Source organism: Alexandromys fortis, unplaced genomic scaffold (assembly GCF_014885135.2).
Source record: "Alexandromys fortis isolate MF-2015 unplaced genomic scaffold, M_Fortis_MF-2015_v1.1 scaffold_44, whole genome shotgun sequence".
In the NCBI taxonomy this organism is placed as follows: domain Eukaryota; kingdom Metazoa; phylum Chordata; class Mammalia; order Rodentia; family Cricetidae; genus Alexandromys; species Alexandromys fortis.
Window position 1 is genome coordinate 2,408,682 of NW_026067921.1, and position 61,668 is coordinate 2,470,349.

Below are 61,668 nucleotides of genomic sequence, written 5' to 3' on the forward strand. Positions count from 1 at the left end.
GCATATGTGTACACACACCATGATTTGGGAGCTGGTTGGTGGTCCAGAAGAAAGCTTGATACATTTGGTGTTCCAACGTGGGGCCTGAATTTCCACATAGGGCCTGAGAAAGTTGGAAAAAAAAAAAAGAAAAGAAAATGGTCAAGGCTCCTTTAAGAGGCTCTGCTGTACAGGAAGCACTTGAGTAGATAGGTAGAGACAAAAAGCTAAGTAAAAAACCAACTTCCGGGATTGGGGTGGGTGGTGGGGAGTGGGTTTGGGTTTGAATGCAGCTCCCAGTTAGACGCAGCTCTCAGTTGAAGGAATCTCTTGGCCAGGCCCTCAAGGCCTAAAGCCTGGCTTCCTGGACCCAAGTGGGCACAGAGCCAGCCGCCAATGCCAAGCTGCTTAGCAGTTTAATGTTTGGCTCACAAGGTCAGGAAAGGCTAGAGACAGGCAGTAAGTCAGATCCAGATGGGCAAAAGGATACAGTGTGTTTAAAAATGTACATTGGCTTAAGAAAGAAAAAATGAGTATAAACAGTAATGGGAAAAATAGTTTAAAGCAGTAAAGTCTTTAAAGAGAGAGTGACGTAATATAAAGTCTTTAAAGAGAGTGACGTAATATAAAGTCTTTAAAGAGAGTGACGTAATATAAAGTCTTTAAGGAGAGAGTGATGTAATATAAAGTCTTTAAAGAGAAAGAAAAGTAATATAAAGAGGAAAGGCCCACAAAGATGGAAAATACACAGGGACGTGGATCCCGCATGGTGTTGTGTTGACTTTGGATCTTTTGAATGTTCATGAGTGAATGACAGCGGCTGAGAGACATTTGATTGTACAAGGGACAGCTAAGGTAAACCAGCCTAGATACTTTAGGAATGTCTTAACTTTAAAATGGAAGTCAGAGAATGTATGGTGATAGGGGAGAGGTTATGCTTTTGTTTTCACAGGAAATGAAAGGTTGTGGATTCCTTCGAGATTAATAGAGATCAGGTTTGATTGGGGGAAACTTCCTGAAAATCTTGGCTACAGACATTAAGAAATAAACCAAGAAAGATTATAAGACAGGTGACAGATATTCTGGTCCCTCTACTATGGGAACAGTTCTGAGACTGACAACGAATGTTACTGTTAGTTTTCCCAGGACTTGACTATTATCTCAATTTTCTCAAGGTTTGCTACAAACGCCATTGCCCTCAGACAGCAGGAAGCAGTCTGGAGAATGTAATGCCCACATTCCCAAGAGGCAGGGTGTGTAGTTTTTGGTCATTTGGTAGGTTATAAATGTTTGTCATCATTTGGGGGGGGCATATAGATATATAGGTTAAAAAGACAACCATTAACCTCAAATATTTTTCATTGGTGTGGATTTTGGTATATTGATACAAATTTATTTTTTATATTGTGTGTATGTTTCTACTCTTGTATGGGGTATTGTTCTTATGCATGCAGCTCATTGAAAAATGAAACGTATAACTAAGAAAGGCAGGTTAGTAGTTATTCATCTATAATAATTAAGCTTGCAGTCATATTAGTGTGTTTTCTAGGTTAAACAGATGTATTTTAGATAGATACATGTGCTCCAAATGCTTTAGAAACCCACAGAACATGACATTTAAGATGCTTCATAACCTAAGGCTTCTCATGACTGTGGGACACGTCTGCTCCCAGCAGCACCAATCAGCTTCATAAAAGGATGACGGGCAGTGAAGAACCTCCATATGGAGTTCGCTTTCACTGTGGCAAAGGTAGCCATTTGGGCAAGAAACTGCCCTTGTCTTACTGCTGACAATATGCTGTCCAGACTAGACAGGCGGGACACAAAGGAAAGTGACTGCTGAACTTTGCTAAGACAAAGTGGGACAGCCCATCAAAATTCCTGCTTCATAGAAAAGTCTGCCCAATATCCTAGGCTTGAAGGCCAACGACAGATGGCCCAGCATTGCATGGGAAGCTTGGGTGACTGTCCAGGCAGTGAGATGTTTCTGACCTTTCTACAGTTTGGGAAGATCTTTGCTCTGCACTTCCTGTTTACTCAGGTAATGTTACAGCCTTCTGGGATCTTTGATGGAGTTGAAGACTAGATAGTTATAGTTACAATTTTTTTAGTTATGATAGAAGGTAAATTAGGTACAGAACTTTGGACTCATCAAGATAGGTTGGATAATAAAGTGGTTTCTCTGAATTTGCTAAATAAAAATGGACTGGATATTGTAAATGTAATTCTTACTTGATAATTACTCCTATTGTATATAGTCTTACTATGTTAAAGTTAAAATCTTTCTTTTTATTTAGACAAAAGGGGGAAATATTGTGGAATATTACTTTAACTAGGCAAAGATCTAGAACATTTGTTTCTGCTGTATTTGTTTCACTATGTAAAGATGTGTTGCTGTTTCACCTTGCCTGCCTAAGGCACCTGATTGGTCTAATAAAAAGCGGAAAGGCCAATAGCTAGGCAGTAGAGGGATAGGAGGGGCTGTGGACAGAGAAAATAAATAAGAGAGGGACTTTAGGCTCAAGAGAGGGAGAGGAAAGAGAAAGAGAGGAAGATACCCGGGGCCAGCCACCCAGACACAGAGTGGGACAAACAGAATGAAAGCCCTGAGGGAAAACATAGGTGAAGAGAAATAGGTTGAAATAAGTTATAAGAGCTAGTGGGACAAGCATAAGATAAGACTGAGCATTCATTCATAACTAATAAGTCTCTGTATCGGGTTGATTTCTGTGGTTTGAGGCCAGCCTGGTCTACAAAGCGAGTTCCAGGACAGCCTGGACTGTTACACATAGAAATCCCATCTTGAAAAACCAAAATGAAGGAAAAAAAATTGTCTGTGTCATGATTTGGGAACTGGTTGGTAGCCCAAAAGAAAGCTTGCTACCGTGGGTAGCTGGGAGTTAAGCCCAGGTCCTCCTCAGGGGTAATACGTGCTCTAAACTCCTGAGCCAACTCTTAAACCCCATTGTTGGATTTTTTTTTTTAAAGCTAGGGTCTCAGATTGTGGTTGAGTTGGCCTAGAATTCACTATTTCACCATGGCTAGACTCAAACTCATGACAATGCTTCTGTGCCAGCCTCCCGAACACAGACAATACAGGTGTGAGCCACTACACTGCCTAAATCCAGAATCTTAGAGGCCGAGCATCCAAATTTCTCCATCTAGACAAAGCTCACAGCGGACAGGGCGCCGGTCTCCTTTCTCTAACAGTTTTCCTCCGAGACTGCTCTGACCTAGGCTTGCTGATGCTTGTTACAGACCAGCTCTGACTCTGTGTGGGAGGGACTACGCAGGACTGGAATACCAGGAATGCCCAGAGGCTATCTTAGACTACCACAAGCCTTCTTGGGTTCATTTTGTAATTTGTCTGGGGTTACGTAAGCCCAGTTTCCATTTCCACCCACAAGAAAAATGCCTTTTAGAAGTCTTCACTCAGCGCGGTTCTCTCCACGGAACTGCAACCTGTCTATCCAGCCGCTTGCTGAGTTTGTACCTGCATTAGGCTTCCCTGCAAAGGCAGAACTATTAAGGCTGTTTCTGTCTATATGAGGATTTATCAGGAGAATGCGCTCTTGCTGGGATGGAGTCTGAGAACCAGGGGAGCCACTTCAGGGGTTCACTGTCTTGCACCTGGCCTCGGAATCAGGAAAGCTGGGACTGGGGATGTGGCCCAGTGAATAGAACTCTTGTCTAGCAGGCAGGAAACCCTGCGTTTGAGCTCCAGCGGCACACAGACCGGTTGTGGAGGCACACATCTGTAGTCCCAGCACACAGAAAATGGATGCAGGAGGTTCAAGTTCAGAGTCACCCTAGGACACATACTGAGTTCAAGGTCAGCTTGGTGAGTTCAAGGGCATCTTGGGGTACGTCAAACTCTGTCTCATAAAATAAAACTGAAGTATCAGTGAAGCCGATGGTAAAACAGCAAGAAGCTGAGGTACTGGGAACCAGGAACTGAGGAGTCACTGATGCAAGGTCTAAGACCAAAACGCAGCAGAGGACAAGAGAGAAGGCAGGGCTGATCCAGGGATTTTTAGTTCAAGCATTCAATCAACAAAGCTACACCGTCAGCCACGGAGTACTGTGCACAAGCGAATGTCTCTGAAACACACCAGCTCTCCTTTGCTCATCGGGCTGCTGTTATGGTTTTTGCTACTGGGGAAGCTTTCCTTGAGCCCCCAAGTCCAAGCCAAACGCTCCTGTAAATTATCTTGAGACACGACTAGTGTTTAGACCCCGCTTTCCCGCCTGGTGCTCGACCCCCTCCCTTCCCCTCCCTTCCCCTCCCCTCCCCTCCTCTCAGGAACCAGGAATGCCTTGCTGTGTTCACCCTGACTGGCATACACGGCGGTGCTCAGCACGTGTCAAAACAGGTGGGGCCTCCAGCCTCACAGCGAGGGTGTGTCGCTCGGGGATCGGACTTTGGCACCTCCTCCAGGCTGGCAGGAGGCCGTGCTCTTCGGATCCCCTATCTCGGGCCTCTTGCCCAGCCGCGCGGCCTGCAAGAACCCACGCCCAGGGAGTGTCACTCCAGTCGGCGGGGCCTGGACGTCTCTGGAGAACAGTCCTGTCCGCTCCGGGCCAGGAATCGAGGGGACATCGGAGTCTCTTCACACGGCTCGAGGTGAGACTCGCGCGTGGGCCTCCGGCCCAGCAGGCGAGACGCGCGCGGGCCGTGGGGGAGCAAGCGGGTTGCCAGCCCTTTAAGATTCACGCAATTCCGAAGTCTCAAAAACCGGACTGAGGAGACGCGCCACGATTGGTCTGTTTGGGTGTGACCGTCGCTTAGCAGCAGCGAATGAGAATTCAAGTCGTGCGCACGCGTACCGCATCCTACCTCCTGCAGCCCGGCCGCCGGTGACCTGCACCCGGCCGGGTGGGCTGCGGTGGCCGAGGCGGAGGTCGGCCGCGGGGCGAGGTGAGGCTGGCGGGACCAGAGGGCGTGGAGAGGCGGGGTCGGGGCTCAGGCCTCCAGGCTGCAGCTCGGGGCCGTGGGAGCCGCTGAGGCCGGGCCCCTGCACCGCGCGTACCTGCTGGGATGCGCAGCCCGCTGTGCCTGCTGCCCGGGGCAGGGCCGGGGCGTGTCTCGGGAGGGGCGGGGCGGCGGTTCTTCGGTAAGCTGAGCTCTGGCCCTGGCTCTGGCTTTTGATAGCAAAGTTTCCTTAGCGGGCTGGTCTTGCAGGACTTGGTTTCTTCGAGGCCTGGTCACCCCTGCACTAACTTTCCTGGACTTGGACGCTATCCCCAGGACAAAGAACCTACAGAGCAGGGCGGGCGTCAAGCTTGCACAAAGCCAAAGCCGCGGAAGGAAGAGTGTTGCCACTGATGAAAGGAGTTGGTCCAGTTTGTGGCTTTGTGAGACAGGGTTCCCCCTAACCCGAGTTTGGCCTTGAGCTTGAGATCCCTTCTGTCTCCAGCTCCCAAGTTCTGGGGTCACAGGTGTGTGACTCCCATGCCCAACTCGGTTTGTGTAATTGGTGATAAGATCAGGAAAACAAAAGCAGCATGCAGAACAGACCCAATGGGCAGGGCGAATGCCTGTCTGTAAAAGTCTGCAGAAAGTTCCTCCAGGTGACGACCACTTTAGGGAAATGAAGGTGGAGACGGCTTTCAGTGGTCTGACTCTGATAAGCAGGCACCGCAGCTTCCTCAGGAAGACGGTTGTACCACTTAATGTAAATGCTACTTAATGTTTTACGGGCAACAGAGAGGACATCTTGAGGTCCCGTAAAGAAATTCAGATCAAGCCGAGTGGTGGTGGTGTACACCTTTAATCCCAGCATTCTGGAGGCAGAGGCAGGCGGATCTCTGTGAGTTCGAGGCCAGCCTGGTCTACAGAGCGAGTTCCACAACAGCTAGGGTTACACAGAGAAACCCTGTCTCCAAAACCCAAAACAAACATATTTTCAGTTCCCTTAAAGATGACTTAGTTGACCTCTTTGTCCCTCTTACCCTATCCCCAAGCAACGTGGAGCCTAGAGGATCCCATGTTAAGTAATCAGGTCTCAGATCCTGTGGCTGAGCGTGAATCCATCACGGGTTCACAGTTCCCTTAGCATTCCTCCCTCAGAAGTGTGCCTATGGTGGGTGCTTAGGCTTGACTAAGTGTTTGTGTGCTAAACTTGGCTTGTTTTGCCAGTTGAAGTTTGTATTTTGCACCCCCTGTGCCAGCCTGTTAGGGGGATTTGGGGGACAGTAAAGAGTAACCCAGAGAGGAAGTGTCAGTGAAGATGGCTTTTGGTGTAGGCAGAGTCTGTGGGTAGAGCAGAGAGAACCTGATGCTTGACAGTTGCCAACAGGTTTCTCTGTGTAGCCCTGGCTGTCCTGGAACTCAGATCCACCCGCCTCTACCTCCTGAGTGTTGGGATTAAAGGCGTGCGCCACCACACCCAGTTTGTTACTCCCTTTTTTTTTTTTTTTTATCTAACTGTGTTGTGGAGTGAGTGCTCTGTGGTGTGTTTAGCCGTTACCATCTGCAGGCCGTCTTCAGTTCTAGTTCTCGGTCAGGGCAAACAAAGCTTTACCCAGTGCTGTGTAGTTCTCCTTCTCTGGGTTAAGTTCTAGGCGTGGCATTGTAGTAATTTGTCATTTCTTTTTTTAACTTAATTACATTGGTTCCTATTCTGTTCTTCCTTCTGCCTGGACTTCCTGGTTTTTTTCGAGACAGAGTATCTCTGTAGCTTTGGATCCTGTCCTGGAACTCACTCTTGTAGACCAGGTTGGCCTTGAACTCACAGAGATCCGCCTGCCTCTGCCTTAATTTAAATTTTTTTAAGGTAGTGTTCAATTGTACATCAATGAATATCTTGAAACTTGCTTTGTACCAGGATGGCCTTGAACTCACAGAGATACCCTTGCCCCTGAGTGATGAAATTAAAAGTGTAAGCTACCATGCCCGTATGATTTTTTAACCTATACTATTTCTGTGTTTATCCTTATGGCTTTTCCCCTCTAGTTGAGCTATGAACAGGCATTTACCAATGTGTGTGTGCGTGTCTGTGTATTTAGAGAGAGAGGAGAGAGAGAAATTGCCACAGTCGCCTGATAAAAGTCTTTTATTATTTCAAGTTAAGTGTAGAAACTTTGCTGTGGCTCTGGGATTGAACCTGGGTCCTCTGTTGGAGCAGCCAGTGCTCTAACCACAAGACATCTCTCCGGCCTCCAGACTAGCTTTTAGTGCAAGGCTCTCCTGGCTTTCCTGGTTCTGATTAAGTTAAGGAAGCAGGTTTTGTTGTAGTGGTGATGGGATCGTGTTACCTGTGCTCTCTCCTCAGGGGCTGCTCTGAGTTGCTGGTTCTTCCGCCACCAGGTCTGAGATGAGGGTCCCATGACCCTGCCCTTGGCTTCCTTGCCTCCTTTTTAACCTCTTTATGACTGTCCTACAGCTGAGGCCCGGGGTTTTATTTGCACTTAGTAGGGCCTGGGAAAGCCCTACCCTGCACTTCCAGGAGCAGTCCAGCCACATCTCCCCTTGATCTCATCTTTTCTATTCTGAGTTTAGGAGGCAGGGTCTCACTTTGTAGCCCAAGCGGGATTTGAACTCAGGCTCCTCCTTCAGCCCCCGGAGTGCAGGGACAATTCCCGGCATGCCCTCTTATTCAGGTATAGACTGCCTCGTGATAGCTCATGGCCCCAAGTTCACAAGTGTGAATGGCCGCAGAGGTCAGCCCTCCCTGTATTACAGGACTCTCTCCATCTTTTGAAGCATTTAGTTGTTTGCCGTGTAGCCAGGGGCTTTATGCTTACTAGATGAATGTTCTACCGCTGAGCTACGGCTTCCCACCTCAAGGTGCACGTTACTAAAGGAAAGCAGTGTTGAAAGCGCCGTCTCCATTTTTTAAATTCTCCTTCAGCCCCTCCCCGCAGGCGTCTGTCACTGCAAGCACACAGACAAAGGTGACATATTCCTAACGCCACCTCTGTTCAAGCACCAGATATTTTGAAGGATTTAAAGGTTCAGTTCCTGGCAGCTCTCACAGAACTGGACAGAGCTGAAGTCAGTTAGAACTTTTATTTACTTTATGGAGGAGAAGCAGGTTTGGTCAGTAAAAGTCTTCCAGTGACAGTGAGGTCTTCTGGGTCTTTCTGGGAGCGGCCAAACTGGTTCTCAGGATTACTGTCCCCTGGAAATGACACCTGTTTCCTCCTTGCAGCCTTAACAGGCGACTCACATATTGTAGTTTTTGTTTTTTTGTATTTTTCTCATTTTTCAAGACAGTTTCTCTATAGCTCTGTCTGCCCTGGAACTCACTGAGATCGGCCTGCCTCTGCCTCCCGAGTACTGGGATTAAAGGTGTGTGCCACCACTGCCCAGCTGGTAGATGTTTTACCTTGGGGTGCTTGGGGCTTGTCTTAACTCTTCTGGCATATTTTTTATTTATTGTCCTTTTTCATTTTATTCTTTTCTTCACGTCAGATAAGGCCATACAGACCACACGAGGCCCTTGTTTGGACTTAGTGTTTTGAACCCCAGGCCTGTTCTGCTCTCAAACTGATCTTTTGTTCTTTCTCCGTCTCAGCTAGGACTTCGCCAGAATGTTTTTAGAAGTCGGTCTTGCAAAAGCAAAAGCGTGTTAGGTAGTTCTGTTGACCTCCTGCACGCAGTGTTGACCTCCATGCTCACCCAGCGCTCTTCACAAAGCCTACAGTGCCCCCTGGTGGTTGCAGGAAATTTGAGGCACAGCTTTTGTTTTTAACAACCTACCCTAGGGGACATGCTAAACCAGGGAGATGAGAAAAATCTGTCCAGCCTGGCAAGCCTGGAAGGTTTGGGGATATAATGGGGTTGAGATCTCCCTTGGTCTGTCGGTCTGTCTGTCTGTCTCTCTATCTATGTGGGGGAGAGAGAGAGAGAGATTACCTGGCCCTGAGAAGCCATAGTGCTGTTGAAGTCAGGTGTCTCCCTGGAGAAGTACTGCTGGCCTACCCCCTAATGCCCGCTACACGGAGGGCCCGACAGGCAGGGGACACAGAGGGACATGTAGCACAGAAAGACCAGCGGAAGCTGTTTTGGCCACCTCATCAGTCAGTCCTGGTTTCAGGGCTGAATCATACACAGGTGTGCTGACCGGGTCCCATGCAGATGTCCAACCCCTGCTGGGCCGTGTGGCTGTGCTAACTGCGGTTTCCTTCCAGCCTCAGAGGTACCTTTTCCTCATTTGCCAAAGGCACCAAGGCCCAGATCTCTTTCCTTTTGTTTCTTAATGTGTTCACAGAGCATGACCAAATATTTAATATCTTCCCATGATGCAGTTCACTCTGTGTCATACAGCAGAAATTCCGGAGGCTGTGCTCTCAGCTCCCAGCTGCTTCTGCCCCTCCCTGGCACTGCTGCTGCCATGTCCAGACGCCCCCACGTCCCCCCATTTCTTGTGTGGCAGTTGAACTGCTTAGGACCTCCTTCCCTGGGTGGCCTGACAAGTGCCGCTTGGGACAGGCACTTCCTGTCCCTTTAGGACCTTGAACTCTGCAGCCTGAGTCCTGCTGGCCCCTCCTCTTCCTCCATCCTAGTGTGCTTCATCCCAGTAGGCTTAGTACTGGGAAGGGGAGGCTTCAATAAAGAGGAGGAGGAGGGAAGAAAGCGAAGTGGGGAGAACCCGGAGTGGTACAGGGGAAATAATTTGCCATTCCAGTGTTGGGGTCCCTGGCGCCCTCTCCTGCCTCACTGACAGGCGACCTTTCTTCCCTCAGGTGTCCTCATGACTTCTCTGGCGGACCATGCCCATGATTGTTTTTGCCAGCATAGTACGGGTGAGGGATGGGCTGCCCCTCTCAGCCTCCACTGACTTCTACTACGCCCAGGAGTTTCTGGAATGCAGGAGGCAGCTCAAGGCCTTAGCCCAGAGGCTGGCTCAGTATCCTGGCCGAGGTTCTGCAGAAAGCCGTGACTTCCATATCTAGTAAGTGAACACATTCGCTTCTCCAGGACGTCAGCAAAATTGGGGTCATTTTACCCACAGGCTGAGGTAACAAAGCAGTGTGGGTTGAAGGTTAAAGGTTAAAGGTATGGTCTCAGCAGTCAGGTGGTGTATGCTTGCAACAGAGTCAGGGAAGGAGTGGGTGTCCATCCTCAGCACCGCCATTCAGTGCTGTTGATCATTTGCTGTCCATAGAGCATCCTTGGATGTGGGGAGACCCAGCTCCTCCCCAGGGGGCACCCCTTTAGTCATCCTATTTTTTACTTAGCTACAACAGAAGGAAGAAGACTAGAAGCTACATTAAAATGCCGGGGAGGGAAAAGAGGAGAAGCCCAGACATAAGAGTTCCCCAAGCCCTGTCCTTAGAGGGCAGCAGAGGATGGCGTTGACCATCTTTGACCCCGTTGGGGTGTGCAAGGACTCTGCCAACCAAGCCTCATCTCAGCACGGATTTTCCTGTGGCTGTTCCATGACGGGAACAGGGGAATGAAAGTGAGTGAGTGTGGGCCTCTCCTTTCAAAGAACTTAAAGTCTCATGAGGGAAGAAGAGAAACAGATACGGAGTTAGTACAATCGGGAAAGCCCACAGTGGGTACCAGTTACGATGACGACGGCAGAGGCTGTGGATGCTTTATATCCTCACGACATTCCTGCGGTTTCAGGGGCTTATGAGACACTTGGCAGGGTCAGGCAGGCCAGACAGGTCACATGCTTTGCCAAGGAGGAATTGAGGTCAAGCCACTTAAGGAAGCTTCAGCTAGTGAGCGGTGGAGCCAGGATTTGAAAGCAGCCAGTTGGGCCCCAGGTTTGTCGCTCGTGTGTTCGGTCCTTTCTTGTGTTGAGGAACAAGGCAGGCTTGGAAATAGTCAAGTGGCTTGTTACAGACTGTACATCTGCCTGCGGTTTTACCAGCTAGGTCTTTGCTTGCCAAGTCCCCTTTCTTCCCCTTTCATAATACTTAAAACTGGCCAGAGACATTGGCATCCTTTTAGGTCTGTTTGGCCTCAGAATCATAAAAGCAGAAGGCAAGTGCCAACCTGACCTGAGGGCAGGCGGAAAGGTAGTATCAGGCAGAGAGGATGGTGGCTGGAGGCCTGAGCTGCCCCCTTGAGGCAGCTCCTGGAGCTGCTGCCTCCGCTGCCCCCCCCCCCCCCCCCCCCCCCCCCCCCCCCCCCCCCCCCCCCCCCCCCCCCCCCCCTTGCACTGCCTCTTTCCTGCTCCGTCTGCATGGCTCAGGAAGCTGTGCATCAGACAGGACTCCCCTTTCCTGAAGAAGTCCACGACCTCATAATTAAATCCAGGCTGCCTTGGCAACTCCTAAAAAACAGGACTATAAAATGTTCTGCTCTTGATTTTTCTCGTTTTGCTTGTTTTTATGGTGCCGGGGTTGACCGCGACACCTGTGCACATTAGGTCAGTCACCCCAACTCACCTGCTTCTTCATAGTTTGCATTAAATATCCACCCTCATTGTCATGGAGGCAGCTTAGACGTTTTTCTTCTTTCTTCTTCTTTTTTTAATCTCTCAAGACTGTTTATCTCTGTGGATCCCTGGCTGTCCTAGAACTTACTCTGTAGACCAGACTGGCTTCAAACTAGAGATTGCCAGCCTCTGCCTCCCGAGTGCTGGGATTGCATGTGTGCACCTCCACCGCCTGGCAATCATTTCTTTTTTAAATTTGACTTATTATGTTGTATATATGCATGTGTGCACACATATGTGTACACAGAAAGGTGGTTATTCAGATGCCATAGCATTCATAGGTCCATCTCTCACTGTGTCATACATGCACAGGGAGGTCCATCCCCCACCTTGTTAAGGTCAGGCCTCCCTTGTTCTAGGCTAGCTGGCCTGCAAGTTCTAAGCAATTCTGTCACCAGTTCCCATTTTGTCCTGGGAGTGCTCGGGTTACAGATGCATGCCTCCATATCCAGCTTTTAAATGTGGATTCTGGGGATTTTTCTCGGTCATCAGTCTCAGCAGTGTGCACCATTATTTGCTGACCCATCTTGTCAGCCTTAGTCTTTTCTTAAATTTTTCTAAAATTTAGATTTGTTTGTTTAATTTTATGCATATGACTGTTTTGCCTGAATGTATATGTGTGTACCGAGTCTGTACCTGTAATCCTAGTATTCAGGAGGCTGAGGCGGGAGGCTCATCAGTTAAAGGCTAACCTTGGCTACATAATTTGACCCAGCCTCGGCTACATAATTTGAAGCCAGCCTGAGTGATGGAGAGATCTTATCTTTAAAGAAGAGCAAAGTAAACATTAACCCAAGATGAGGTGGGGGTTTATTCTGTCTCCTAGCAGCTCAGCTGTCACCTTCTCTTTCAGTTTCTCATCATCAGGGGACGTGGCCTGCATGGCCATCTGCTCACGCCAGTGCCCGGCAGCCATGGCCTTCTGCTTCCTGGAGACTCTGTGGTGGGACTTCATAGCTTCCTATGACGCCACATGCATTGGCCTGGCCTCCCGGCCCTACGCTTTTCTTGAGTTCGGTTTGTAACTGTCTTTGTTCTTTTCTTTCTCATATGATGTTATGTTTATAGAAACTGAAGTCTAGGTTTGGCCCCGGGAAAACCACAGGAGGTTCTACCATATGCTCTGATTTCATAGGAATTAAAGTGGTCTTGAAGCTTACCATGGTATCTTTCTGTGTCTTCAGAGCCTGTGGGGAGATGGAGGAACGTTCTCCATAGTCTATAGAGTTCAGAGCTATGCTATATGAATCAGAGCTGTTATCTATGGATAGTAGATATCCGTAGATATCTGTTTACGGATGCTTTTCCTGAGACAGGATGTGCCCAGCAGCCTCAAGTGTTTACTGTCTTAGACTTGGAGACACTTGTGTTGACACCAGTTCTGGGCCGAGCTACCTGGGGGATTTTCCTCCAAGGTGAGTCCGGAAGTGGAGGAAATGTTTCTAACTCCTCCACTTGATGTCACGTTCCTGCAATATTTTTTTTTCCTGCATTTTGTCAAAACATTCAGCTGTGACAGTTTGGAAATGAGACAATTTGGTCCTTCCTTCAGCAGGTTGACAAGGCCTGCTTTGGCAGAAGACATGTTTGTTCCAGGCTCAGCCAGAAGGGCCTATGTGGTTCCCAAGTCTACAGAACACAGCCTGGTAGTCACACCAGGCAGATTTCAGTTAATTTAGAGAGGAGTGGAGCTGCATTCTTTCCCCCTTGTCTCTGTAGTTGCCTTCCTGCAAAGCAGCGAGCTGAGTCTGACCGGAGACCTTCTCTAGTGCTGTAGTCAGAGGCTGCTTGTTTGTTCCCGGCCATCCAGACCTGAAATAATCACACAGAAACTGTATTAATTAAAACAGTTTGGCCTATTAGCTCAGACTCCTTACTAACTAACTCTTACATCTTAAATTACTCATTTCTATTATTCTGTGTATTACCACAAGGCTGTGGCTTACCGGGTTCTGGCATCTCTCTGACTGCCTACTTTCTTCCAGCATTCAGTTTAGTTTTACTACCGAGGTCTGTTCTGCCCCACCGTAGGCCCAAGCAGCTGCTTCTTTTCATTAACCGATAAAAACAACACATATACAAAAGGAGTTCCCACATCACAGCACTGTCGTGACTCCTTAGTGTGTGGGAGCATGAGTCAGAGAATAGTGGTGCTGGAATCATGCCTGTGTGTGATTGCAGCCAGGCATAGTGGCACATACCTGTAATCCTAGCAGTTGGTCCCATCAGGAGTTTAAGGCCATCCTTGGCTATCTAGCAAATCTGAGGCCAGCCTGGACTGTATGAACCCCTTGGCTTAAAAAAACAAAACAAAACAGATAAAGCCATGTCATTTGTTGAAATGGGTTAATAGTAATATGACTGAAAGATTCAAAACCAGTATTTCTTTCCTAGTTTGTTTTCTATTGCTGTGATAAACACTATGACCAACCCAAAGCACCTTGAGAAGAAAAGGGTTGTTTGGCTTACAGGGTGTGTATATGTGTATACATATATATGTACATATATACATATATACTTCATGATATATATGCATGTGTATTACGCACATACATACACACACATATATGTCTTATATACATATCTTATGAAGGAAAGTCAGGGCAGGAACTCAAGGAGGGGACCTGGAGTAGGAACTGAAGCAGAGGCCATGGAGAGATGCTGCTTACAGGCTTGAGCCCCACCCATGGCCAACATGTCGAGTTTGCATTTTTGTACAGCCCAGGCCCGCCTTCCCAGGGGTTGCACTGCCCGCAGCGGGCTCCTGCCCTCCCCCATCACAGGTTTGCCACTGGGGTCACATTGCCCGCAGTGGGCTCCTGCCCTCCCCCATCACAGGTTTGCCATTATAGGCCAATCTCATGCAGGCGGTTTCTCATCTGGAAAGTTCCTCTTCCCAGATCGCTCCAGCTTGTGCCGAGTAGGCCAACACAACCTGCACACCTCCCAACATGGCCTCCCAGCTTGTACTGTAGAGCCATGTTTATCTTCAGAAAGCTCTTGACATGAGACTGTCAGGGATTCCCATCCCCAACTCCCAGTTCAGTCCAGTGCCTCCTGCGCCCCTCGGGTAGCTGAGGTTGGTGATTTCTGCAGCCACACTTAATTATATGCTTTGAAGAAATGGATCAGATTAGTGTTAATGCGCAGCAGTCACCTGACCTCCCATAACCGACTCAGTTTGGAATCTGGCTGACTTGCCAGTTGCTTCGCTCCCCGCATGCTGTCTTAGAGCTCCCATCCTGATGATGCTCACCTTGGGCTTCTCTCTCTCTCCGCAGACAGTGTCATTCAGAAAACAAAGTGGCATTTTAACCACATGAGCTCCTCCCAGATGAAGAGCAGCTTCGAAAAGATTCAGGAGGAGCTTGAGCTCCAGCCTCCAGCACTTCTGTCTCTGGAGGGCCCAGACGTGGCCAATGGCGTGCTGAACGGCCACACCCCAGTGCACGCTGAGTCTGGTAAGTGCCTGCTGTTCTCTGGTGCGAAAGGATGCATGTCAGGTAGAATTCCCCCCACTCGAAAATGGTCTGGCTTGGTGGTAGCATGTTCAATATCTTGGGATATACTTGGATATAGACAAACCCTTTTCCCACATAGTTGTTATAAACTGTGTGAGAGTGGCCTGTGTCAAGGAAGCAGTGTGATGACATTCTGGAGGGTCCAGGCCATCTTGGCAGGCTGTGCATCACGGTGACGTTCACAGGTTTTCATGCTGTGAGAATTACTGTGCTGGAAGCACCTCGTGGGACTCTGGTTGACCACATTACTAAGGCACTGGAAGCCTGTGTTGGGAAACCACAACTCTCTTGTTGGAGAAGGGGTGTAGGGACAGTATCTATGTGCCATCTAAAAATTCTTCAGTGGGGACCAGTGGGTGGCTCTGGGGTAAAGGCTTGCCTCCACCCCAGGCACCTGAGTGTGATGTCTGAAGACCACATGGTAGGAGGAGACTCCCTTCTTTGTCCCCTGATCTTTGTCCTCTGACCTCTGCACACATGCCATGGTGTGTCCCCTGGAAGAGCTGTCTGCATTGTAACAATCTAATTTTAAAAATTTCCATACTGAGCTCTTGGCTTGAAGTTTAAGTGGCATATTAAGTATATTTGGTTTGGGCTGAGTGTGTTTAAGCCAATAGATTCCCAGGTTGACTCGCCTGCCAATCAGCAGGCTGCTCCTGTTTAGTGTTGGGAGAACTTGAAGAAGGAGGCCAGGTAATCAAGCCCAAGCTCTCCCCTTGCCATGAGTGACCACAGCGACCCCTTTGTAATGTATGTTTTGTTTTTTTTAAGCACTTAGAAAAGAGGAGCAAATCCCCAAAGCGCCAAGTTACCCACCTGTCAGGACCTTTTCCTGCCTCACCTAATTGTCCCAAGGCTAGAGTCCTCACAGGTAGCATTTCTGTTCTGGTGGGAACTAACACACTAACACTGGTCTTAGCTGGACTGTGGCTTCCAGGACATGTGTTGTGCATTAATTGCGGGGGAACTGTCAGGACCAGAAAGGATACTTAGGAAGGAGCATGGCAGGAGAAGGGACTGGGCAGCAGCTGTGAACCAGAATCCGTTTGAATGAGGAGCATCGAGAGAGAGCAAGTCCGTGTTCCCGTTATCATCCTGGCTACAGTTCTATAGGGAACACCTCCTCTTCCTGGGTATCTTAGAGTTACTGAGACGTCTGCTGTGGATTTGTCTGGATGCCCACCTGACACGGGAATAGAGTGGAACAGTTTACAAACTGGAGAAGGTGGTGGAGGAAATGCTTCTCGAGTCTGGACACCCCTGCCCCAGCATCTCAGCCTGGCCTGTGGGCGTGCCCTTTGGGTGACTCTGTGTTGAGGTATCCCATGTCCTGCAGGATGCTTAGCAGTGCCACTGGCATTTGCCTGTCCTGGTGACAATTACAGGTGTCTCTGGATACCCCTCTGGGGGCAAGCCACTCCTGCTTAAAATAAAAAGGCAACTGAGTGCTTACAGATTTGCGTCTGACATGAAAAAGAGCTTTTTTTTTTTCCTGGAAGAAGTTCACCTCTATTTCTGAGATCCATTCTGGCATTCATTTCTGACTTGCCCCGCTAACTTCTGTTGGTTTTTAGATGCGTGCTTGTGGTTCTGTGCTTAGCATCGTGGGTCTGTTAGCAGAGGTCTAGTTGGCTGGTTGGTATCCTGTCCCCTCACCGAACACTCCTCTCTTTCCATTGTGAAGCCCTGAATCTCCGGATGGAGCCGGTGACGGCGCTGGGCGTTCTCTCCCTCGTGCTCAACATCATGTGCGCTGCCCTGAACCTCATCCGCGGAGTTCACCTCGCAGAACACTCCTTACAGGTGGCCTTGGGGATCGAACCCAGGACTTTCTGACTGCCTCAGCAGGATGCAGGGTAGTCTCGCACTGACAGGCTCTAGGAAGAGATGTCCCTACCCTGTGGTGTGTGGCCCACAGGAGCCTCTTCTCTTCTCTGTCAGAGCCCCACATCCCTGGGACTAAGTGAGCATTCCCTTTGTTGACCACTGCTGCTGGCCAACAAAAGGAAAAAAATATTTTTGGAAGGTTTTCGAACGCTTGTCAAAGGAATAGAACTATTATTAACATAAGCAGGTGTCTGCTATTTTTAAAGATAGAGCCGTAGTGTTTTTATAGATTTTTGTCTCATATTTTTTTGTTTGGACATTTTTTTAATCTTACTGGTCTTTTGATTGTATGTTACAGTTTCTGATTTTGTGTTTTTATGGATTTGGAGGTGTGTGTGTTTACTATATTTTTTCGTTTTATTTTCTTTTTATTTTTTATTTTATTATTATTACTATTATTTTTGCCTTTTTTTTTTAAAGAGAGAAAGAAAGCATGGATTTGGTTGGATGGAGGGGGGTGGAGAGGTCCTGAGAGGGGTTAGGGAGAGGAAACCGGGATCAGAATATATCGTATGAATTTTCAATTAAAAAAACAAAACAAAAGATAAAGCCATAGTACTCATGGCAGTGAGAGGTGTTGACTGTAGAGCAAGGGATGGTGGTTCGTGGGTGTTGAGTCCAGAAGGCTGATGTGGGCTGGGCCCTTTGAAGAGCAGCACTGGGCCTGTGTTAGAGCTGTAGCTGTGAAAACCCTCAGGCCAGTTAGTTACCTGACCAGTGTGTGGTGTGGACCAGGCACCTGGCAGCTGTGTGCAGTAGAATTGGTGCCTGGTTGGTTGCCTTGAGGGTCTCTTGGCATCATGCAGGGACAGCATCGAGGAGCTGACAGTGCCTGGGGCAGGAGGTCCTAGAAGCTCAGCACTAGCAGATGGGAAGGGTTGGGAGGGCTGAGGGGGCGGGAGCTCGTTGCATGTTGAGGATGTAGTATGACGGCCCAAGACAGGAGTGTGTGGTCTGTCTGACATTGAAAAAGGTCACGTGCCTCGCCTGAGTCTGACGAGGCATCTTTGAACTGTCAGTCACACCTGGGAAATGGGAATAATGAGCTTCGTGCCATGGTAGTTCCTTTCAGCCAAACCTTTCTTCTGTGTGCCCCGGATCTGTTTCAGATCGCCCAGGAGGAAGTTGGAAACATCCTGGCCTTCTTCGTCCCTTCTGTGGCCTGCATCGTCCAGGTGGGTGCAGTCCGTGACTGGGGGAACGGTGACACCCGGGGTGAAACCACAGTGTGAACGCATGGCTTTCCCTCATATCTTATCCAACCATCAGGTCCCTGAGGGGGACTTCACAGGGAGGCCACGTAGTCATGGGAGGGTCTTATGGTCTGGTCTGTCCCCTGTGCTGCGTCTCTGTCTTCCTGCATCCCCAGGCTGGGCATGTGCCTGTGTGTCGCTAGTGTCCTTCCTCCTGTGACACCTGTTTTCTTCTTTTTGAATCTCCTCCTGTTCACTCGGTGGACCACGGGTCCCAGCTTTGCTGTAGTGAATTCAGAGAATAGGCTCATGCATGCATGCATCAGCGGATAGGCACGTGCATGGATGCATCAGTGAACAGGCTCATGCATGCAGGCATCAGTGAACAGGTGCACGCATGCAGCTGTTTGTGGCTGCATCTGACTTGAGGCTGTCTGCTTCTCTCTGACTGGTTGTATTGTGGTCTCATTTCAGTGTTACCTGTACCTGTTCTATAGTTCAGCCAGGACTCTGAAGGTGGTGCTGATGCTGGCCTTCATCTGTCTGGGCAATGTGTACCTGCACGGGCTGAGGAACACCTGGCAAATCCTCTTCCACATAGGAGTGGCTCTTCTGTCTTCGTATCAGACCCTAACCAGACAGCTGCAGGAGAGGCAGTCTGACTATGGAGTGTGAGGACAGCATCTTGCAGTGAATGGGGCCTTTGACTTCCCCTCCCCGTCCCCAGAAGGCCAGTCTGTTTCTGCTCCTGCTTCTCAACTTCACCTCAGATCTCCATCCATGAAGCTCCCGAGATCACAGGTTCTGGCAGGTGTCATGGAGGACCCAGGGCGGCCGGTTGCATCTCGGTTTGTGTGGAGCGTTTGTGGATAACGGCCAGCCGGGCACAGGACAGGCAGCCGAAGCCAGAGCTTGCCGGGAGAGCATCTCTGATGGTCAGAGTGACCATGTGTTGGTCTCCTACCTAAAACCATGCTGCACACCGCTAGATTCCATGATGGTAGCTTTGGTCGTTGGCCTTCCAGGAAATGGTCTGCAAGGAGACTCTTTAAAGTTGAAACCAGTTTGCAGTTCCAGTGTAACCTCGGTCAGTTTTCCCTAGAGTGTCAGGGTAAATTAAAAGCTTGAAAATACGGCTCATAAATGTAAGCTAGATGAATTTTGTTTACATTTTTGATAACTTGGGTTCGATATACTTTTGGAATATTTAAATATATTTTGGATATAAATTAAAGCTCATTTAGAATGAAGGCAAACTTAGGCTAAAGAAATGCTAAGTAAATCCGAGTTTATTTAATTTACAGAGACCGTTTATGGTGGTGGGACTCTGTGGATACGGATGTTGTCTGTATCACTTTGCAGGGTCTATCTGAAGATTATTAAATTAATAACCAATATTACTGGGTCATAAGCACATGGACATGAGCAGATGTGAGAGCCCCAGGGTCCTTTCCATGGGGCAGAGAGGAATGGAAATGCTGGGGTTCAGCGGTGCTTGGCAGAATTGGGGAGAGGCTTCGGTCATCTTTGGGTGGCAGCCCAGTGCCTGTCAAGGTAGCATTGCTGGAGGCGTGGTCCTGCGTGCCTCCTGGAGAGGCCATGCCTGAGCATCTCGGTTAGACAGAGGGCCCTGTTGTTTTATGGGCAGGCATTGAGTGGGTGTTAGCGTTGCAAAGCTTTCGTGTGACTGACACCCGTGGTGCAAAGCTGCTAAGGTGTGCTTCTGAATAAGAGCCCCCTGCATCTCCAGTGTGGGTATCTGGTGGCACTCAAGAAGCCATGTTGGGGTTCACCCCTCTGGCTCATTCTTGGCGTAGTGCCCCCACAACTGTGTGGATTGAGCCATTTGGCTCCGTAAGTGATCAGTCCTATTTTGATCGTTTGTGAAGGAGAAAGCCATCCCCAAAGTTACTGAGTAGCGAGGAAGACAGATGTGTGGGGTAAAGAGTTCTCTTGCTTGACTGCCGCTGGTACTGCATGTTGGCGAGCCACCAGGTGTCTATGACCCAGAACTGGGTTGGGAAAGCATCGCCGTCTGACTTTGTTTCCTTAGAGGAGAATTTTCTATTTTTAATCAAATCTACAATGTCTGGGTATGAATGTCATATTGGCAACATCCTTGGATGTGAACGTGAACCTTGTGTCTTTGTTGATCTCACACTGTGTAATCTGTATATACTGCATAGGCAAATGCTCATTCTTCCTGAGAGAATTTTGAAGTGGCCATAGAGGAAGCCAGAGGGAAGAGAAAATTCTTTTAATTCAGAACATACACTCAAAACATTTTTTAAGTAAGTTAAAAAAAAATCAGCCTAAAAATACAGTTTTCCTTGTAAGCCTCTGTGGTATTGTGTTGCCCCTGTCTGGAGACCACCCACACTCTAGGGGTTGAGCCTGTGGTCGTCAGTCTACGAGCAGTGACTTGTGGGTGAGCCCTTGCCAGAGACACTTCATAACCATTAGATGCTAGCGAGGGTGTTGTCCACACTTGGTTGACAGGGTTCCACACTGTCATAAATGGAAGGGAAACAGAAAACGGAGAAACCTTTATCTGGAATACAGCCAAGCAGGCTCACCTCCCTGGAAGAGGGTGGTGACGGGAAATAAGTTTCCAGGAAACCCTGGGTTTTGGGGTAACTTGGTTCAGACCTGGGATGTTGGTATCCCCCGTGGGATCTTTGATGCCCGGAACCTGGTTCCAAGGCAGGAGCGCTCCTCTGGCGTTTTTAGATGAGCAGCTAGGTACTGCTGCCCAGCTGGCTCACATAACACGGTGTTGAGATGGCCTCCAGGTGCTTTTCTGTCCAGATGCTCACAGACTGTGGACGGACTTCTGCAGGTGCTGTTGTCTGCTGGTACTGGGGGGGAGTGGCCCAGCACTTGGGCAGAAAGCATATGATTCTGGTGACTTGCCCCTCAGTGAGCCTTATCTTGGCGGGAACTGTACCTGACTTCCCTTTTTCTGGGTGGGAAGAGCTGGATCATCTCAGTCCCGGACACCTCACTGACCCCATGGCTGTGGTTCTTGCTGACCATCAACCCTGTTGACATGCATTGTGGGCTTTTTCTTCGAGCCCCTTTCTTCCCTAGCCACCATGTTTCCCCTCTCTCCTGCCTGTTTCCACTCTGCCTCCTACATCCCTGTCTCCAGAGAGAGATGTAGGCTAGAGTCTAGAGAGACAGGCACCATGATGGAGAGGGAACCGACTTGGAAGCCTGACCCTCTGCCCCACCTCGGCTCAGCCCTCAGGAGAAGGAGCACTTTGATGGGCATCTCCTGTCATCTCTGCTGGGGGCTAGCGCAGTAGCCGGCAGACCCAGGGAGGTGACTGGAGCCTAGGAAACGGCATCAGGGCGGAATTTGCGTTCACACCTGGGTTGCTCCTCGAAGGAAATGTCTGCCCACTGTGACACCAACACAGCCACCTTCCAGTCTCTTCTCTAGGCTTGACAATGAATGACATGGGAAAGAGGCGGGGCATGTCCAGGCATGTACACACGAGAGAGAGGCGGGGCATGTCCAGGTGTGTACACGTGAGAGAGGCGGGGCATGTCCAGGTGTGTACACGTGAGAGAGGCGGGGCATGTCCAGGTGTATACACGTGAGAGAGGCGGGGCATGTCCAGGTGTGTACACGTGAGAGAGGCGGGGCATGTCCAGGTGTGTACACGTGAGAGAGGTGGGGCATGGTCAGGAGTGCACACTGCTGTCAGCCGTGTCCAGCAAACCCTTGCTGAGCTACTGCTCGTGCCTGGATGTCCTCAGGCTGTCTCTACCTGTGTGCTGTGAGAGCCAAGAATGGTGGTGGAAGAGAAACCGGGTGTGCCCTCGAGAGACGAGGTAGGGTCAGCCAACCCAGCGGCCTGGAGGTCAGCTTTGTCCTTTCTCAGTCCTGTGTCACAGTGGAAGTCCCTGCCTGCAGTCCTCAGCATCTTCCCCGCAAGAGGACAGGAACACCAGCTCGCAGTCCCTGTATGCTCCTGTGAGGATTGCAGGTGGCCACAGGGGAGAGGGCCGCAAGGTCGCTGGGAGTGTGCAGCAGGCCACAGACCTCACCTACCGTCTGACTGGCTCCTCTCCTCCCCTGGACCTGCCTCTTGGTCCTGGGCATGGACAGCCATTATCGCTAGACCTGCTCTAGGGTCCTAGGAATCTAGTCGTAGATTGGGTCAGACTTCAGTGTCCATCCCCAGTCTCAACAAGGAGACCCCCCCCCCCCGCTTTCTACCCCCACTCTCGTGTTGCTGGGGAGACATCAGGACAGCCGTGGAGGGGGCTGGTGATGGGGGCGAGGGAAATGCTCACCCATGGGATGTGACGGGCAGGGCTGTGGCCCACAATTGCCTTAAATTAACCCTATTCTTCTTTCCTTTCTCTTTGACCCATGTCTGCTGCGTTATGTGTGACCTTTAACCCTTATATTGATATGATTCTTAGATTGCTTCAGAAATGTTACCTAATGAAAACTTTGTACGACTCAGCCCCTAGGATTTGATTTGGCTTAGTGGGTTTTTCTAAGAACATAAAAGAATTTGCTAATTTAGGCCAAACCATTTATTCCGCACACTCACCCCCAGGGTCTGCTGCCCATAATGTAAGCTACTCCTCAGTTGATAACAAAGATCTATTTTGGGTACCCGATGGGCACATTTTAACTTTCACATACTCATAAACTGAAACCCGTGACGACATACTGATCTTGTACAGCTGTTTGTATACCATGTAAAATGACATGAGGTGGCTTCAGAAGTGTGTAGAGAATAAACTGAAGTGTTTACTAATGCGCGTGTGTCTATGTGTGTGAGCAGTTCTGCATCAGGGCCTATTGTTGGTCTGAGGTGGTCCGTGGGAGAAGTGACATCTGGTCTGAACAGGTCTGAGGACGCAGGCTTTAGTGTAGGTCCCTAACCAAAGCAGCAGGGGTGGAAATGCTCTGGGCTGGGCAGCCTGTAGGCTCTATAGCTGCTACCTTGCTATGTGCCTCAGAGTTCTGGGCGTTTGTGGACAAGGCGAGTGGCCACCAGGGGGCGCAGCAGTCGTCCACACCACCTCCTCCCAGCCCAGGGACGCTATCCTTAGCTGCTTTGGAACAGCTGACAAAATTCCCAGGAAGGGGTTTGAAGCAACTACTTTGGACCAGCCTCCTAAGCTGGGAGCATGTGTTCTCAGCATGTTTCCTCTGTCCTGAGCCTCAGTCGTAGGAAGAGGCCAAAGCCACTTTCTAAGATACTCCTTTGAGTTGTTGGGATAAGGTAGACAAGTCCTTTTGCTCATGTGTGAGATCTGTCTCCTGGCCTGGAAGGGAGGGCCATCCCCTTCTGGTAGCACCCACAGATAATAAATAGCGGTTTGGGCCATGAAGATGCTTCTTCTGCCCCAGGAGGACTGGGGAGAGTTTGGGATAATGAGTCTCTGCTTTTTCCTTGAGTCTTAACCCATGCAGGGGCCTTGATGACAGCTGCCAAGCATGCTTGTAGAAGATCAGGCCAGGCATGCTTGCAGAGCACCAGGCCGGGCATGCTTGATTGCAGAGCACTGGGCCAGGCATGCATACGCAGCATCAGAGGATGGTAGACTAAGGAGAGGAACCTGGCAGAGATTCTGTGGACCAGGCCTCAGATGGACAGTCAAATGGATGGACGAGGCAAAGTCTGTGGAGTTTGCCGAGTGCCAAAGAGAAGACCCTCTGATCTGAAGGGGAAGATACTTAAAGTCATAGGCACAACCCCTAAACAAACAGATTGGCAGGCTTGGGGCTGGAGAGACAGCTTAGCAGTTCGGGGCACTGGCTGCTCTTCCAGAGGACCTGCATTCACTTGGCAGCTTATAGCTGCCTGTAACTCCAGTTCCAGGGGATCTGGTGCCTCCTGGCCTCTGCAAGCACCAGACACACATGTGGTGCACAGACATACATGCTTAGAAAACCCTCACAGATATAAAAAATAGATAAGTAAAAAAATTTTAAAAGATTGACGAGTTTGATGATAGGAGATCCCGGGAACAGTGAAAAGAATGGGAGGGTTTGGCCGCAGAGCAGGAAGTGGTAAGGGTAGCGTAGGAGCAGTCTGTGTGGATTGGCAAGAAATGGCAATCTAAATTTAAAAAATGACAAAGTCTGCAATGATTGTGAGTAATCAATAGAAGAGATGACCGTTAGGACCATGGGCATGGAATAAAACGACAGAAGGACACTACCTTATGCCATGAACTTTGCAAGACAGGGTAGGGCTGGGGTGTAGCTGAGTCGGTAAAGAGAATGACGAGAACTTGTGAAGCCCCGGGTTCAGTCCCCAGCACCACATAAGCCAGGGGAGACTGCAGTCCCAGCATCCAGGAAGAAGAGGCAGGAGGGTCAGAAGTTCAGGGTCATCCTTGGTATAGGGGGGTTCAAGGCCAGTCACGGCAGCATCAGACCCTGTGTCAAAACAATAAAAGGAGTGTCTATAGCTGCTTCTGGGACCAGGGGGGAGCCAAAGCAGAGGCTAGGGCCTGAAGTAGCAAGGGTGTGTTTCTGGGGGCCATGAGGGATGGGGAACGTGGGGGCAGAAAGGATGAGCTCTCAAAGGGGGAAGCAGTGGGCACTCGTCTCACCCCCCAGAGGCTGTCCTCCCGGGTCCAGGCCGCCTGAGGTAGTTTCCTGACTGAGGCTTTCCCACAGCAGGCCTCTGCTAAAAGGCTCTCATGAGGACAAGGGACAGCTGCAGGGGGACAGAGGTGCCCCAAAGCCAGCCTTCCCTCCTACCCCAGAAATAGCCTGAGCCCAGAGTGTGCGCCTGGGGAAGTGAAGCCAGGCTGGTGGGGGACCAGGACCACCATGGCCCTGGGGGCTCGTTCCAGGCGCTTTTCCAAGGCCCCAGGGATCAGCACAAGGGCCAGAGGCAAGGAACGTGGGGCCAGTCAGAGTGAACTTTCTCACGGGACCGTCCAGCAGGCCTCACCAAGGCCGGGAGCTGGAGGTGTGCAAGCCAAGGGGCCGGGTGCAAGGGGACCTCAGCACAGGCTGTTCCCATCTCCCAGGCATTGTCTGGTCTCATTGCTGGTATCTGAGGGGACATCTGCTTGTCTCCCAGAGCACCTCCTGTTGTGTCCATCCTTGGGCGAACCAGACGCCAGCCACAGGAAACAGCCCGTGCAGCTCCCGTTTGAGGAGTAAATATTAGTCTTCTCGAGAGCTGCCCGTTCTCTGCCACTTGGCACAGAGGATGTTGAACTTGGGGTGGGGGACCTCTTGGTGTACGTACATTAGCGGAGCTTGTGGCCCTCAGTTGCTACAAAGGCGGGCCTCAGAAAAAGCTCGTCCTTTCCCCAGGAGCTGTATCTGAATGACTGTGAGGAGATCACTCTGAGACCCCAGCCCTACCTTACCCCAGCCCTCTTTCTCCAGACACTGTTCAGGATGCTTCTGCCGAAGAAGGGGACTGGAAAGTCTGATTTGACTTGACCTTGAGGTTCTGGGCCCCAGTTCTGATTTATGTGACCATAAAACACGTGGTTTGTCAGGAATAGCCTGGCCCGATGGTGCTGTCAGTGCCTAGGGGTGCAGCGCACAGCACCTGTCTGCGCTCTATGCGCTACCATACTGTTCGTGAGCTTTGGGCAAGGGGCTGGAGGTTGAAACACACACAAAGACACAGACAGAGACCTCTAGTCACTGGTAAGAAGCCCTTTATTCAGTAGCGCCACAGAGGCTTATATACCCAACAGTCAAGTGGGCCAACAGGTGAAAACCTTATCTTCTGATCCTCAAGGCAAGGCAACACGTGCTCGTGAAGCAGAGCTGGTAAACAACTTTGACACAGCTTTCAGTAACTCAAATCAGAAGGAAAGTAAAGATCTCTTGCAAAGAAGAGCAGCTGGGGGCCAGGACTCCAAATGGTTCCAACATAGGGGAAGCCTTGGGAGTACCCTGCCTGGCCACAGAGACCGGACTCTGCCCCACCATCTGTTTCTTTCCTCTGTGCCCGTTCTCACTTATTTCCTCAAGTATCAGTCCTGGGATAGTCTTGGCCTCGCCCCGTCCTCAGTATCTTAGATTTGCACAGGGCAAGTGGTGTGCAAATGTAACGGTTATTCTTCATGGCGACGATGGCATATGGAATTACCTAGAAGATGTGCCTTTGGGTATGTCTGTGAGGACATTTCCAGAAAGGTTTGACTGAGATAGGAGAGTCCACCCTGAATGTGGGTGTCTCCATCCCAGGGGCTGGGGTCTCCGGCTGGGTAAAAAAGGAGAAAGCAAGTTGAACACCAACATTCGTCTGTTTCCTGACTGTGGGCACCAGCTTTGTCTCGGTGGCATTGCACACTTCCTTCCAGGACCTCCCTGCTGTGATGAACTGCACCCCCAATGCCAGGAGACTAACGACATCTCCCTTAAGTTGCTTTTGCTATTTTGACAAGAAGCTCTGCTAAGTGAAAGCAACAAAGAGCAGGGATTCCAAAGCCCCACTCCTGGGAGCCGCTGGTCTTTTCTGTCCCTGGAAAAGGTGGGGGAAAAGTCTTATTTCCAAAAGGAGTGGAGAGGAGACACTGCAGAACTGCCGGGCAGGGAAGGGAATGCTGATACAGGAGGCCATGTCTCATTGCTGGAACATCTTGAGGGGAGGAACGAAAACTGATAAAAAAGGAATGTGGCCCCCACTCGCCACTGAAACAGGAGCCCCTCCCCCAACTCCTAGGCAGGCTTCAGGGGCACAAGAAGCTACGGATTGACTAGAAGAGGATTTGAGAGAAGGGAAGGGAAGCCAAGGCAGGAACTCAAGCAGGAACTTGGAGGCAGGAACTGAAACAGAGACTACAGAGGAACGATGCTTAGTGGCTTTTTCCCTGTGTCTGCTCAGCGACCTGTATGTATATAACCCGGACCCACCTGCCCAGGGTGGCACTGCCCACACTGGGCTAGACCCTCCTCCATCAGTTAATAATCAAGGAAACACCCCACAGTCAGACATGCCTGTAGGTCAGTCTGATGGAGGCCATTCCTCAACTGAGAGTCCCCCTCTCCTCCCAGGTGTCTCTAGTTTGTGTCAAGTTGAATCCCTTCTCTTGATATTCACTGTCCCTCCTGTCCCGTGTGGAGGCTGGGGCATTGACAAGATGGCCTCATGACCTCTCCTCCTCATCCTTGTGATCTGTAGATGTGTTCTAGATGGATTATATTTCCTGATAAGGCATATCCTTCATTCCTGTGGATGGGCTTCTGAGAACAGGGCCCTTGGGACATGGACGGGCATCTTACAGTCTAGAGACAATAACTGAGGAGATCAGTACAAACACCGGGGTCTACACTGGTGAGAGCTGCAGGGTTAGCCTGGCGACGTCCCCTGCTGAAACCACACAGGACAGCCTGGAACCCCTCAATGTTTATCCCACGGTGGCGTCCTGAAACTCAGGGGTGCTGGGACTCCTGGGGTTGAGACAAGAACTGGGGTGACCTAAAGAGGCAGTTGCTGAGAGTGTGGGATCAAAGCAGGCAAACAAAGACAACAGCCCAGGAATCAAGGTAAATAATATTTTAATACAGTATTTTAAAATATCAAAGTTAATGCAAAAATACAGGATGAACAATATATCAAGACAGAATCAGGATTACTAACTGGCCTGACCTTCTCACGTCCCCAGATAGGGCACATCCAAATGATCCCATCTTTGACAATATCTAGAGTATCTGAGGCACGGCTATGGGATTTGGAGAGCTGGGCTCAACATCAACCTCTACAACGACTTTTCTTCTTTGGATTTTGGTTATCCCATCTGTCTTTTGTGGAGGCTGGGGCATTGCCAAGATGGCCTCCTGACGCATCCCTTTTCCTGGGAGTCTGTGTCTTCAGAGTCATAGCCTCCCGGGGCTATTAATATCTTGACCATCCCTGGCTGGAGCGTGGTGTTTAATAACTGGCAGCTGTGGCTCCGCCCCTTCCCCTTCCCCCAGAGAGATAAGAGCTGTTCCTGTTCCCACATGGGGGCGGGGAGAAGCTCGCCACTGCTCATTAAAACAAGACCTTGCATGGCAGCTAGGATGGAGGGACTGAGTCAGAGTCCTTACCCCATGTGCCCAGCACGCCCCCGGGGGTGGTGGTGCCTGGGGTCTTGCCCTTATACTCACTGTTTCTTCCAAGGGGCTGCCTTGCTCTTCCTACCTTCTGTCCCTTTAGGTCCCATTTCCAGTAGCCTTAGAGGGTCTCTCCTCAGACACCCTGCACATATTACATTCAACATGTCCCAAACCAGGCCATGGTCTCCCCAGATGACCTCCTCCCTTTCCTATTGATGGCCTAGCATCCTTTCCAGACATACACCCTGGGTCCTCCTCAGCACCAACCATCTCTCGACCTCATCTGATAGACTGGGAAGCACCCCAACACCTACTAGGCTGGATTCACGTATCTGTGACACCTAAACATGTTCCCTTGGGATTCTAAGACCTCTCCTAGCCCCCAAACACCTCAGTGATGTTCTGCTAGCAGGTGGATAAGCCTCCTTGGACAGGCTGTGCCCCAGAGTGAGAAGACTACCTGCAAATAGGTCTTTCCTACAGAGCGGACAGAGCCTCCCTGGTTCAGATGGTGCCTGAATTAACTGGCCTTTGCCCTTAGAGACGGTAGGTAGGGTTCAATTTTAAGGAACCACCAGAGTCTGGGTTCCATTAAGTTCTTTTGGGTCAAGGCAGGACTAACCTGAGGCCAGCAGTTTGATGTGAGGGGAGGTGTGGGGCTGGCCTGGGTACAGTCCTCCCCACACCTTCCGGCTCACTCTTGGGAACACAGAACGGAGGCCTGCTGTCTGTGTAGGTTGCCTCCCAGTGAAAGATCTAAGGTAGTCAAAGTCGGTGAAGTCTTCAAAGTGTCCACCAGATGGCACTAGAGATGACTTGGTCTGGTTTGACAGGTGCATGGCTGGGACGGAGCCACTGGGGAAGAGACTGGGATAGTCCTGCCTGTGGTCACTCCTACCCCACGGCTGTCACTAACCTAGGATACAGGCACAAGTTTCCTTAGCTCCCCAATCAAGGCTTCCAGTCTTTTTATCCCTAACTCTGCCCTTCCTTTCTCGAACACATGCTGGGTCTTGCTTCTACTCACTCTGCCCTATTGACTAGGAACTGCTCTGCTCCAGGACTCCACGACTTACTCCACATCACAGCACAGTACTGTTGGAGATTTCGGGCCTATTCTTTAGGCAGGGGGTCCTTTTTGACCTACACATACTACAGAAGATATTTCTGATCTGTCCTGGGATGGGCCAAGTGGCAGCAGCCTTTGAAGAGGCCTTGTAGGCAGACTCGAGCCTCTGTTAGCCAGCCTGGCCTCTTCGTACTCATGTCTGGCTCGCCAAGCAAGACAACTCCACATGCTTACAAAGTGGAACCAGAAGCTTGGAAGCGACATCTCGCTGACCTGCTGACATCACCTGCTTCGCCACACTAAACCTTTCCGTTAGTCACACAGCCTCTCCTTACTGACTTGGACTGGGCCATCTGCATTGATCTAACCCTCTCGGTTGGCTCCTAGGCAACAGCGACCCGGTCCTCGTGTTCTCTGTTTGCTGTGTTTTCAGGAATGACCGTGAAACCTTGCTGTTTCTGATTGTTCTATTGGCTGCTCTGATTTGGTTCAAGGCAGAATCTGTATCCTTCCAGCTGGACTTAGGGGGTGAAGGTCACAACAGGGCCAGTTATAACCTCTTCACACTCAAGTGTGAGTCAAAGACTCTGGGGATAGGTACTCACATGGAAATGGGAGCTCCTGTCCAAAGCCAGAAGGGCAGTAGCTTCAATGAACCATCTCTCACTGGAGCAGGGATAACACACTTGCTGAGAGGAAGCAGGAGACCCACCGTGGCCAGGGGAACTAAGCCTGCTAGAGCCAATATTTATTTATTGCCATACAAGCCTGGTGCAGTTCTGAGGGGACCTGCTGACACCAGCTTGGGTTAGAAGCTGTGTGACTGTAAGGGTGGAGGGAACATAAGATGTCCTGACCCCCGATGTCAGTGCCACACCCAGCCGCTCTCTAAGGAGGCACGGGAACTAGGGGATGAGGGTAATAACATCGCTGGTAATACAACCCCAACAGAATCCAGCAGGTCACAATATGTAAAAAGGAAGTCTTTATGTTGGCATCAGTGACAGGAAGAGATACCTGCTCTCTCTAAGATTGTTCCCTACCTGCGGGCTCACGTCTCTGGCCCTTGCTGCAGGAGTTGGTGTAGTTGGTAGGAGAGCACCCAGAGTGGGCAGCTCGCTATTGCTTTGGTTGTGCATAAGGCTGGTGTGACAGATCCTATCTGATGGGCAAAGCCACTTGGTGAGCATTGGCTGGGGCTGTCTTCTCCCTTCCCAAAGGTAGGTCCCTGAGTTCCCAGGTCCGAGAATATACCGACAACTCTGGGACAATTCCATCCTGAGCGAGGATCACAGCACAGCTGTGGTCCCCAAACCGAAACTCCAGGTCACAACCGTATCTGTCTGAGGTAGAGGAACTCACCCACCAGGAGGAGCTGGCAGATAAAAGCAGGACACTCGGGGAGGGGACTGCATTGCATCCTCGGAGAGGAGTCTCATTGGCAACACTTAACCGAAAGCGACTTGAGGGCCACAGTGAAATTCTAGGCACGAACAGGGCAGAACGTTTTTGCCCTCAAGAGTCCCGAAGCTTTAAGGACAGGCGGCTGCTTTCCAGGGAGGCATATGCAGATTTTGTCGGCATGATTGGCAGAGGGACCTTTGGAGGCGGAGTATAATGCTGGTCCCTCCCCGCTTCCTCCAGGGTTGGACCTCTTTGATCTCCAACTTGAATGGACTTGGTCCCCCGTTGCAGCAAAGGAATACTTCCAGACCCAAGGTTGGAGCTAGTGGCGCCCGCTGCAGACCTCTCCAGGGGCCGGCGAGGGGAGGGTGCAGAGGGGCCTGGCGGCCTCTGGCGGTCAGACTAGGGAGACCTCGGCTTGGAAGCTGGAGGAGCGGCGCGCGCTGGGGCTGACACGGGTCAGCATGGACACCTGTGTGCTGCACGTGGCGCCGTTGCTGCCTCCCCACGGGTGCTGGGATTTGGAGCTCCAGCCCAGGACGCCCTGCAGATGCCAACGTCGCCACTTCCGCCGCAGCTCCGCCTGCACCTAAGGCGGAAAGGGTGGTGGTTAGGCGCAGGAGTTCCAGCACAGCCTTGATAAGCTAGCCATAGATAAATCCCTAGATTAAATTGAGAGGTGTAGTTGTTATCTTGGGAGAGGAGCAGAGTTGGGACAGGGTTTGGGAGTCAGTGAGTCAACTTTGGAGAGGGAAGGTGGGATGAGGAAGGGTACAAGACGCAGTGCAAGGAGGCTGAGGGGTACTGCCTGGAGAATGTACCCCAATTCTTCATCCAGGAACCCACTTGAGCGCATTTTTGTGGCTGCAGCTGCATCTTTCCTGTTTCAGCCCACACCGGCCTACTGGAAGTAGTCTCCACCTCTGATGCACAGGAGCCCTGCTCCTAATCCCACCCAGGGTTGTTAGTGCAGGCTGTGTCCTCGAGTGTATTTTAAAGTGAGATTCTAGGCAATCAGGGCGCTAGGGGCTCAAGAGAGCCACTCCTGAGAGAGGCAAGCTTTAACCTGCCCTTGCTCTCAACGATCCCAGCAGGCCTGGGAGAGCCTGGGAGTTCTGGTCCAGGGCCGCAGAGATCTGGGAGGCACTTACCTCGCCATTGAGGAAACAATAGAGGACCGCCACCACAAAACCCTGAGGAAGAAGGGGACAAGAGAGGTGAGGCAAAGAGACAGGCGCTCCCAGCCCACCCCACCTATCCCTGGCTCCCCAGAGCCCCTGATTCCCCTGGTTAAGGAAGACTAAGTACGGAGCAGGCACTTATGACAAGGAAAAGACTAGAACCCGTACCTGGAAAGACCCCACGACAAGTTCGAAGACCATTTTCACCTCAGCCTTAAAGTTGTCAGGGAAGAAGGCGAACATGACATAGTGAACTCCAAACAGGGGAATCAGCAGAAGCGTGGACTTGGCCAGCCTCCTGGAGACAGGGAGAGGCCGGCTGTGGTGTGTGCATTCACACGGGTAGATGACCAGATCGTGTGAGGACGGACAGTGGCTCCGCCATCCCCATGTCACACCCACGTCATTCCTGGCCCCTGTCTGTCAGTGTTCCTGCTCTCTTGTCCCCTACCTCCTTGCCTGGGGGAACACACGAGAGAATTAAACTCCCTCCGTTCCTGTCTTCTGGAGGAAGACCACTGAAGATATAACAGTAAGAGGTGAGACTTTCCAGTCTCCCTCCTCCTGGTCAGTCTCCCCTTCCTGAAGAGCGGGGTGATGCATGCTCAACACAGCCATATCAGAGATGCTGTCTCCTCGAAGAACTTTGGGTATACCCATGGACACTAGCTCCATTGGGGAACGAGAGCTCTGGGGAATGAGGTCTCTCTGCCGAAAGGCTGCCCACATGTGCCCCAAGTGCAGGAGGGGGATGAACACAGGCTTGTGGCCCCCTCTCTTGCTGTGGCGCTATCTCTGGCAGTTGCCACTGTCCCTGAGCCTGCACCCCTCCTCCAGAGTCCTGCTCCAAGGGACCAGCTTGTCTTTCTGCCACCTTGGTGCCAGCAGGGTCAGCATTCTCTGCAGGCACTCAGCTGTCCCGATAGCTGGTCCAGGAAGGGAGGGCTATGCTTTCCTGATTCCCGGGAGATGTGGGTGCGATGGGGACACATGTTCCCCCGCCCCCCCCCCACCTCTCCTGCCTTGTGCTGAGATTCTCATTCCAAGCTCTATGCGGATGCACCCTCGTTCTTCCCCTCCTTCTTGGGCCTGGCTCCCAGCCACACCTCTTTGGCCATGAACCCATCCTACACTCGGAGGCTGACAGATGGAGGCTTTCTTTAAATTGAAGAGGGAACTGACAGCCCCTCCTCAGGAACTGCCAGCTCCAGCTCCCCCTTCTGCCAGTGACAGCTGTCCCTTTCTGTCTCACCCACACAGACCTGGCCACGGCCAGTTTGGGTCCTGCCCCCCATATTCTAGCCCACTGCAGCTGGACTTTTGGGAAACGAGGCTACTTGGGTAAAGGACACCAGCGTGTGCAGAACGGCAGTGGGCAAGGCCCACAAGTTTTCTTCTCGAAAGGAGAGCGGCGTTCTGCCCACACAGTCTGCTGGGTACAGAATGCTGTCACACCGGGAATGGGAGAAAGCCTCGGCTCAGGCCTGACAACCATAGGATTCCAGAATAGAATCCCAAATCCAGCAGCTCGTGACTCTCCAGCAGACAGTCTTCCAACCACCACTGAGATTTCCCCTAACAGAGGCCAGTTTGAGGACACCTAGGTTTCCAGACTGGAGGGCCCTTTTGGGACTGCCAGGCTGATCTGGGCTGCATGGTGGGCCTCCATTCTCCATGGCCACGGTGAATGTGAGGGTCCTGTGGGCCTTTGCACAGGTGCCCTGGCCACATTTTGTGTTTCTTTCCCTTGTCCGTAAAGGTGCCGATTCCTATAGGAACTTGCCAGTCTTCCTAGTGCCTAGCATAGGGAATGGCTCTCCTCTTTCTAAGCAATGAGCTCAATCACTGTCCCACGGACACTGTGGCCCTCTGTGACCGTTAACACCAACTGACAACTTGACAGGATTCAGCATCGCAGAAGGGACACACACCCCCCCGAATGTGTCTGAGAGGGGATTTCTAGATGGGGTTGAGGCGGGGAGACCGCCCTGACTACTGGTGGTACCCTCTCACGGGATGGGGTCCCAGACGGAATAAGAAGGAGAAAGTGAGCTGAGCGCCAGCGTTCATCTCTTGCTGCTCCAAGACTGTGGACACCATGTGACCAGCGGCCTCACGTTAGGCAGCCATGTCTCTGCCATGATGGACTGCACCCTTGAACTAGGAGCAAAAACAGACCTTTCCTTCCAGAAATTGCTGGTCGGGTCCTTTGTTGCAGCCATAGGAAAGTAAACACTACTCTTTCCTGCCATAGTGGTAGACCCCAAACCTCGGAGGGTGAGGAAGTGTGCATCTGCCTTTTGTTCAAAGTGGGGAAGGTTTTATAGGGGACTCTGAGTGTGACATGGGCTGATGCATGGAGACCTCCTGGCTGGCGCCCGGCATGAAACCTACAAGCACGACTGTTATCACTGAGGAGTACTGAATGTGCCCTCCTCGTGGTGGGAGCTCTTGGGAGCATCACCTGCCCTGTAGGCATCTATTGCATTGCCTTTCTCTACCAGGTACAGGTCAGGGACTGGGCACAGTGTGTGAAGAAGACACAGGGTTTTCATTCCCCTCAAGCTCCCTGGGGGGCAGCAGGTTTGAGCGTCAAGGACACTGGGTGAGTATGAGAATAGCGGACGTGGGGTTCAGAGGCAGGGCAGCCTGAAGACAGGCAGTGGCTGCTGAGCCTGAATAAGAGTAATGTCTGGCTCTGGGTAGTTCTGGAGGAGTGGGGTGAGGTGTAGGGGACGATCTGAGGGTCCAGGGTGGACAACTGGAGCTGAGGTGCTGGGCCCACACTTACGAGTACGGGCTGCTGTCATTCTTCCCGATGTCGGGTGGCCGTAGTTTCTGAACCAGGATGCGGATGATGCAGATAAACAGGATGAAGTTCACCTGTTAATGAGGGACCGCCAGTGTTGGTCACTTAGAGGATGCTGGGCTGTCTCCCCCAGTGCTTGGACACCCCTCTATAGTACCTCTCAGCAGCGCCTCCCTTTGGAGGGGGGCTTTTGTCTGGGGACTCTCCTGAGGACCCGCCCTCCAATTTACCTGCCCTAGAGGGAGCGTTGAAGGCCTGGGAGGGTGATGGAAACCTGAGGTTCCCTTCTGACCTATTTCCTGTGTGTTCTGTGTTTGGCTGTCTACTCTGGGCTCAGTGGGGAGAGGAGGGCTTACCAAGATGGAGGTGAGGATTGGGGCCTTTATGATCCACCACAGTGAGGAGTTGATGGTGTCCCAGCACCTGAACAGACCACAGAGGTTTGGGGGGAGAAGTCCTCAGCCTGAGAATCAGCCATCCCCCAAGTGTCTGCGGCTCTGTCCCCATGCCCAGAGTCTGATACTCCCCACATCTCCCTCTAGCCTCTTGCTTTGGACTCGGTTCTGTGGTCTCTCTACCTGCCAAGCCTGGGCAGTATCATCGTTCCCGGGGACTCTGCCCCCAAATGACAGTAGCCAGAGGGAGGGGATGGAACAAGAGCTCACCCAAAATCCTCAAAATGGATCCTGACAATGGTCCATACCATGGTGAATACACTGGGCACCCCTGTGAGGGCCGAAGAAGAATGGAAGGGAGGGAAACGCGGGCAGAGAACACAGGGAGAGCGGAGAAGGAACCAGAGAGGAGGGAGAGAAGAGGGTGGATGCTTAGGGCTGCTCCCCACAGTCACACAGGCTGTTTGCTGGGTGAAAACCCTCCAAGAGGGGTAGCCCGAGGGTCTGTGACCACTTAGGCAGGTTTTTTCCTTTCCTTTTCTGATTTTAAACCCTTCTATATTAGCAGTGGTCCTGCGTGTCAGGATCAGAATGGGGAAATGGATGTTTTTGTTCAGGCCCTGTGCCATTGTGTAGCTGTGGGAGTCTGGGATGCTGGATGCCCTCAAGGTCACACATTCTGAGGACATTCGCCCCGCTGTCATGAGCAGGCTCGGGTTGCACCCTCCCACCTCCCAGTGAGCTTTCCCAGCCTTGCCCCCTCCCTGGTACCATACCCCAGCCGATGAGTATGTACCCCCAGAAGTACTTCCGCTCGGAGAAGAAGGAGACGGCCAGCAGGGTATGTAGGTAGAGCCCCTCTACCAGCAACCAGAAGAAGTTGGCCATGATGCAATACTGGAAGAAAACCACGGCTGCCTTGCAGCCTACCTGCGGGGAGGAGCGAAGGGAGGGAGGCTCAGGGACGGCAGATCCTTGGCCACCGAGCCTCTGGTTGCGGGGACAGACACGGCTGTGGCCCAGCCAACTTCATTATTGTCACTTCCCAGTCAGGCTCTTGAGACATACACAGTGGGTCCTCCTATGATCTCATCTTTATACTCTGGGCTAAGCTGGTAATTTAAATCATCCGTCTGTCAATGTGTCTTCTGTACATCCTCTTGCTACAGATCCTGTGTTTCTGGGCATGCCCAGTTCTCAGCCTGTGGCTGGCTGCATGTGGCTGAGAATAGCCATGGATGAAGTCCAACACAAAACGGTAAAACAGTTTAAGATGTTAGGAGATTTTTTTTCTTCTGGTCATATTTTTGGTAACTCGATCTTAAGGTTCTCCAGTCTGAGCTTGATTGGTAACAACATGGTGTCACAATGTCCAAAAATTGGACAATGGACAGACAGGAAGACATACAGGAAGTATGTCTATACGCCTACCCATTTACCCATCTGCCAGAAATTTGTCTATGTGTGCACGTTATACATGCTCGAGTGCGTTTTCAGTCAATCTCACACTGTAACCAGGCCGGTCTAGAACTCACTATGTACCCCTGGCTGCCTTTCAACTCACAGCCTTCTGCATGCTGGGATTATAGGTGTGAGCCACCATGCCTGGCCATTTATCCATTTATTGACCTCCTGACTCATGAGAACTCAGCCATCTATCCATCTACTGTCCAAACATCCATTCATCCACTGTTTATCTGCTCATCCCTCAACACGCCCACCCACCTAACTGTCCCTCCACCCACCCACCTAACTGTCCCTCCACCCACCCACCTAGATGTCCCTCCACCCACCTAACTGTCCCTCCACCCACCCACCTAGCTGTCCCTCCACCCACCTAGCTGTCCCTCCACCCACCTAGCTGTCCCTCCACCCACCCAGCTCTCTCTCCACCTGTTAACCACTCCACCCATATAGCACCCCCATTTTTTTGAGCCGGCCCAGGACTCATGCAGCCCTGCTCCCTCTAATGGCCCTGTCTTCCTTCCTCTCTCCGTTTTGCTCTCTGCCCGCCCAGCCCAGCACCCCCCAGCGCCATTCCCCCGCCCCCCACCTCTTTATTCTCCCCATAGCCAGCCCACTGCTCCCTGCTCCCTCCAGTGAGGATTGTGGGAAATGGGACCCTGAGGGTGAATCCTTGCTAAAGACTTCAGGAGTTCCCTGACCAAAGAGTGTAGCTGAGGCTTTGGAGGGGGCTCAGAGACAGTGTAGTGCAGGCTGACAGAAGGGTGGTAGAACAGGGGTACCGGCTAGTTTTCTGTCAACCTGACACAATCTGGTGTCTGTTTGGAACAGGGAACCTCAGCTGAGTTTCCCCACCAGTGTGGCCTGTGAGTAGGGCCATGGGGCGTTTTCTTGATTGATGTTTGGTGTGGGAGGGCTTGGCGCATGATAGGCGTGCCATCCTTGGGAAGATGGTCAAGGGGGCAACAAGAAAGAGGCTGAGCAAGGCGTGAGGAGCAAACCAGTAAGCAGCACCCCTCCCTGGCCTCTTCTTCAGTTCCTGCCTCCAGGTTCCTGCCTTGAGAGCCTTCGTGAAAGACTAGAAGCTGTAACACGAGATAAACCCTCTCCTTCCAAGTTGCATTTGGTCATGGTGTTTACCACAGCCATAGAAAACTAAGAGAGGAAGGGAGGCAGAAGTGAGGAAAAGGAGAAGGCGAGGGGTGTATCTTCCTCCAGGAAGCCACAGGAACTGGTGGAAAAATGGTCTGGATACCGGGCGGTGGGGAGACATGGAGCAGGGTGTTGAAGGACTCTGGGCGGCCTGGCTGAAGGACTCCTGGGCCTCCGGCTCCTCTCAGATCCACTCACTCATTTCACAGCCTCAAGCTGCCCTCCCAGGGGAGCCGTTTATCTTCCTCCCCCTACACACAGAAGCGGGGTTATCTCCCCTCCCTCTCAGGCCTCTGCTGGCTGTGAGGCACCCCCATGGAGCAGCCTCCCCCCCATGACTGGGAAGTCCTTTCCTGGATCACACTCTTGTTTCTCCAGCTGCAGGCGTGCCTCACCAACCTTAGGAGGACACTGCAGAGCTGCTCATGACATGGGTTAGGAAGCCAGATCCAGCCATGCTGCTGGACAAGCTCTCTGGAGGCTGCCGGCCTCTCCCTAGCTCTGCGCTTGGCCCTAGCCTGTGGAGTTACCCTAGGGTTTTCCACCCTCTTGGGAGCTCACCACCAGTGGAAGCTGGCGTTGCTGATCCGGATTAAGTGTGCTGCCTCTCTGGCCTCAATGAGGGAGCTACAGTTCCTGAGAACACAGCACAGAAAGGAGTCCCGGCTGCTTCAAGCACTGTCCTGGGGTGGGGTCCTCTGAGTCACTTGAGGGCTATGATGGTTAATAGCATCAACTTGACAGAAGCTAGAAGACCCTGGACACATGCCTTAGGTATGTCTGAGAGGGGGGAGTTTTTGTTTTGTTTTGTTTTTTCCAGACAGGGGTTCTCTGTAGCTTTGGAGCCTGTCCTGGAACTAGCTATTGTAACCAGGCTGGCCTCGAACTCACAGAGATCCACCTGCCTCTGCCTCCTGAGTGCTGGGATTAAAGGCGTGTGCTACCACCGCCCAACGAGAGAGGGAGTTTTAAAGATTTAGTTAATTGAGGAGGCAGGCAGCACCATTCTAGGAGCTGGGATCCCAGATGGAATGAACAGGAGAAAGTGAGCATTGGTATTCATCTCTCTGCTTCCTGATGGTGGGTCATGTGACCAGCTGCCCTGCATGCCTGCCTCCATGCCTTTCCGTCATGTTGGACTACACCTCCACACCAAACATACCTTTCTTTCCTCACATTGAGTTTTTTGTCACAGCAATGAAAAAAGAGTAACAAATACAGAGACAGACTCTCCAGAGCCCAGACGACGGATTCCTCAGGGGTTCCCTGAGCCTCCTGACCCCAGGAACACCCAGGACTAGGTTGAGGGGGGCAGTCAGCAAGATCCAGGGGGAAGGACAGTGGTGTGGGACCAGCACCTTGGTGTAGAGAGCAGAGGGTTGAGCTGGGAGGGATGTGGGGGAGTACTTGCATAGATGGGGAAACTGAGGCAGGGAGTTGCCTGAGGTTAGATCAGAAACCAGCGATGAAGTAGGAAGGAGCTCTGGGCCATGACTGTGAGGTGTGGGAATCTGGGCCCTCACCATGAGGTGCCCACATGCACTTCTTACTAACAGAGGCAGAGTTGTGAACTTCCAGATGGCTCAGCAACCTGCTGCTGCTGCTGCTGAGAGAGGAGTGGATTTGAGGAGTGGTCAGAGTGTTTGTGGTTCTGTCCTTGAGGAGAGAGGAGAGAGGAGGAGCAGAGACTGAGAGAGGAGAAAGAAAAGGAGGAGCAGGCTGAGGAACAGAAGCACAGGAGGATATGGGGCAGGGGCGGGGGCTTCAGCCGGGTCCTCACCGAGCCCTGGGAGCAGTGGTCCGTCTCTCCGCTGTTAAAGAGAGCCATGTCCTTGATGAAGACAGCGGTGGCCCTCAGGATGAAGGACATAAAGAGATGCATATGGATGTAGTTTCGGGTACAGTGTAGCTTCCTGCAAGGGGCAGATCCAGCTGGGATGAGCAGGGACCTTGGACCACCCCACCCTGACTGGTGCCATACCGGTAGATTAGGTAGGTGGTGGGAAGATAGGTGGTCCCCAACCCCGTGTTACAGGCCCTTCCTCCAAGGTGACAACCCCCAGTCCCCAACCTCCCGGGCATCAAGAGTATTTTGGCAGGCTCTCCCTCAGGTATCTGGTATAGAGGAAAGGGAACAAGACCACTCTGGAGGCCACATCTTGGCCACCTGCTGTTGAGGCTGGGATGGTTAGCCTGGCGGAGGCAAGGGCGGGGACTGGGAGCTGTCTGAGGGTGAGACAATGGAGGGGCACACTGGGGCTCTACCTCACCTGAACAGGCTCAGGATTGTCATGGCAACCAGGAGACTGGCAAGGGACAGGCCGTAGCCGATGGTGTAGCCAGTCTTCACGGCGCTGTAGAACTCCGTCTGTTGCTGCTGGGGGGAGGCAGGCAAGGGTTTTGGGTAGAAGTTGGGGGATTGTTGGTGGAGAATAGGCTGGCTATAGACTCTCCTGGTGCTCCTGCCTCACACAAGGAAGATGTCCTCAGGACTCCCAAGAGCAGCTAAGCCCCGGTTTCCATAGACGCATGGACCCTGTGCCCAGAGTGTCCCCAGTGGGTCCTTCTTTCTGCTGTGCACGCTGGATATCAGCATGGGAACGAGTGGAACCTACAACTCCCTCCCGCTCGCCAACCACTCATTTATTTTTTAAAATAATAGAATATTGGGAATCTCCCTGTATAACCCAGGATAGCCTCAAACTCGTGATCTTTTTGCTCTACCCTCTCAAGTTCTGGGATTACAGATATAGAGAGGCAAACCAGCATGGGGGTTTCTATTGCAATTTTGGCTGCTCTGAGTGTAGCGCCCCCCCCCCCCCCCCGTGTGATCCTATGAAAGTCCTGTGTGTCCCCTGTTGAGGGAGCCAGGGGCCAAGTGCGAGCCTGAGGAAGGTGGACCGCAGGGTGGACAGAGGCCCAAGGCTCCCTCACCTCATCCACACTAGATGCACCGTCTTCCATCCCACAGGCAACATAGTAGGAGCTGGGCTCCAGCTGTGACCAGCCTTCTTCCGAGCAGCTGCGGCTGACGTTGCGTCCTGGAAGCAGGTGATGGACAGAGGGAAGATACAGCGTTTAGAGCCAGGAGGCAGGGCGCAGGGTGCAGGGCACAGGGCAGAGAATGTAGTCTTGCTCACACCGTGCCTTGGTGCTGCTGGGTTCCAGCTCCCAGACCCAGGCTCTTGGGGGTTCCCCTGAGGTGAGAAGTCCCCACAGGGCAGCTGGGGGCCCCATGACAGGCTCAGTGCAGACATTACCATAACTCCATATTACAAAACGGAATTTAGATCCTCCTTTTTTCAGTGCAAACACAGAGGCAGGAAGACTCTGGTTTGTGTACACAGTCATGGCCACCTGTGCAGCACCAACCCGAAGGCACAGACTGATAGGTGACTTAGACATGCAAACAGAAAGGTATCATGCTCTCTACTGATCAGAGCACATTAAGAACATGTGGGCCCATGGAGAGAGCAAGGCCATGTCAGAAGAACCAGGCCAAACACACCCAGACCAAGGAAGAGTTCAAAACCTCCCTCACCTGGACCCCATTAGGAGCAGGACACCTAACACGAGGGTGGCCCCACCGACCAGTTATCTGAACACCCAGTGTGTGTGTGCTAAGGCAGAGAAAATGCCTCACTGTCCCCAAGGCTGCAGCTCAGCGTGTTTCCCACTGCTTGGCATGGCCCACTTGAATTCTGTCCGCCGGTCCATTCATCTACTTGTCTGTCTGTCCATCCATCTGTACCTGGTCCCAGGCCTTGCCTCAGTGGTTCGGTACCTTCGCCAGACTGGGCACTGTGTCTGTAGCCTGCCACCTGGGACCTTACTGACTTGTCCAACCACCTGATCTTTTTTTTCCATCTCTGCCAGCTCTGTCTTGAGAATGCTGGGATTGCAGACTCCCTCCACATGTCTGTACTTCAAGAGTGCTGGGGAACTGAACTCAAGTCTTCATGATTGCACAGCGAGAGTTTTCCCCTAGAGTTATCCCCCCAGCCCTCCTGCAAGTATTTTATCCAGCCAAAGTAGAAGACTTCCTTCTAACCCCTCTTATTTTTAGTTTCTGTAAGAACCGACACTCCTTGTAGGGGGCATGCTTTCCTCAGCCCTGTCACCCCAAAGGTCAGGAGTGGGGGTTGGCATCACCCTTCACCCACTCCTGCAAATGCCCCCTTGGGACGGAAGGTGACGGCTTATACCCTTTCATCCACACTCTCTGGTATATCTGGTCACTGGCCAGAGTCTCCCAATTCTCTCCATCAGCTTCAGAACTAGAGTATTATTAACACTGATTAACAACAATAATAGTTTTATTATTTTTAATAAATAATAAAAAGTTTTGGTGCATAGACTGTTCACCTCACAAGGTCATTTGGCTGTTGGGTCCTGGGAGCTGAAATCTTTATGTCAGGTGCGCTCTGAGGTGAGGGCTGTGCCTAAGGAATGGTAGCTCGTTCACATCCCCTCAGATCCTCAACACTAGGGCCCCCCTCTTCCTCCCTCCCAGAACCTCTGCCCATTTACTACACGTCTGTTTACGGTCTCACTTAGAGGTGTGACCGTAGCATCGTGACTCCCAGAGGCCAGGCAGTTTCCAAAGTTCCTTCCTGTCGTGTAGCACGGGGCACGGAGTGATGGGAGGTACCTCATCTGCGGACTGATCATGGGCTGGGGGTCCTTTCTGTCTTACATGTGAATGCTTGATCAAATAGAGCACAACAAGGTACATAAACAAAGCCGTGTGGCGGTTTCCTAGGGCACTAAAGGTCATCTGTCCCAGGCTGTGACAGACTGAGTCATAACCAAGACAACAGAACCTGGGAGGCATAACTCAATCTGACCTGCCAGTCAATCAGTTATCAATTGCTGGGCAAATATTTAGCGAGCCCTTCCCACACGCTTATCTCCATGTGAAGAGCTAATCAAATCCCACGAGGCCTCTCGATGCCATTCCTAGCCGTGAAGCCCCCCAGGTTCCTTAACTGGCAAAGCCCCCTCGCTGGCCCCACTCACAACGCACAGCCCGGCTTCTGGCCTCCAGCCCAGGGCTCTTACCGTGAATCGAGGAGAAGAGCTGGAAGATGAGGGGGCAGCTCAGGACCACCACCTGGCCCCGAGGAGTAGTTGGCCAACAGGTGAGGTTGTCCCACATCTTGCTGCAGCCTGTGGGGTGAACGCAGAGGACACACTGTCAACAAATGGGCACCGTGACCATACTCTTCCTCCTCCTTCTTCTAGAGGGTCTCCTGTTGAGGGCTGCAGAGGTCCTGATCTGATGGGAAGGGAAAGAGGGTCCTCTCCCCATAAGGGATGGAGCTTCCCTACACGGCATCACTTCTTTACTTATTTTAGACAGGGCCTTGGGTAGCCCCAGTTGGCTCTGTGAAAGACTTTGGGTTTCTGGTCCTCCTGTCTCTAGCTCCTGAGTGTTGTTGGAGTTACAGGTGTGTGCTACTCTGCCCCATTTATACAACGCTAGGGATCAAACCCAGGGCTTGTTGTGCCTGCTAACTGCCAACCGAGCTACATCCACATTTGAGAGACAAGCACCGGAGATGCCAGGCAGGTAGCCTAGCTGGTTCTGCTCCATGGCACACTGTCTCTCCTCCTGGATGAGCCACTGGGCACTTGTATAGGTGTCAATCCTTTTGAATGGCGAGAGCTGAGACTTTGGCATCTGAGTGCTCCAGAGCGGTGGCTTTGACTCTGCGGAGCGTTCTGGGAAAGCTGTCCCTGGGAAAAGGCAGCAAAGCCTGTTTGCACTGTGTTCTGAACTTAACCGAGAGTTGGTCAAAGTGTGAGATGGTCGTGTCACCTACCGCCGGGCTATCTGAGTCAGTGTCGAGCACAGCTGTCTACTCCAATCCACATTTACAGCTCTCTCGTTCCCAGAGCTTATATTTATAGGCACAACCTTCAGACTGTCTCCTCTATGGTTTACAGCCATCACGCCTGCACACGCACACGGCACTTGATACGTCACCCTCCTTTCTGTTTTTCTCTTTTATAGAGCGCCGTATATTTCTGGCAACACAATGAGCGGCCTTCATTCTTATGGTTTGTGAGAAAACAGACATTTAGATTTCAAAATCTTCTATTACCAAATTACCGGCAGCTGTTTCAAGCAATTCAACCCCACAGTTCGAGCCTGCCTCCTCGACACAAACAAGGCTATTCATCCACATTCACACAGCAAGCTCCATCCCAAGAGGCTCTGTTAGAGACCATCATTGTTTAAAAACACAAGTATGCGTCTTCTGAATTGTGTTCCATACTAGTAAAGGCAGCAGCGGAGATGTTCCCGTGAGACGCGGGGTACAGTGGAGCTCACGGGCTCTTCACAGAGTTTGCATGCAAAGTACTGCGATCCAGCTGGTGTGCATGCCAGGGGGCGTCTCCCAGGGGGTCTACAACTCCTCTGGACACCTCTCCTGAAGGAGGCTGTCTTTTGCAATGCTGCCAGCCCCAATGATTTGCTCAGGAAACCCAACCCCAGAGTCAAAGTCAATGCCAGCCGGGCCAAGCCCAGACCAGCCCAGGTCCGAAGGTTCACAAGTTCCCAAGAAGGGGGCCTGGGAAGAGGAGGTAGAGGGATGCATCCACCTGGGAGAAGAGCCTCTGGACTCTCAGGGTTGCGATCATGTGGCAGTCAAGGAGGGGAGTGGGGGTTGGGGGGACCTCCTGGTGCTGCAGCAGTATCTGCAGTGAAGACTAAGGAAGCCGTCCAGAGTGAGCCTCTCTTCTTGTAGGCCGGCCACTTTAACATATCCCCCATCTATCCTGAGCCCCATGGCTTGCTGCTTTGGCTGATGGCCCATCTTGGGCTCCTAGGAGGACGTACAGCAGCCCCCCACTCCCCCACCCCCCCCAGGCTGGGAAAACCTGCTCATGATTTAGGACCTGTTTCAGTTAACACCAACAAGCTCTAGGTCTGGATTGTCTGAACATTGTTTCAGTCTCTACACAAATAGCTTATATAACCGGTCCATTTCACAGATGAGGAAACGGAGGCAAGGCAGCAGGATGGGGTGTGGCTGTGCCGCTAGCCTATTCACACATTCCTCTCCTGGTTTTCAGGGCTTGGTAGCATTTCTCTGGGAAACTGGCCGCTGCTGGACTTTCTGTACCCAGGCTGACAGTGCTGGGCACACCCTGTTTTGCAGGCCAGCTATTGTGTCTGGGTCCCTGCCAGACCTCGAGCTTTCAGAGTTGCCAGCCTGAGCTGGGGGCGGTGGTGGGGGTGCTGGGTCCTGTGCTCAGCTTCACCAGAGGTGAGACAGAACAGAAGGGCGCTGGGCTATGCCTTGTGGGCGGGCACTTTGCATTTGGCGTCAAATGCTGTGAACCGGTACCGGCCCAGGTCATCAAGCAGACAAGGGACCTGAGGAAGTGAGACTCGTAGGGGTTCCGGTTAGGAAGCTCCTTGCAGGGGGCAGCTCAGCGCTGGTTTGCTGGGGTGGCTGGGCTGGGAAGTATGGAGGAGTGATAGCCATGAAAATGCTTGGTTTCTAGAAGTGACTGTGTCTGGGAAATGCGTGCCCATTCAGGGCTAAGACCCCAATAGGAAAACCAACTAAGAGGCTAAGAAGATGGATAGAGAGGCAGACAGGCACAAAACCCCCAGTAAGTCAATTTTATATAATTTTCCATCCATAATGACACATACTTACATGTACTTCCAGACATACTGACCCCAGACACATACATGCCAACATACATGAATGGGCATGGGAAGGCCACCACGTGAGCAGACATGGAGAGACACAGTGTACAGACTGAACACACACTGATGCACTTAGAAGCAGGCAGAGTGGCAGACTGGAGGGGCAGGAACAGCCTCAGACAGACATGGGCCAGAGGCGCCCACCTGTGCCCACACCAATGTGTACAGAGCCTCAGTAGCTGCCAGGGCAGACCTGAAATCTGTAACCTATGCCTGCCTTCTTCCAGATCCCGGGCTGATTGCCGTGTACAGGGTGTTGGCACTGCACAGGCACCCTGTGCCAGTGGTGACCTCATTGAATTCATGAGGGTAGCCATTTCCCATTCTGGGGACAGGTCTGAGCCGCAGTGGGGTGGGCTCTGGAGTCTGGGCTTCCCGGGTGTCCTACGCCGTCTTGAGGCCTGCTGAGACCAGCCTGCAGTTGGCAGCATAGGGTGAGGCATATAGACAGTGGGTAGGTCAAGTCACCCGCTGACCCAAGCTTCAGTCTCAGGGCCACAGGAGTCAGGGGCCATCCTGCCATAAAGTGTGGCCCAGGCCAGGCCCATCTGTGAGACTACATAACCACACACACTCATGAGCACAGGAGGCCTTTGCACCAGGGTTAAGGAGGAACCTGAAAAGATTACAAAACAGCCTCAGAATGGTGCCGGGAGCCAGGAGCCAGCAAGCTGGACAGGTGCTCCCTGCTCCCATTATGTAACAGTAAGCGCAGCCTGGGGAGATGACCCAGCCTGGCGGCCCAGCTGACTTTCTGCCTCTGCCCCACCATGCTGGCTCTCTCCCAACACAGTGAGCCTTGAGCCTCCCACCCTCTCAGCCCCTCTGCTTCCTTAGATCCTGCCCACCTTTCCACATTTGCCCAACCCTGGGCGACCACGCCAAGTAGACAGAGCCCTCATTTGTCCTGATGGCCTCTGCAGGGTCTGACCAGTTGGTCTCATTTACACTCTAGGTAAGTTAGGGGTCAAAGAAGTTATTTGGGAGTGCTCCCGTGGCAGTGCTCCCGTGGCAGGTGGGGAGAGGCACCTGGCTCATCTCAGAAAGTCTCTACCATCGAGTACCCTAGATCTCTTACCTTAAGTGGCCCAGCAGCCGTGGCTGGACCCTTAAGGGCAGACCTGTCTGTACTTTCAAAGCCGTGGTTTACCATGTTGTTCCCAGATAAGATCTGGGAACTTCCCAGACCTGGGTGAGGTCAGAAAAGCACTGAGGCCTTGTGGCCCTTCTGCTGTGTGTTCCCTGACTGCTTGGGCCCAGATCCTGACCCGACTGACGGCTGTGAAAGGCTCACACTTTGGACTGGGCTCGCGAGGGAACCCGGGACTCCACGGGACTCCTCTGCAGCCACAAGACTCACCTGTGGTTTCGTTCTCCAGCTGGGCCTCCTCCAGGCACTGCCTGCGCTCTATCTCGATCATCTGCAGGTACTCACACTCCTGCTGCGGGCTGGCTGCCCAGCTGCCCTGAGGACAAAGCAGACAGAGATGTCAGCCTCATCCACAGACTTGAGGAGCAGGGGCCAGACCGGGGCCAGCCAAGGCTGAGCCGGCTCAACCTCCCAGGGATCTGAGCTCTACACTGGATGTTCACCGTAGCCCTAGACTGAACCCCCACCCCAACCTCAGTCTCTAACCCATCCTAGGTCCAGACGAGCCCTTATCCCAGTTCCAGTTTGCACCTCACAACAGCCCTAGACAGTACCTGATCCTGACCTGTGTGCCCCAAATTTTCTCACCGACCCTCAGGTTCTGCCTTGAGGACCCTCTCAGGTCTTTGCTCCTGAGCCGTGCTGCTGCTCTAAGGACCCAGACTCTGGAGGAGGCACAGCCCCAGGCAGAGGTCAAAGAGCCTTCCCCTAGACTCTCTGCTGATCACTAAGCTACTCTGTCTCTGCCTCGGTCGCCCTTGGATGGATAGTGCCACGCTAGTGACTCCCTGTAAGAGGATGCTGGACGCCAGCCTCGAGCTCCTGGGGGCCAAGCCCGGGCAGAACGAAGGAGTCTGGCTGCATCATCTCCTCCATCTGCAGATCCTCTGTTCACTTTTGCTCATGAAGTTGGGACAGGGATACCGACTCTTCTCTCCCAGACCTCACCATCTCCTTCACCACAGAAAAAGCTAAGGCAGATTCCACGAGGACCAGGGAGGTTTAAGTAAGAAAGTGAGTGAGTGAGGCTCCACAAGAAGTCCCAGGCCCCACCAGCCCCCTGAACCTCTAGGAAGTCAGAGAGGGGTTGGAGACGCCCTTGCGTTTCTCCTGGATGCCAGCATGTCCTGGCTCAGGATCAGGGCTGAGTGACAGGCAGCATGGCAGTTCATGGCACTGGGATAGATATGGGATTGAGTGGTGGCTGCCTGGGATCAAGGGAAAAGCGGCAGGCCTTGAGGGTTCGTGGGTATGTAGAAGGTGAAGGCCTCTGTGGGGAAGCAATGGAATAGGACAGCTCGGGTCTGCTTCTGACTTTAGGAAGTGGCCACCACACCTGGCAATCATCCTCCGTCGTCCATCTCCTCACCCCAGTCTCCACGAGGGCCCGGGCAAAGCTCCGGAGGGGGGACTTACAGTTGGCTGCCGGGTCTCCCTTTCATTGCTCTTACCCTGTACTCAGTCTCTGCATGGAGAATCGACATCAGTCAGTCCCCACTCCACCCCTCACTCAGCCCTGTTGACGGAAGCCTAGCAAAACAACATAGACACGGGGCCTTCATTTACTTCATCCCTCCAAGAGGAACCCCTACCCTGCAACACTGACCTACACAGAACTCGAACAGTGGTCTAAATGAGTCAATACCAGCGACGACTCAGCACGCAGACGGCCTGGCTCTCTCCACTGCCATCAAGAGAGAGGTCTAATCTGAGTCTTGACCACTGTGTCCCTCTCACCCCAATAGGTTTCTCATTCCTGTGAGCATCATCATTTCCCAGGCCACCAACGGTCCAGCTAGCATTGTGTTTGTCCTAGTCCAGGTCCATGGGAAGACGGCCTCCTCCACATGTCCCTCACATACCGAACAAAGGTACTCAGTCAGCTGGAGTCCAGACACAGGCTGCTGAGTCCTGCTCAACTTGACAAGGAGCACGGGGCTGCCACGGAGCATTGTTTGGCAGAACCATTGAAAGAAAAGGCAGCTTCAGGGAGACCCAGCACCTATGTGTCCTCTTAGGGATCGTAAGCCTCACCTCTTTCAGCCAGAAGGCTTGTAGTGGTAAGGCTTAGGGATCCGTGACTGGCTCATCCTCAGGTGTGGGGAGTGGGGTAGTCAGGAAGTTGGGGTGGGCCAGCTAACTGTTCCACCTTGCTTGCATTCAGGAGCACACAGCTTCTCCTTGGTACCCTCCCAGGCCCAGTCTGCCAATAGCTGGATGCCTTTGGAGTTTTGGCCTCCCAGGCCCAGTCTGCCAACAGCTGGATGCCTTTGGAGTTTTGGCCTCATCCACACGACTCTCAGGGTTTTCCTCACATTTTCGCCTTCTGTCACACTGAGCTGTGACATGAAGGCAAGATGGGACATGTGGCTGCCTGCTGTGTCTGTGTACAAGCCTCCTCACAAGCTTTGTTGTTGAAGGAGGTTGCTTGTTGGTGCCCGGCTAGCTCAGTCGGTAGAGCATGAGACTCTTAATCTCAGGGTCATGAGTTTGGGCTCCATGTTGGGTGCCAATTTGCTGTAATGAGGCCGCTTGTTTGTTTCCTAGCCGCCCAGCCCCTTAATAATCACACAGAAACTATATTATTTAAATCACTGTTTGGCCCATCAGCTCTAGTTTCTTATTTGCTAACTCTTACATCATAGTTTAACCCATTTCCATTAATCTGTGCATCACCACGAGGTTGTGGCCTACCAGCAAAGTTTCCAACACATCTGTCTCTGGCAGTGGCTCCATGGCCTCTCCTGACTCTGTCTCCTTTCTCTCAGCATTCAGTTTAGTTTTCCCCACCTAGATCTGTTCCCTGTGCAGGCCCGACACAGTTTCTTTATTAACCAATGGTAGTCACACCATACAGAGGGGAATCCCCTATCACTTTTCCTTCTTCTGGTGCCAGATTCTCATTAGAGAACCCCGGCCCCATCACTGCTCCTAGTGAACCCTCTTGCCGAGGATTGGAGTGACCAAGATTTAAGGCAGCCAGCATTCCCGGCCTCAGTGCCTGGCACCTGGCCCAAACCAGGCTTCTCTGAGCCAGAAGGCTCACACTCCTGGGAGTTTGGATTAAGCTAGGAGGCAAGTAGGTTTAATTTTCCCCACTGAATTGGAAAAACCTCAAAGGAGCAGAGGCTGGGACTTCTGTGGTAATCTTGTTGACAAACAGAACATGAAGATGAGGCCTCTGAGGGGAGTGGCAGGATGGAGACAGAGAAAATCCAGAGCTGCTTGACAGTGGAGGCAGGCTATGTTTGAAACCACATCTTCCCACAACAAGAGCCAATAGTTTTGTTTATGGTTTAGCTAGTTAATTTTCCTATCTCAGGAACCCAAGGTGCCCATTCTTGCAGTCTGAGGACAGAACAATGGCTGGCCCTCACTTTTGGGGTTTTCTTAAACCAGAGTAATGGCCAAACAGATTTCCAAGTGGTGTTCCATATTTGTATGTGTGTGCGCACACACATGCATATGGGCACATGCATATGCACAAATATATAAATGTGTTCATAGAGGCTAGAGATAACCCACGGCGTTGTTCCTCAGACACAGTCCACCTTATTTTTTGAAACAGGGGTTCTCACTGGCCTAGAATGTGCCAAACAAACAAACTGGACTGGCTGGCTTGCAAGCCCCAGGAATCCACCTGTTTTGGAGCCCCCAGCACTAAGATTTCAAGTCCCTCCCTCCCTCCCTCCCTTTCTCCCTCCCTCCCTCCGTCCTTCCCTCCCTCCCTTCCTTCTTTAATTCCCTCTGTTTCTTCCTTTATTTTCAATATCAGCTCCAGGGATCTAACTCAAGTATTTGTGCTTAGAAGACAAACAGGTTACCAATAGCCATCTCTTTCGATATTCCAAGGCAAACAGGTTACTAACAACCATCTCTCCAGATATTCATTCTTTTTTGAGTCACTGTGGGACACCTAGTTCTTAGCCACTTCTGCCTGCTACTCTTTAATAAAATTCTGGCTGACACCATGCAACTGCCCCTCCAGAAGTTCTGCCTCCGAGCATGGTTTTGAGTCAGAGAGAGGAGAGGGCATGGATCCAGGATCTCCCAGGGTGATCTGGAATCCTGGACAGCTGTGAACCATGAAGAGGTATGTATCCAGTAGCTAAACTGTCTTTGCCAAAGTTTAGTTGAATAAAACACCCTTGTCTGGAAGAATGTAGAGGAAATAGTAACCCAGAGAGGGACCTGAGGTCACCCAGTAAGTCACATCCTCAGATAGGACCCAAGTCTTTGACCCTAGTCTGTGTAACCTCAGTTCTTTGCCAGAGATTGGCCTTTGGTCATCTGGTCAACCACGGCCCTTGGGAGGACAGATCCAGGGCAGTTCCCTTTGGCCCTTATCGCTGAGGAATTCAGGCAGACCTTGGACTTCCTCTCTCATTTGTTTCCTTTTTCTAAACATCCTCTTTATCCTTCTGGACTCCAGACATATAGTGGACGTTGGAAAATTCCCTAGACAAATATAGCCAAGTTTGAGGATCACTGGACAAGCTCTAGGGTGGGATCTAGGTGGACAGTGGGTATCAGGGTGGGTCACAGAGAAAGTTTATACAGAATGAGGAAAGAGTTGACAATCAGGGGTGGAGTCAGCATCCCAGGGTACACCCAGGCCGTGAGAGGTAAAAGCACCGCCATGTTCGAGGTTGCAGGAAGTCTTGGGTAGCGACTGTGAGGAGTCATGGAAGGGAGGCAGGGATAGACTTGGGAAGAGCCTTGAAGGCCAGTTCTGAAGTGTGAGCTTTGACTCCTGGGCTAGGCGAGACCCTCAAAGATGTGGTTCAGGAGGATGAGGACAGGGGACACACACTTTGCAAAGACCTGTCATATTATAGGTGACTGGATACTGGGGAACAAGAGTGTTTTGGGAGACAGGTAACCACTGAGAGAGTTGGACCAAGTCAGGAAGAGTGTGCTGTCTGCAGAATTCTAAGTACGAGGAATCACTATGAATGATTTGTGCTGTTGTGACCTGTTCCAGAATCTGGGACCATCAGAAGAGGTAAGGAATCGGCAGTAGTTGGTAGGACACTCTGAGGAGTCCCATTTAATATCTTCTCTATTGCATTAGCCCCAGACAGAAACCATCACACATACTAAGATTTGTTTAAGTCTTCCCACCCCTGAACCCAATCACATGATGGCAGCCTGGGGAGAGGAGACGCTCTGCAGAGGACTAAAGAGCTCATCTCGTTGGTGATGGCATGAGAAACCCCAATAGGAAGGTGAACAAGTTGACCTGTGTGGTTGCTACACCAACACACACCAACACAGACACACAGACACACAGAGACACAGAGATACAGAGACACAGATACACACAGAGACACACACACAGAGTTACAGAGACATAGACACACAGAGACACAGAGTTACAGAGACACAGACACACACACAGAGACACAGAGACACACACAGAGACACGCACACACACCAATTTGCTGAACTGTCACTTCAGAGCTGTACATTTTTCTAATTAAAAAATATTTGCAGGTATTGGGCAGAGCAGGGCACAGCCACAGCCCCGAGGAAGAAGCAGGGGTGAGGAGGCAGTAGAGCCTGTGAAGACCACAAGATCAGACTGCCGGTCATTACTCGGGTGGGTGACTGGGTGATTTACCCAAGCAAATCTGCACAATGAGTATAGCAAAGACATTAAGTTCACACTTCTCCTGACTCAGTCTACCTCACAGTCCCCCCAGCTGCCACCTGTCCCCCAAAAGACTCTTGTTCCCAACGGCACAGCCTATCATGTCGGGCTTCACAGGTCAAGGACACCACCTCACAGCAGGGGACTGAAGAAAACGGGGCAGTTATTAGAAAAGTCCTAGCCCCGTTCCATGCCAGGCTGGGCCTGCTCCTGGCATAATGCATGTCTGATTTCTTTCCCCTTCCTCGTATTTTCATGCCTCTTTCTCAGGAACGTGAACCTTCCCTCTCGGCTAATCCACATTTTATGAATCATGGCTCCTCTTGAGAACAACTGCACTCTTGAGAGTGAAAAAAGGAGGAGGGAGGGAGGGAGAGAGAGAGAAGGAGGAGGAGGAGGAGGAGGAGGAGGAGGAGGAGGAGGAGGAGGAGGAGGAGGAGGAGGAGGAAAATGAACTATCAGGGTGCAGAGTTGCATTTTGGGGGTTCCAGGAGGTTGCAGGGATGCCCCCATCAGTGATGTGTTTGCAGTGGATGCTCAGCACCCACGTAAAAGCCACCTCGTACAGTGGTGTACATCTGGCTAGCTATAGTCTAGGCATTTACCCAAGAAAACAAAATATCTGCTCCACACAAACTTTTCTGTCAGTGTATATGGCCGCTTAATTACAATTATCCCAAACTGGAAGCCATATTCCTGGCAATCCTCCTGCCTCTGCCCCCTAACTGCTAAGATTCTAAGTATGTGTCACTATACCCAGCTCATTTTAAACTCTCTCTCTCTCTCTCTCTCTCTCTCTCTCTCTCTCTCTCTCTCTCTCTCTCTCTCTCACACACACACACACACCCCCCCCCCCCCTCTCTCTCTCTCACACACACACAGGCTGTCTCTTGTTTGTACATATTCACTTTAACCCTCTGTTGTCCTGGATACCGCTGGTGAAGAGGACCCCGGGTCTGTGGGTGCTGCTGGTTTCGATACTCCCTGCAGAATGCTGAACACCAGCTACTCAAGGAGCCCGAGGCTGCAAGTCTTCAACTTACAGATGGCAGCCCGTGGAATCTTCCCCTCCTCCAGTGCCCTGTTTTGCAGGAAGAACTTGTTTTGAAGGTGGCTAGGAGGAGGCGCTTCCTGAGAGATGCGGATCTTAGTACCTTCAACCACATAAGACAGACTGCATAGAGGGCGGTCCTGCCCGTGCTCACTGCCAAGGCACCTCACTCTTACCCCAAATGCCTGCCAGCTGACTGTCTGACCCCATCAGTCAGGCAGAGGAACCACTGCAATAGGACAACCCTTCTAATTGACTTAAATATACTTTAGCCAAAATAAACAAGTGATGTAAAATTTAAACACTGAAGTGACTCCATGTCAAACCTGAGGAATATTTGTATGTTCATTATACTGTCCTTTTACAAAGATTAAAATTTTTTATGTGTATGTGTGTGTATCTTAGCGTCTGTATGCACATCACATATCTGTAGGCACCCAAGGAGGGCACACAAGGGTGTTGGATGCCCTGGAACTGGAGCTACGGGTGGTTGTGAGTGTACCAATATGGGTCCTCTGCACAAACCAGTGTGCTGCCCCTGGCCACTGAGTGTAACAGAGAGAATCCTGCTGAGCCGGGCGCCGGGAGGGTTAGCAAGGAACCCTCGCTAGCCATGAACCCCTCCTGGGCCATACCTGGCCTAGCTCTGGAGTCAGCACCCAGCTCCTAATCCATCCTTTGTGCTACAGACACCTTTTGTTGTCCTATGGGAACCTTGTCTGAAACTTGGTTAGAGGAAACCCTAAAACCATGGTACCTCATGAACCAGGCATTCACACTTGGCATTGTATTTTTGGGAGCTTTGTTCAGTTCCTTTAGAGATATTTCAGAAATCAACTAGCTAAGGTGTAAACACAGGGAAAAATAAAAATGCCGCAGTCCACGGAGACTGAGTTCCTGCAGCCACAAAGGCTAAGTTCATTCTCAATGTGTCTGTGAGTCTTCACTTCACAGACCCGCACGAACCCACACACTGCGCAGTGCGACAATGGAGCCACTTGTCCAGTCCCTTATTATGCTAATCTTATATTCATTCGTTTGTGCGTTCATGCATTTATTTGTTTGAGGCAAGTTCTCACCCAGGCTGCTCTTGAACTCTGCCCTTCTGCCTCAGTCTGAGTGCTGGAATTATAGGCATGAGCCACCACTTATGGCTTTATCATAAATATTCAAATATATGATATATGATATCAAATATCATAATATTCAAACATATCTTTATGTTTGAATCATTTTACAGTAAAATTATAAAAAAACACCCCAAAACCTGTCCATGTAGTGAACAGATGAAACTCTTCTCTGCAGGCCCTGCTGAGAAGCAGGAGAGAGTTTCCAGGCATCACGGCTCCCACGTACCATGCCGGGACTGCAAAGGGAAGGGCAAAGTCTGAGAGGCTGAGAAAGGCAAAGGCTCATTTCAGTCCCCAGCTTACAACCCTCACCCGTGACCCAAGCAGCCACAGTGAAGGGGGTGCTGATGGCGGGAGGGTGGCTGGGGAGAGGCCTTGTGCTGGTGGGGTAACACAACCTGGATTGATGTCCCGCCTCCTCTGAGAGGCCTTGTCACCTCCTGAAGACACCTCATGAGGACACGCCACCCACTCCACAGATCTTCCCTGCCTTGGTTGGATAAAGGTTCAAGCTCAGAGATCAAGGAGCAGGGATGACCTATCTGTCACATGGGCCACACAACATCTTGACTACCTTTTTTTCCTTCAGAGTTCACACAGGGCTGTCTGGACACCCAGCCACCTCTCTCACCTGAGACCTGTGGCTCAGAGAAGATCAGGCCCCAGCTAGCGAGTGGGGCTAGCTCCAACCCAGTCTGGCCTTTCCAATTCTCCTCCACACTAGGCCAAGGGTTCTCTTCTCTCTTCAGAGATGAGGAAACCATATCCTTCTGTGGAGATTAAAGATGTTTCCCAAGCCAACCAGCCATGGCAGTGGGGGCAGGGCAGAGTCTAAGGCTCTGTAGCTGTGACCCCCATGCAAGCTACAGAAGCCTCAGAGGAGGCTAGGTTTCCAGACTGCAGGATGCAGAGGCATAAACCGCTAGCAAGTCCTGTCTTTCACTGAGGCCCTGGGAGTCCTGAGCAGGCATAACTGAGGTTGTCCCTCTATTCCTCAAGGTAGCCTGGTCCAGTAGCCACCGTATTTCCTGAAGTTCACAGTACGATCTGCTGAGGCCAGAGGCCTGGGCAGTAGTGGGAAGACCCTGGAAAGGCTGGTAGTAGTGGCCAAGAAGGGCTCAGTGCTGTGGGAATTCTTTCCGCCAATAGGACTGGTGAGGTGTGACCTTCGGAAGCAGGTGGCTTCCACCTGTCCGCGGAACGTTCAGAGGAGCCAGCCTTGCCCTTCGATCCACCCGTCCAGGTTCTAATGGAAACTGGGGACTGGGTGCTCTCTACCTTCTGGGGCCGGGTGAGCAAAGCCTGTGTTCAGAGTTTGCAGCTGAAGAAAGTCGGCCATGGAGCCAAACTTCAGGGCATTGCCTTGCTTCTTCCAAGGGGGTTTCCCCGTCTGTCTGTCTGTCACAGCAGCCCTGTCCCTCAGTTCTAAGAGGCAGTGCCATGCAGGTTGCCATGCAGGTCCCTGGTTGTGCCATGCTCCTGCAGTGGAGACTTTTGCAAGGTAGGACCTCAGACTGGGAGTCTGTCTACGGCCCAAGGGGGCAGGAGGTATGGAAGGCCTTGGGACATACTTCACTTCCTCTTTGGAGACACACTGGAACACACTGGAGGTTTTCTTCTCTTTCCTTTCCTTTTTTTTTTTTTTTTTGGCTTCCCCGTTCAAAGATTTCCCTTCCCAGGCCAAGGCAGGGCCCCATAAACAGCGTGATAAGGCTTTGTGCCTTCAATGTGAACTCTGCAGCTGCCATTTTATGGCTCTGATAACATATCCCCCCCAAGTCCGGCTGGAGCAGGAACATTGGGTGCCCATTCCAGGAGGGAGCAAGTAAGGACAGCAAGGCAGGGACTGGGACCCTCCTCCAGACCACGCTAAGCTCCTTCCCCTTCTTTTGTGGGTCATGGCTTGATCTGGCTTGAGAGGACAGTGAGTTTGACGCCACCTGAGGGGCAGAACAGCTCAGGGGAGACTGAGGCTCATGGACCCAAAGGATGGGGTCAGTGTGGGACCCCATCAGAAGCAAACAGGAGGAGGAACCGGAGTCGGTGCTGAGTGAATCAGACCCGGGAAGATGGGAAGGAAGGTGTTGGAGGGCTGGGCTCAAGCTATGTCTAGATGGAGGGCACCTGGAGACCTCCAGCGGCCCAAGGACCCCTCACTCATCCAAAATGACCAGGAGAAGCAGGGAGCCAGGGCTAGGAGAGCTGGAGAGTTGCTGGTGTGTGGCCTGGTGACACTGAGGACCAGAGTTATGTAGAGCTTGGCGTCTGGGAAATGGGACTGTGAGCTAGAGGAAGGGGACAATGCCTGCCAATCCTCAGAGGGCTGCACCTTAGCCAGGGCATGAACTTTCCCAGGTGTGCCAGACACTGGCGGGGTGGGAACAGACTCATCCTGAATCTGGAGGCTACAGTAAAGGAGGTAACCATGGGATAGAACCCACTAGGTGACCAAGATTCCCCACCCTTCTCCAAGCTGCCTGCTGTTTCCAGACCAGAATCCACCTGGGAAAAGACTGTCCACAGGCCAGGAGCAAAGGGAGGAAGGCAATCACCTCTAACCAAGTATGACTGCCAAGGGCTGGTATGGCTCCTGTGGCCTCATTTTGTCCTGCTGTAAAATGGGCAGACTGAGTCTTGAGGTCTTCCCTACTCTCAGAGAAGGTAACCCAGCATCTGTCCCGTGGCCCGCGTGAGCCATTCACAGCCACGGGATCATACCCACCCACATATCTGTGTGGGAGGAAGAGGAGGTCAGAGGCAGAGCAAGGCCCTCTGCTTACCCCAGCACATGCCTCTCCCTGCCACCAATTCCCACCTTCCTACAGTCAGAGGAGGTAGAGCGGAAGGAGAGTCCTGTCACCAATAAGATCGAGGCCACAGACACGGATGGTGCATTTGCTGTTCTGTCTTCATATTCCACAAGTTCACAAAATACCCAGAGACGCTTCCAGCCCTCACAGCCTCCTTCCCACCTCACACTCTACCGGATCTCCCATCTCACCCGATCCCGCCGCCCACTGCTCTCCTCCCCCACGCATCCGCACAGACACTCCTCACAAAGCAAGTCCGGGGTTCCCTCTTGCCCTCAACCTCTCCACCGCTGCCTGGGATGGCCTCGAGGTGAGCGCTCTAGGCTGCTCTGGGAGGGACCCGGTGCCATCGAGCTCCCACGCCTCTGGGCTAGATCCAGTCCCGGGTGGAGAGAGAAGATGAGAACCGCGCTCTTGCTGCCCCCCGATGGCCAGATGGCCCCAGATCCTCCGACCCGGCAGCACTCTTATTCCCGGGGCTCCCGGTGGAGGGGTGCACACTCACCGCGGGTCCGAGGACGCAGGCGAGGGCTCCTGCCAGCACGCAGAGCCAGCGGGCAGGCGGTGCGCTCAAAGGGCGCATGGTTCGCCCTGAGCCCGCCGTAGGCGGCCGGAGCGGCTGTGGGGTCTGGGGCCGGTCCAGCACGGTAGAGTGGCGCGGGCCGCCGGCCCCGGCGCTAAGAGGAGCAGCTCCGGGCCCGGGAAGGGCGGCGGGGGCTCGTCTGACGGGCGGCAGGGTTACCCAATGGCGCGGCGGAGGCGGGGGCTCGGCGCAGGTAGGAGGCGGAGCCTGGGCGCACCGGGGCGTGAACGCGGAGTCCCGCTAGTGGTGTGCGTCGTCGGGAGCTGCAGCTCGCCTAGTCCTAGCGGCTCCGTTGCGGGGACTCTGGGCTCGACACCGCCCAGCGTTCCCCGCGCCTGCACCTTCTCTCCCAACACAGGCCGCACCCTCGGCCCCCCTACCCCCGCCTCCGGCAGCGTGCTCCTCCGGTCGTCTGCTCCAGCGGGTGGGGGTGGAGGGGAGCGGCCGCCTCTCTGGTTCCCACGCCCGCGTGCAGCCCAGATTCCTGGACGATAAGAGCCGCAGCTTTCCGGGGCTACACACTGGGTTCCAGTGGGGTCCGGCGGATCACGCTGCTGGAGCCATCTGTGACAAGGGAGAAGCCGGGGAGCGGGGGAGCTTAGCCGGAGTCGGGGAGCCCTGACTCGGGGTTCATCCATGCCCTCTAGGGCCAGGCAGGGCGTTGTGGCCCTTCACAGGGTGCACTCAAGGGTGGATTCGTTTCGGCCCGCGCTGCTCGCGAGGAACGCGGAGTCGAGGTTTCAGAACCGAAACTTGTACCTGTTTGCGGGCCCAGACTGCCCACGGACCCTTCCTCCCGGAGTCTGAGGTCCCCAGGAACTAGGACCAGGGTGTTAATGCCCCACGCTGCGTTTCTAAGATCGCGCCGGCCGGGTGATCTGAGACTGCACTCCCTCCTACGCTTGCTTGTCTTTCGAGCTCGGATGCATAGGGCTCAGCTCTCTTCGCGCGACTTATTAGGGAACCAGTGCAGACGGCTGGTCTCCTTTCCGAGGGCTCGAGTGGTGACAGTGAGAAGGTGATGGTGGTGGTGGTGTGTGTGTGGACGGGGATTGATGGCGCGGTGGGATAGAAGGAGGGAGGAGGGGCGGAACTCGATGCTGAGATGGAGAGAGCCGCGTGTCCCTGCACTCGAAGAGGAGTGTGCGCTCCGCTTGAAGGAGGTCCGTCTCCTGGCACTTTCTGGCCAGCAGGGGCGCGGGAATTTCCCGAGGACTCGCTGGCCTTCCCAACCTATAACGAGGGAAACTAGGGATGTGAGCGTGGTCTTGAGGTTGGTTACAGAAAAGTCTGGCAGCGACCTCTGGCCTCCCCCCATTTCTGCCCCTCCTCCCCTTCATCTGTCCACAGCGCCTCCCTTGCTCTCTCCCGCTACTTTATGAGTCCCCGATTCTGAGCCAGGCCTCTTTTACACATAGAGATAAGAGGAAGCAGGGGGCGTTGCCTGCAGTTTCTGATTACTGATAGAGAATGGGCTACCTGGACACAGGCCAGGCCGTTCCTTCTCCAGATGTGGGGATGTCAGAGGAGGGAGCTGTTCAGTAAGTAGTTCCAAAGCTTCAGCTTCAGGACTTCAGGGAAACACTGTGAGCTTGGAATTTGGTTCTCCTCTCCATGTGGCCCCCAGTACCCTCCTCTCAGGCCTTGGGCCCCTAAAGAGCAGTGGAGTCTTATCAGCTCTTGAGGTGGTATCCTCAAATCTTAGATGTGAATGTTAAGCCTGTGGAGCTTTGTTTTTCAGCCCTGCCCATCCCCACATGTCCCCTCTGCAGCTGCAGGATGCTGATATCCGCTACATACCTGTGATCCCAGCTATCGGGAGGCTGAGGCAGAAGAATTGCAGATTTCAGGCCAGCCTGAGCGAAATGTTCAACACTTCACCTTATGGGCCTGCTAGCATTTTCTTGCTCTCTGTGGGCAAGGATGTTGGGGGCTTTAGGGTACCTGGAGGAGAGTGGGGACTGGAAGGCGGGAGGGAACCAGACCCCATTTTGCCCTCCCTCACTGGATAGGTGAGGCAAGTGGGTGGAAGGGGAGGGTCCCAGTGATAATGACTGCCCTGCCCACACTGATCCCTCTTAGGGTTGGGGTTGGATGCCAGGCCGCAGCTGAGAGGGCAGGCAGGATCTCATCCCAGCCCAACTCCAGGAGAGGAAAGTGGCTCAGGGAGAATAGTTTTCCTTCCAGTTCTCTGTCAGGAAAGCCACTCTTGGTTCTTTCTGGATTGTTCCCTGGGGGGAATTCATCCTTCCTTACCATTGAAGGACACAAGACACATTCAGAAATAAAAGGAGCAAAACAGAGGGCCTTAAAACCGCAATTTAGGCTACTAACCCCTCCACTCCTAACTAAAACTCCTCGTAGGCTACGAAACTACGTGCCAACTTCTGGCTGTCAAATCCTGTGTCCCGAGACATTGGGAGGTCAACCATGGGCTTATTCTTGGGGAGCCTTGTGGAATCTCAGGAGGACACCTGTTGTTTACCTTGGCAATAGAAAGGCTTCAGGAGGGAAGGGGACTTTAGAAGTAGAGGTGGAGGCAGATGAGCCTCCTGAGGCCGAGGAAGCAGGCACCTGTGTTGGTGGATGGAATTACCTTCCCCACCATGGCCTGAGGAGTCCCTGTATGTGTTGTCTGCCTTTGCTCCACGAATCTAGGTTGGAACAGTTGCACAAGAGTGCCTGAACCATGGTCTGTTCCCATTCCTGAAGCTCTTGCTAGGCAGATCCGTTCTGGATCCCCTGCATCCTGTTCCCAGATTTTGGCTCAGCCCCTTACCTCCCTTCTAGTTTCCAGAATCACAGGGGTACAGCAGATTCGGGGAATGGGAGAAGGGAGACAGTCACTTGCCATTCCCCGTGGCAACAAGCCCAGCAGAAAGAATGCACAGTTACTCATCAGAGCCTGTCTGGCTTGCAGCCCGATGCATCCCTGTGGCATGTGCCACCCTCGCCTCCTCCAGGCCGGCAGCCACCTCTCAGGATGCCTTAGTCAGTGCCTTGTGCCGTGGCTGGTGAGTCAGTGGGGAGGAGGTTCTGGTGAACGGTGAGGGCAGCCGTGAAACATGGAGCATCCTTGACCCGCTTGACGGGGGCTAAGTCAGGGCCAGAGACAAACACAGCCTGGGTAGCGGCTGCTCCTGGGTTCATCAGCAGATTCACCCACATTGTTGTCTGCACGGAGGCCGCTTTACCTTCCCTGAAAGGGACAAATGGCTTCAGGTCTGTATCAGTGGAGGGTGCTGGCAGCTGCTCCCACCTCCTCAGTGCACCCCTTCTTTGGGGAGGTGGACCTTTCTGAATGCCAAAGTATTTCAACTCCATGTTTAGCTCGGAGTAGTGCAGAGAGACCTATGAGCAGATGTTTAAAGGGCATTCCTTGTGCTCAGTCTGTGACAGCATGGATGTCCATTCATTCATTCATTCATTCATTCATTCATTCTTCATTCACTCACCTCTCATGAAGCACCATGCCTGGCTCTGGGGTGAGGCTTGTCACTGATGAAAACATGCATTGTGCTTTCTGAGGAGCCTAGCATTGCTTCAGCAGAGGACAGGGGATCTTGAAGAGGCCCTGAAGCCCCACCTAGGAGCAAAGCTAATGAAACCCAGGATAGGGGACTCCTGGTAATGACGGGTGGGTGTAGCAATGAAACCCGGGGCCCAGTCCTGAAATAGTCACCCTTGATCCTGAAGCCCGTGGCGCAGAGCTGGCTCCATCATGTGCGTCATCTTAGGTGGTTGAGGGAGCCACACTGAGATGGAGGTTGGAGAGTGGAAGTTCACTGAATGTAGGGTTCGAGGAAGGCAGGGTGAGATCCTCAGGCCCTGCCAGAGAGATGAAGCTCAAAGGCTTCCTCTCTGCTCCGCACCCTCGACAGGGTCTCATGAAGCCCAGGCTGGCCTTGAACTTGCTATGTAGCTGAGGATGCCTTTGACTTCTGATCCTTCTCCTTCCACATCCTGAGTGCTGGGATTATGAATGCTGGGATTTTGGGCATGCTGGGAATGGGTGCTTATGGGAAGGGCCTGAATTATGAGTGCTGGGATTATAT

At 52.2% G+C, this 61,668-nt stretch overlaps 2 protein-coding genes across 7 annotated transcripts; one reads left to right on the plus strand and one right to left on the minus strand.

Annotated features, from left to right (window-relative positions):
- Positions 1-4,309: 4,309 nt before the first annotated feature.
- On the plus strand, positions 4,310-22,762 carry Sec22c (SEC22 homolog C, vesicle trafficking protein). 5 transcript variants are annotated; one of them, XR_007591554.1, is made up of 8 exons: positions 4,658-4,897; positions 9,670-9,878; positions 12,232-12,395; positions 14,660-14,839; positions 16,584-16,702; positions 17,896-17,961; positions 18,454-21,571; positions 21,606-22,762. XR_007591554.1 is itself a non-coding variant. In XM_050141697.1 (7 exons), exons 2-7 carry the CDS (start codon positions 9,697-9,699, stop codon positions 18,652-18,654), a joined length of 912 nt encoding a protein of 303 aa, XP_049997654.1. In that variant the 5' UTR covers positions 4,310-4,603; positions 9,670-9,696; the 3' UTR covers positions 18,655-22,762. The 5 variants fall into 5 exon arrangements, 2 of the variants coding, with proteins under 2 accessions (XP_049997654.1, XP_049997653.1); XR_007591556.1 differs by having other exon boundaries at positions 18,454-21,537; XR_007591555.1 differs by having other exon boundaries at positions 18,454-21,503; positions 21,538-22,762.
- Positions 22,763-27,476: 4,714 nt separating this feature from the next.
- On the minus strand, positions 27,477-57,754 carry Vipr1 (vasoactive intestinal peptide receptor 1). 2 transcript variants are annotated; one of them, XM_050141557.1, is made up of 13 exons: positions 57,536-57,754; positions 46,597-46,702; positions 42,569-42,676; positions 40,442-40,548; positions 39,778-39,881; positions 39,288-39,420; positions 35,668-35,821; positions 35,162-35,222; positions 34,853-34,919; positions 34,479-34,570; positions 31,856-31,985; positions 31,658-31,699; positions 27,477-31,095 (listed from the first exon to the last, which is right to left on the minus strand). In XM_050141557.1, exons 1-13 carry the CDS (start codon positions 57,611-57,613, stop codon positions 30,904-30,906), a joined length of 1,374 nt encoding a protein of 457 aa, XP_049997514.1. In that variant the 5' UTR covers positions 57,614-57,754; the 3' UTR covers positions 27,477-30,903. The 2 variants fall into 2 exon arrangements, with proteins under 2 accessions (XP_049997514.1, XP_049997513.1); XM_050141556.1 differs by having other exon boundaries at positions 39,778-39,884.
- Between the last annotated feature and the right edge of the window lie 3,914 nt (positions 57,755-61,668).

Excerpts from the sequence above, each read along its gene's own strand:
- Vipr1 (XM_050141556.1), bottom strand. The coding sequence starts at position 57,613 with ATGCGCCCTTTGAGCGCACCGCCTGCCCGCTGGCTCTGCGTGCTGGCA. Across the intron at positions 35,223-35,667 it reads GTACATACTCATCGGCTGGG|GGGTGCCCAGTGTATTCACC; the intron begins GTATGGTACCAG and ends CGGCCCTCACAG. Across the intron at positions 31,096-31,657 it reads ATTGTTTCCTCAATGGCGAG|GTGCAGGCGGAGCTGCGGCG; the intron begins GTAAGTGCCTCC and ends TTTCCGCCTTAG.
- Sec22c (XM_050141697.1), top strand. The coding sequence starts at position 9,697 with ATGCCCATGATTGTTTTTGCCAGCATAGTACGGGTGAGGGATGGGCTG. Across the intron at positions 9,879-12,231 it reads AGCCGTGACTTCCATATCTA|TTTCTCATCATCAGGGGACG; the intron begins GTAAGTGAACAC and ends CTTCTCTTTCAG. Across the intron at positions 17,962-18,453 it reads CTGTGGCCTGCATCGTCCAG|TGTTACCTGTACCTGTTCTA; the intron begins GTGGGTGCAGTC and ends GTCTCATTTCAG.